This window comes from Cherax quadricarinatus, chromosome 79 (assembly GCF_038502225.1).
Source record: "Cherax quadricarinatus isolate ZL_2023a chromosome 79, ASM3850222v1, whole genome shotgun sequence".
NCBI lineage: Eukaryota > Metazoa > Arthropoda > Malacostraca > Decapoda > Parastacidae > Cherax > Cherax quadricarinatus.
The window spans coordinates 20,790,300-20,856,130 of record NC_091370.1 but is presented as its reverse complement, the minus strand read 5'-3'; the positions used below and the strand labels follow the sequence as shown (position 1 = coordinate 20,856,130).

Genomic DNA, 65,831 nt, shown 5'->3' with positions numbered 1-65,831 from the left:
CCTGTCTATATTGCTTTTCATATTGGTGTTTCTTGTCAATGGATTTCAGAATGGTGCTGGTTAGCCATGGGCAACCAAGCCGTTTGTTTGTGATCTGTTTTGTTTTTATAGGACAATGTTTGTTGTATAGTCTAAGTAATTTGTTAAGAAAAATGTCTGTCCAGTCATCAATACCATTGGCCTTGGAGAATTCTGTAGGCCAATCAACAGTCTCTAGGTCAGCTGTGAACTTCCTTACTGAGGCCTCGTCATGGAGTCTAAATGAGACTTTGTTGTATTCAAGTGGTGGTTTACTAATGTTTGTCAGGAGGAAGGTAGGGTAGTGGTCTGTAGTGCTATCTGTGATTATCCCTGATTTAAGGGGGGCTAGTATATTGGTCCATATGTGGTCTATTATGGTTGCACTTGTCTCAGTGAGCCTGGTTGGTTTAGTTATTGTTGGTATGAGAAGTGTGTTGTTCATATTGTTGATGAAATCAGTTACAGGCTGATCATCTAGTAAGCCAAGGTTGATGTTGAAGTCTCCAGCTAAGAGAAGGTGGTGCTTATTCATTTGTCTGTTTGTTATTAGTGACTTTAATTTCTCACTGAAATTTGGGATGTTTGTGTGGGGTATCCGGTAAATGGCACCGATTGTTATAGGCGTCTTAAGGTTTTTTACAGTAAAATTAGCAAAAATGTATTCCCCATATTCATCACTAAAGCAAGTGGTGCTAAGACAAGATAATTGGTTAGAGTAATAGATTGCAATACCACCCCCAACTTGGTTTGGTCTGCAGTTGTGAATTGCTGTGTATCCTGGTAGAGGGTAGATATCTATTGTGTCCTGCTTAAGCCAGGTCTCAGTAAGAATAATGCAGGAGAAGGGTGTCTTTAGTGATTCAAGGAGTGCTAGGAGGTCATCATAGTGTTTGCTTAAGGACCTGATGTTGTAGTTAAGTACTGATAGACTTTTAGCATTGTTTAGGATAGTGGTGGCTTGTGATGCTGTGTAATAAAGGCAGTTACTTTCCAATAGGTTTTGATTGGGTGTCAGATTATGGAGGTTTAGATCAGGGTCAATGTGATCAATCATCTTCTAGGTTTAAATTATGGTTATTTATATCCTGAGTTGTGTGTTGAGTTCTAGTACTGATATCTGTAGTGGTAGGAAGTTTGGACAAGTATATAGCTAGAGTATTTTGGTCATGTAGGATATAGTCACTACTACACATAATGAAGTTGATGTTGTATATGTGTTGTGCTGGAATGAACTAAAGTACAACTAGGTATAAACTAGTAATATAAAAATACAAATATAAAAATACAAAAATAGAATTTGTCCCAGTTATCAATAAATGGGATTGCAAGTTCCTTGCAGTACCTGTCTAGCCAGCAGTTTATGACAATTGCCCTAGACATCCATTCATTGCTCACTCTCTTTCTAGGCAAGATGCTATATATGATTGGGATCCCTCCCTTAGACCTGATTACTTCTATGGCTGACCTGTACTTATTCAGTAGCTCCTGTTTTCTGCCCTTTCCAATGTCTTTTCTCCCAACACTAAGGCAGATAATGGGTTTGTTCCCATTACCTAACATAATATTATCCAACCTACTATGTCACAATACCAGCTCCTAGGAGGCACACCCTCTGTCTGACCTTCCTATCTCTGTTATAAAAGGCACAGTCCATATTCTTATCTGAGAATCTCCTACAATTAAAATATTCTTACCTTTATTAGCAGGGGAGTCAGTGATACCCTCAGCCTCACTAATCACTGAAGTTCACTTGTCCTTGAGAACAGAGAATAGATTTCCTACATCCACATCTCTATTAACCCTCCTTATCTTCCTTGTTCCTGATCTGTGAACCACTGGCCACTTAAAGTGGCTGCCACTTTCACTGCTGGTGACCATTTCCTCCTTACCAGCTCAATCCATCTCACACTCCCTAACCCATCTAGGCAAAGCTTCAGCCTCCTATTTTCCTCCTGAAGAAGTAGAACCTCCTTCAACACTTTAACCTGAGATTCTAAAACACTACAACAAGTCATGGTGCTCGGTAACACCCCACATTAACTCCCAGAGAGCTTAGGACGGGTATGACCTCACGTGATCACTGACCTTAGCGTATTGACCACACAGTGATTAAGGCAAAGACAGAAGCATGAGAGAGAGCACTGTGCTTCAACCAGCTAGAGGTAAGTTTGGTAAATGCTGACTGCGAGTGAATCACATTACATCAGCATTTGGCAGGCCCATCTATGTTTGGTCAATGAACCAAGGTACTGATTTAAAGATGGGTAGCTTTACCATTAAACCCTTAGCACCTGGTTCACTGGTTGGGAGGAAGCCTATATGGGAGTGTGCATATATTAATGCCACACCCTCTAGTCCTGTACCTCAATATACAAGACACACTTGGAGAGAGCCTTGGGGGTCAGTGTCCCCCATCTCGGTCTGAGACCAGGCTTCATGGTGTGTCAGGGTCTGATTGTCCAGGTTGTTACTGCTGGCTGCATGCAAACTGACGTACGAACCACAGCCTAGCTGGTCAGGTTCCGACTTTAGGTGCTGTCCAGTGATTTCTTGAAGACAACCATGGTTCTATTGGTAATCGCCCTTATGTATGCTGGGAAGTAGTTGAGCAGTCTTGGGCCCCAGACACTTATTGTGTTGTCTCTCAGTGTACTTGTGGCATCCCTGTTTTTCATTGGGGAAATGTTTCATCTCCTGCCGAGCTTTTTGCTTTCATTGGGAGTGATTTTTATGTGCAAGTTTGGTACTAATCCCTCTAGGATTTTCTAAGTGCATATTAACACGTATGTATGTCTCTTGCCTGCATTTCAAGGAATACAAATCAAGGGAATTCAACTGTTCCCAGTAATTTAGGGGCCTTATCTTACCTATGTGCTGTGTGAAAGTTCTCTGTACACTTTCCGGGTCAGCAATTTTCCTGCCTTGAAAGGGGGCAGTTACTGTTCAGCAGAACTGCATCCCAGAGAGAACAAGTGATTTGAAGAGAATCATCATGGGCTTGGCATCCCAAGGTTCTCATTATCCATCTTATCATTTTCCTAGCCAACACGGTAGATACTTTGATGTGATATTTGAAAGCAAGATCCTCTGACATTATCACTCCCTGGTCCTTCACATCACTTTTTCACTCTACTGTATGGTTAGAATTTGCTGTATACCCTGATACAGTTTTAATTTAATAAAGTTTTCCATATCTGAGTAGTTGAAATTTCTCTTCATTGAACTTCATATTGTTTTGAGTGGCCCATTTGATGATTTGGTTGATGTCTGCTTTGATTCTTGCAATGTCTTTGATGGATGACACTGTCATGGCAATTCAGGTGTCGTCCACAAAAGAAGACATCTCTGTCAGATATGAGGATGAGGAATGGGATGGGAGCGAGAACTGTGCCTTGTGTAACGGCTTTTCACCATGGGTGCCTTGGACTTTATTCTGTTTACTCTTTGTGTTGTATTTGTCAGGAAGTTATAGATCCATCTACCAAATTTTCCTCTTATTCTTTTATCACGCATTTTGTGCGCTATTACACCATGTTCACTTTTGTCGAAGGATTTTGCAAACTCTGTGTATACAACATCTGCATTTTGTTTATCTTCTACAGCATCCAGGACCATGTCATAGTGGTCCAGTAGTTGGGAGAGGCAGGAACTACCTGCTCTAAACCCATGTTGCCCTGGGTTGTGTAATTGATGGGTATCTATGCAGCAAGTGATCTTGCTTCTTAGAAACCTTACGAAGACTTTTATGATATAGGATGTTAGTTCTATCGGTCTGTAGTTCTTTGTAATTGCTTTACTGCCACCTTTTTAGAGTGGGGCTATGCTTGTTGTTTTTAGTTAGTGTCGGATGATCCCTGTGTTCATGCTCCCTCTCCATAGAATCCTGAAGGCACATGGCATTGCCTTCTTGCAGTTCTTCATGAGCATAAAGTTCCGGGAATCTGGGCCTTAGGCAGAGTGCATGGACATGTCATTTATTGCCTTTTCAAAGTCTTGTGGTGTTAGGATAATATCAGAGATTTTTAAGATGACCAAATTTTGGGTCTCATTCATAAAGAATTTAATTGGATTGTCGACCCTTAGTCTGGGCAGTGGCTCGCTGAACACCGAGTTGTATTGGAACTTTAGTATCTGACTCATTTCTTCACTGTCATCTGTGAATGTCCCATCTTGCTTAAGTAGGGGCCCAATACTGGATGTTGTTTTCCCTTAGACTTGGCATACAAGAAGTATTTTTTTCATTTTCCTTTATGGGTTTTAGTTCTTCCTGCCATTATTGTCTCCTGTAAGATTCCTTCAGCTTAAGTTTTATATTTGCTATTTCATTAACTAGTGCCTCCCATCATATTTCAGAAATATTTGCCCCACTCCGAAGCTCTGTGATTCTTCACCTTAATCTGTATAGGGAGCATCTCTGTCTTTCAAGTTTACATCTTCTCTTTCTTTTTCTTAATGGAATGTGCCTTGAGCAGATCTTAAGATCCACAGGGTTTATTTTTTCTAGGCAAAGATTCAGATCCATATTGTTACGATATTTTCCCAGCATGTTTCATTTAGGACATGGTTTTGTTCTCTCTGTATGTTTTTGTTACTGAAGTTGAATTTTGTGAAGACGCCCTCATGACTGATCACATTTTGCTGGTCAGTAGTCCTGTGCATACAAGTCTGTACATCTATTATGTTGTGATCTGAGTGTATTGTCTTTGATATGGTTATATTATGTATCAGATCGTCGTTGTTAATGAAGATGAGGTCCAGTGTATTTTCTAGTCTTGTAGGATCTAATATTTGCAGGTTTAAAGGTGAATTTGGTGCAGAGATTTAATAGCTTGTGTGTGTGTGTGTGAATTTTGATCTGAGCTGCCTCCTGAGGTGATCTCTGCTAAAACATTGTTTGCTATAATCCTCCATTGTAGGTGTCTCAAGTTGTAATCTCCTAGTAGAAAGATGTTTGGGTCAGGAGTTGGGAGATTTTCCAGACAGTGGTCAATTTTCAAAAGCTGTTCTTTTAATTGCTGGAAAGTTGCATCTGGAGGCATATATGCAACCACAATGACAAGCTTCTGGTATTCAGTCATTACTGCCAAAATTTCAACTACATCATTTGAAGTGTTTAGTAGTTCCAAGCCAACTCCCCCTCCCCCTTGTTGTCTGTTTAGTCTGTCGCATCTGAATATGTTATAACCTGGGATCCACATTTCATTGTCAAAATGATCTTTTATGAGGGACTCTGTAAAAGCTGCAAACATTGCATTTAACTCTGTGAGCAGTCCCTTGATGTAAGGAATTTTGTTTGTCGATGGCTTTAGACCCTGTATGTTTGCTAAGACAAATGTTGTTATATTATTGGAATTTAGGGGGGTTTTATTTGCTGGCTCTAATATCTTGTTCTGGAGTGGATGCAAATGTCCGTGCCTCTGCTTCAGAAGTGTCTTCAGTTTGTGTAAGATTTCTGTCATTTCTTGCCATTCTTTTTTCCTTCCTGGCACTAAAAATCCTCTTTCTTTGGAGAGGTTATGGCTCCCCTCTTTTGTTTCTCATAGTCTGGCTGGTCTGTATCTTCTTTTCCCTTGTAGATGATGTGCCTGGCAGTATACGCTGTGGCATTTTCTTTCATAGAGTGACCAGCGATACATTTCAGGGTGAAATCGAAACCAATGACTAAGTAAGTTCTATGTCTGGGAATCATATCTAGTCAGAGCAATCATATAGAGTCAAATCGATAACAAAACAGTAAAGAGGAGGTTATGTTATCTGCAAAGAATAACCCAGGAAAGGAGAGTGTAGCAGTAAGAGTAAAAAGAATAACTGTTACCCCTATTAGATGTGAAAGAACAGATCAGACAATGTACTACGACATTGCAGTCTTACTCAGGTCACAATCTTGATGTGAAAGGTTCAGTAGTTTTGAGAGTAAATGTTTTTTTTTTTTTTTTTTTTTTTTTTATCATCACACTGGCCGATTCCCACCAAGGCAGGGTGGCCCGAAAAAGAAAAACTTTCACCATCATTCACTCCATCACTGTCTTGCCAGAAGGGTGCTTTACACTACAGTTTTTAAACTGCAACATTAACACACCTCCTTCAGAGTGCAGGCACTGTACTTCCCATCTCCAGGACTCAAGTCCGGCCTGCCGGTTTCCCTGAATCCCTTCATAAATGTTACTTTGCTCACACTCCAACAGCACGTCAAGTATTAAAAACCATTTGTCTCCATTCACTCCTATCAAACATGCTCACGCATGCCTGCTGGAAGTCCAAGCCCCTCGCACACAAAACCTCCTTTACCCCCTCCCTCCAACCCTTCCTAGGCCGACCCCTACCCCGCCTTCCTTCCACTACAGACTGATACACTCTTGAAGTTATTCTGTTTCGCTCCATTCTCTCTACATGTCCGAACCACCTCAACAACCCTTCCTCAGCCCTCTGGACAACAGTTTTGGTAATCCCGCACCTCCTCCTAACTTCCAAACTACGAATTCTCTGCATTATATTCACACCACACATTGCCCTCAGACATGACATCTCCACTGCCTCCAGCCTTCTCCTCGCTGCAACATTCATCACCCATGCTTCACACCCATATAAGAGCGTTGGTAAAACTATACTCTCATACATTCCCCTCTTTGCCTCCAAGGACAAAGTTCTCTGTCTCCACAGACTCCTAAGTGCACCACTCACTCTTTTTCCCTCATCAATTCTATGATTCACCTCATCTTTCATAGACCCATCCGCTGACACGTCCACTCCCAAATATCTGAATACGTTCACCTCCTCCATACTCTCTCCCTCCAATCTGATATTCAATCTTTCATCACCTAATCTTTTTGTTATCCTCATAACCTTACTCTTTCCTGTATTCACCTTTAATTTTCTTCTTTTGCACACCCTACCAAATTCATCCACCAATCTCTGCAGCCTCTCTTCAGAATCTCCCAAGAGCACAGTGTCATCAGCAAAGAGCAGCTGTGACAACTCCCACCCTGTGTGTGATTCTTTATCTTTTAACTCCACGCCTCTTGCCAAGACCCTCGCATTTACTTCTCTTACAACCCCATCTATAAATATATTAAACAACCACGGTGACATCACACATCCTTGTCTAAGGCCTACTTTTACTGGGAAAAAATTTCCCTCTTTTCTACATACTCTAACTTGAGCCTCACTATCCTCGTAAAAACTCTTCACTGCTTTCAGTAACCTACCTCCTACACCATACACTTGCAACATCTGCCACATTGCCCCCCTATCCACCCTGTCATACGCCTTTTCCAAATCCATAAATGCCACAAAGACCTCTTTAGCCTTATCTAAATACTGTTCACTTATATGTTTCACTGTAAACACCTGGTCCACACACCCCCTGCCTTTCCTAAAGCCTCCTTGTTCATCTGCTATCCTATTCTCCGTCTTACTCTTAATTCTTTCAATTATAACTCTACCAAACACTTTACCAGGTACACTCAACAGACTTATCCCCCTATAATTTTTGCACTCTCTTTTATCCCCTTTGCCTTTATACAAAGGAACTATGCATGCTCTCTGCCAATCCCTAGGTACCTTACCCTCTTCCATACATTTATTAAATAATTGCACCAACCACTCCAAAACTATATCCCCACCTGCTTTTAACATTTCTATCTTTATCCCATCAATCCCGGCTGCCTTACCCCCTTTCATTTTACCTACTGCCTCACGAACTTCCCCCACACTCACAACTGGCTCTTCCTCACTCCTACAAGATGTTATTCCTCCTTGCCCTATACAAGAAATCACAGCTTCCCTATCTTCATCAACATTTAACAATTCCTCAAAATATTCCCTCCATCTTCCCAATACCTCTAACTCTCCATTTAATAACTCTCCTCTCCTATTTTTAACTGACAAATCCATTTGTTCTCTAGGCTTCCTTAACTTGTTAATCTCACTCCAAAACTTTTTCTTATTTTCAACAAAATTTGTTGATAACAGCTCACCCACTCTCTCATTTGCTCTCTTTTTACATTGCTTCACAACTCTCTTAACCTCTCTCTTTTTCTCCATATAAAGTTTCATCATTTGTTTATTGTGGCAGAAAAATATATGGATGAAGATGTTCTGCTATGTGTAGATCTTATAGCCAGAGCACCATTTGTGAGGAATGCCAAGCAAAATATAATTCAGTGGGGAATGCAGGAGTACTGTGGAAACTTATTAGGTCCTAAAGTTCCACAAGGCAAATATGTCATATGAAGGTCCTAATATTTCCTGGACGGACTGTCTGAGTTTTGCGGACCCTCACATCTACCAAAACACATACATACATACACCCGGGATGGTGAAGGTGGTTGGAAGGTACATTTTAATTGATAGATTTACCCTTCAAGGAGGAGTTAGGCAGTTTATACTGTTAGTAAACTAATATTAGGATTATTAAGGAAACTCTAGATAATAATAATTTAGATAATAATAATGTAACAGATAGGAATAGGCTGTTAATAAAGGCAAACACTAGGTTATATTAGCTAGGGAGAACTGGCAGCCCAAGCTTGAACGACGAGGTGTGGGTCTCAAAGATGCCAGAGCTTCCTTCTAAGATCAGACACAATCAGAATATCAAGTGCTGTGAACAGCACGGCGGCGCCCCCATGTGTCTGCTCATATTAAACCTGGGGAAATCTGGTGGAGGCACCTCGAAGTACCGTAGATGCCCTCCTCCATCAGGCCCATACAGTAAGACAAGACCTCTCTTTCTTTCTCAGTATTCTGGCCAGTTTCTGGGGGAAATTGTGAGTTGAACTGTGGGTCTTTGTGCAGTTGGACACCCAAAGACCAGTACGTACCAGCATCCGCTCTTTGTTAAGCTTAGAAGCTAGTGTCACTTCCTGCATAGTTATACTAGGGGATACTCACCCCCTTGGAATCAGGAATTTCTGAGGAGCAGGCAGGTCACTAATACCGAATGAATATTGCAGGAATTAAGTTTCCGGCTGCACGTGGTCTTGAAGAGGAAGTCCAGAGGAGCTAAAGCTTAAGGAGGTTGATGATTGGGATATATCCTCCAACACCAAGTAAGTTAGTTCTTTATTCATGCATGCAGGCGAGATTTCTTGCAACATCAGTCATTTATGGAAATGTGTCATATAAGCCACTTGTGAGGCTGAGGGACCAGCCTCAGAGCTCGGTGTCAACAGAGCTTGCTAGGGTAGACAACTCACACGGAGGCAGTCTAGACAGATTTGCACAGGTGGTCCTTCGTAACTGTGATGTGGAATAGCTAGGTTAAGTTAACATAGCTAGGCCACAGCTAGGAACCAGAGATTAACAAAGTTAGGTTAAGTTAGCAGATCTAGTAATACCACAGGAGATAGCAAGCAAGGGTACTCCATTAGTAATAGTGAGGATATATTACCAGAAAGAACTGGTGAGAGCTCCATTGTTAGTACTAGTGAGGATAGGAATGAGACAGGAAAACATGCACCAACAGAGAATACAGTCACAAAAACCCAAGGCAAACGGAAACCAAGCCTGTGCACATGTTATGCACTTGGTATCAGCAGGCATGGGAAATCTAGAAAAACAGATGGGACGTGCAACTTTGACCACCCTAGAAAATGCTGTGCCCATATGACAACAGGAAAATGCAAACTCCCTTCCTGTAAGACTTTTCACCCTGAAATGTGTCCCTCTTCAGTACAGGAAAGAAAGTGCTATAACTTAAATTGCCAGGCACACCATCTAAAGGGGACAAAAAGATACAAAACATCCAGACCATTGGAAAACCTGGGTAGCCAAAACCACTCGAGAGGGAGAGGTTTTCTAGTGGCAAGAAGGAAAAAAATGGCAGGAAATAGAAATAGTACACCATATCCAGTCATTTCTGGAGTGGAACCACAATCCATGGCCTCCACTCCAAACCAACAGATACAGATAATAGTGGAGTAAAAAAAACTCCCCCCCCCAGTACCACCAATACCACCAATCTGATGACATTCTTCTTTGCAAATATACAGAGTCTAAAGCCAGCAACGAACAACAAAATACCTTTCATCCGTGGACTGCTTGCAGAGGCAGTTTTCACAGAGACCCACATAAAGGATCACTTGGACAACGAAATATGATAACAGGTTACAACCTATACAGATGCGACAAACTGAACAGGCAAAAGGGGTAGGGGTTGGCCTGTATATCGCTGAGTCACTTATTTGCACAGAACTGCTTAATGCTTCAAATGATGTAATGGAAGTTTTAGCAGTAAAGATCGAGAACCAAAACCAAGTCATTGTGGATGTCTACAAGCCTCCACCTCTTCAAGGGGGGCTCCTTGGCGTGGTGAAGAGGCTCTTGGTCTGAGGAATTAGCCCTGTCGGTCTTCTTCCTCAGACCGAACCTAATTACCCCCCATTCTCCCCTCCCCTATCCCATCCTCCCCATCCTCCCCTTTTTCCATTCCTCCTCCTCCTCCTCACCCCTCCCTTTTGCCCTTCCTCTTTTTAGCCTTCGTGATTTCTCCCACAGGCGCGCTAGTTCCTAGGTAGGGGAAAGGACACCGGGCTCCATCCCATTCCGTTGAGGTTTCTTGGCGGTGGCGTAGTTTGCCGTGGAATCTGGATTGCCTAGGGATGTCCCGATCCCTCTCCGGTATCCCGGAGTAGCTTTGGGTGTCTTTTGGGCGACGGGTGTATCTCTGGAAGCCACCTTTCGGATTCCGGGGGTGGTGGCTGAAGGAGGTATGCTTTGTGGCGGATATCCGGCCGCCCTCTCTTTTGTCCACCGAGGTAGCTCGGCAGATGTGAGGTTGCTATCCCAGATTGCTGGTTTACTGGCATGAAGGGTAGGGTATGGCACGGGTTCCATGCTGCATCTGTGCTACTAGCGGTGTCGAGTCCTCTTGGGCGCGGAGGGAGATTTCTGGCCCTTTCATTCCTCCTAGGAACTATCCCTCCCCGGTCCCCCCCTTTTTTTTTCTTTTTTTTATTTTTATTTTCTTTTCTTCTTTCTTTTTTTTCTTAAAAACAAAAAGAAAGAAGTAACCTAACCATGGCAGCCCTAGTCCATGAACCTGGTACCCCCGGGCCCCTTCTTGATACCGCACCCCGTTCTGACCCCGCCTCGTCTTTGGACCACTCTTCAGACATTCCTCATGCCTCTGTACCTATTGCCGGTGCTGTTTCCTCACCCGCTTCAGGTACTGAGGCCTCGACTGACTCCTTCGATTTATCAGACCTTCGCTCTCCTCTGACTATGCTTCCGGCCTCTCCCTCTACGGTGCGGCAATTTTCAAATCGCCGACCCGTTCCACGTCGGACCAACTCTGGTCCCACGCCTAAACGTCAACGACAATTACCTGCTGATGATACTTCTCCACCTTCACCTTCTCGTTCTTCTCAGAAACGATCGACACGTCCTTCACTACCTTTCCACGCTCAGTTTCAGACTGAACAGTGGACTAAATTCTTCACTTTGCGACCAACTTCCTCTACTGCCTATCTTTCTGACCATAGTATTGGCAAGGCACTCCTACGCCATGTTGGTAAAGATATTTCTTTTCATGCTCTTAAGAGCGGTACGCGCATCATTACCGTACAGAATGCTACCCAGGCTCGTGAGCTCTCTCGTCTTTCCCATATAGATACTGTTCCTGTCACCCTTGAAAAACATCATTCCCTCAATTCTTGTAGTGGTACCGTTATTCTGCCCCATACCATAGTTCAACAAAATTTCCAGACATGTGGCACCGACATTCTAGAACAGCTGGAACTCCAAGATCTCCCAATCCTCAAGGTAGACACTTACGTTCTTCCTGCCCGTGGGCGGAGACGATACCCTAGCAATGTGGCTCGTTTAACTTTTGACAGCCGAGAACTCCCATCCTCCGTTTATATAGCAGGACATCGGTTACAAGTTCGAAAGGTGATCCCTACACCACAACAGTGTAGAAATTGGTGGCGATTTGGCCATCCAGCGAAATATTGCAGATCTATCGCCGAATGCCCAATCTGTGGTGCCGATGACCATTCTAATACGTCTTGCAATCGATCTCCATCTTGCCTTAACTGTCATGAGGCTCACCCTTCGTACTCTCGCCGTTGTCAGGTCTATTTAAACGAGCGGGAAATCCGTTACCTCAAAGAGACAGAAGGTCTCCCTTATGCCATGGCAGTTTCTCATCTCCGCCTCCAAGGGAGACTCCCACGTGTTTCTTATTCCCGTGTTTCAAAACGTCCCCCCACTTCTGGTATCCCATCTTCTACACCCACCTCTGTGGTTACCTCTCCCATAGTCAATCCTGTATCTAATCCTTTTGCTGTCCTCGGCTCAGACGTCCCTACTTCAACGCCTCAGTCTAATCTCGCTTCTTCGAGTTCTCTCTTACAAGCCTCAGTATCGACGAGACCTCGTACGACACCTCTTCCCAATCGTCCCTCTACTTCTCAAAAGTCAAAAAAAGGTCCGGTAACACCTCCTACCCATCTTCCACCTCCTCATTTTACCCTCCCTGTCTCTGTCCCTAGTTCTTCCCCTCTCACTGGCTCAGTTACAAGTGCAGAGGTTCACCCTCCTCCTCGTAATGTACCTTCCTCCCCTGTTCCCTCCCAAGTTTCTTCCTCTTCTGCCACCTCCCAGGTTCCTGTCTCTTCTGTCCCCTGCCACGCTTCTCCAGTTCCCTCCACCCTTTCGCCCCCCCCTACCTTGGTACAGTCCAATACAGTTCCAATCTTTACTCATCCTCCCCCTGCCATTCCCAATATTGTCTCCCATACGACATCTCTGAATTCCGAAACACTTGAAGCAATCTCTGAATATATTGCAGAGACCAAACCATCAATGGACACTGATCCACCTTCCGCTCTTTCTCTCTCCTCTGCTCCATCTGCGCAACTCCTTTCTTCACAGCGCACCGTTCCTTCGCTGCTTGAACATTTTCCACTGCCTCCGCATGTGGACTTTTCTAACCCTTCTAGTCCGTAGGAACCCTTACCTGCGGATTTCAAGTATCTTTATCATTGCCAATCATGGCCTTTTTACAGTGGAATATACGCGGCCTCAGGGGTAATCGGGGTGAGCTTCAGATGTTACTCTCCCAGTTTGCCCCTGTTGGTGTTTGCTTACAGGAGCCAAAATTACACTCTGCTGTTATTTCTCACATCTCAGGCTATAATTTATTGTATTCTTCAGATCCTTTTCCTGATGGGACCTTTAATGAAAGTGCCCTTCTTCTCCGCACTGATATTCCGTACCATCAGCTATTTATTCACACTTCGCTGCATTACACAGCAGCCCGTATCCACTTACATAGGTGGTATACACTCTGTTCTTTATATCTCTCTCCTTCTCGGGCATTATCTATTCCGGATTTTGCCTTCCTTGTTTCGTCATTACCGCCACCGATTCTGTTACTTGGTGATTTTAATGCCCACCATTTCCTCTGGGGAGGGTCTCACTGTGATTCCCGTGGAATTCAGTTAGAGGCTTTTCTTGCCACCCACCCCCTCCATGTTTTAAATACAGGTACTCACACCCATTTTGATCCTCGGACTCATACTCTCTCTTGCATCGATCTCTCAGTTTGCTCTTCCTCCGCCGCATTAGACTTTACTTGGTCTGTTCTCCCGGACTTACATGACAGTGATCATTTCCCAATCATTCTTACTTCCCCTTCATATTCGCCACCTCTTCGCACCCCACGCTGGCAATTTAATCGGGCAAATTGGAACCTTTACTCACACCTGACTGTTTTTAAAGAGGTTCCTTCTTCGTCCTCCATCGATGAGCTTTTACACCTCTTCTCGTCCTCCGTTTTCACCGCAGCTTCTCATTCTATACCCCAAACTTCGGGCAGGCATTCTCAGAAATGCGTGCCTTGGTGGTCTCCTGCTTGTGCTCGTGCAGTACGTTTGAAACGCGCTGCATGGGGCAGGTACCGGTACAATAGAACCACAGAGCGACTCCTTGATTTTAAACAGAAGCGTGCGATTGCTCGCCGTGTCATCCGTGACGCTAAACACACTTGCTGGCGAGATTATGTCTCCACCATCACCTCTGCTTCCTCTATGAGTGCAGTCTGGAAAAAAGTACGAAAACTGAGTGGTAAATATTCTCCTGACCCGGCTCCTGTTCTGCGGGTTGCCGGTGTTGATATAGCAAACCCACTAGATGTTGCCAATGAAATTGGCAATCATCTGGTCCGTATTTCTCAGGGACTCCATCTATGCCCCTCATTTCTTTCCTCAAAGTCTGCCAGAGAGTTAGCACCCTTGGACTTTTCTTCTCTCAGAGAAGAACAGTATAATGTGCCTTTTACACTTCAAGAACTGGAGGCAACACTCTCAGCTTGTCGATCATCGGCAGCTGGGCCCGACGACATTCATATTCGTATGCTACAACATTTACATCAGTCAGCCCTTGCAGTCCTATTACGCCTTTACAATCTTATTTGGTCACAAGGAGTTCTTCCACAGCTGTGGAAATCCGCCATTGTTCTCCCTTTCCGCAAACCAGGCACTACGGGACATGAAACCTCCCACTATCGTCCCATTGCTCTTACCAGTGCAGTTTGCAAAGTAATGGAACGTCTAGTAAATAGACGTTTAGTGTGGTATTTAGAGACACACAACAGTCTCTCCACTCGTCAATATGGCTTTCGTAAGGGACGTTCTACCATAGACCCCTTACTGCGCTTGGATACGTATGTTCGTAATGCCTTTGCGAATAACCACTCAGTTATTGCCATATTTTTTGACCTTGAGAAGGCATATGACACAACTTGGAGGTATAATATTTTAGCCCAAGCCCACTCCTTAGGCCTTCGAGGCAATCTACCATCCTTCCTTAAGAACTTTTTAACTGACAGGCATTTCCGTGTTCGGGTTAATAATGTGCTCTCCCCGGACTTTATCCAAGCTGAAGGTGTCCCCCAGGGATGTGTTCTGAGCACAACACTTTTTCTCCTTGCTATTAATGATTTGGCCTCTAGTCTTCCATCAAATATTTGGTCATCACTCTATGTTGATGACTTCGCTATTGCCTGTGCAGGCGCTGACTGTCACCTCCTTACAGTTTCTCTCCAGCATGCAGTCGACCGTGTTTCCAATTGGGCCACCACACATGGGTTTAAATTTTCCTGCACTAAAACCCACCAAATCACTTTCACTAGACGCTCTGTCATCTCTGATCATCCTTTGTACCTCTATGGCTCACGTATCCCTGAACGTGATACAGTCAAGTTTCTGGGCCTCCTCTTTGATCGTAGGTTATCCTGGAAACCTCACATTACCTCTCTGAAGGCAACTTGTCACAGCCGGCTGAACCTTCTTAAAACCCTTGCTCATCTTTCGTGGGGAGCTGATCGTCGAACCCTCCTTCACCTACATTCCACCCTTATTTTATCGAAACTTGATTATGGTGACCAGATCTATTCAGCGGCATCTCCTGCTACTCTCTCTAGCCTTAACCCCATTCATCACCAAGGATTATGTTTATGCCTTGGTGCTTTTCGCTCTTCCCCTGTCGAAAGCCTCTATGCAGAAGCGAACGTTCCATCCTTATCCGATCGCCGTGATGCCCATTGCCTGCGCTACTATGTACGCTCTCATGATCTCCGCAATCCTTCCATTTATAGAATGGTCACTGATATTAGTAGACATTCTTTATTTGTTCGCCGCCCCTGCTTACTCCGTCCCTTCTCTCTTCGCCTTCATTCGCTCTTGTCTTCTCTTCAACTACCACCTTTCTATGTACATGTAGCATCTCACTTTTCCCTACCCCCCTGGGAAGTTCCAGCTGTTCGAGTCTGTTCTTTCTCCCTCCCTTGCTCGAAAGCCCAACTGTCTACGGTCGCTTCCCGCTCTCTTTTTCTTGACCACTTTCACTCTCATTCTCATGCCATTGCTGTGTACACAGATGGCTCTAAGTCTTCTGACGGCGTAGGATTCGCAGCAGTGTTTCCGGACAGCGTCGTACAAGGGCATTTACTATCTTCAGCTAGTATTTTTACTGCTGAATTATATGCCATCCTTACAGCACTTATCCGTATTGCATCTATGCCTGTGTCATCATTTGTGGTTGTCTCAGACTCCCTTAGTGCTTTACAGGCTATACAAAAATTTGATACACCTCACCCCTTAGTCCTCTGTATCCAACTTTGGCTACGCCGCATCTTTACTAAGCATAAAGATATTGTTTTTTGTTGGGTCCCTGGTCATGTTGACGTACAGGGCAATGAACAGGCAGACACTGCTGCGCGGTCAGCAGTACATGACCTACCAGTTTCTTATAGAGGTACTCCATGTACGGACTATTTTGCTGTAATATCTTCCCACCTTCACACCCGTTGGCAACAACGTTGGTCTACTATGCTCGGCAACAAACTTCAGTCTATTAAACCGAGTATAGGTTACTGGCCGTCTTCTTATCACCAGTGTCGAGGTTGGGAGACTACTCTCTCCCGTCTTCGCATTGGCCATACTCGTCTTACTCATGGATATCTCATGGAGAGGCGTCTTGCTCCTCTCTGTGAGAATTGCCAAGCTCCATTATCAGTTAGCCACATTCTGTTGGACTGCCCACTTTATCAACGAGCACGCAGAATTTACCTCTGTCGTCGTCTTCGCCCCGCTGCTCTCTCTTTACCTTCCCTTCTCGCTGATGGACCCACCTTTCATCCGGACTCTCTCATTGACTTTTTGACAACGACTGACTTACTTCACAAATTCTGATACTTTCAGCCCTTTCTACTTGTATCTCTTGCTACCCTCTACCCCCGTACTATCCCCTGCCCCGCTGTTTTCTGTAACCTGCTGATCATCCCCCCTCCCTTCTGCCATCCAATTCCCTTGCTTCCTTCCCTACCCTGCAGCGCTGTATAGCCCTTGTGGCTTAGCGCTTCTTTTTGATTATAATAATAATAATACAAGCCTCCAGATGCAACGTCCCAACAATTCCAGGAACAGCTGTTGAAAATTGACCACTGTCTGGAATATCTTCCAGCTCCTGCCCCGAACATCTTGCTCCTGGGGGATTTCAACTTGAGGCACTTAAAATGGAGGAATATAAAAAATAATGTTGTTGCAGTGATAACATCAGGAGGCAGCTCAGACGAGAACTCACAGACGAGCTTTTAAATCTCTGTACAAAATTCAACTTAAACCAGTGAATAATAGAGCCTACTAGACTGGAGAATAGACTGGACCTCATCTTCACTAACAATAATGATCTGATGCGAAATGTCACCATATCGAAAACAATATACTCCGATGACAACATAATCGAGGTTCAGACATGTATGCGCAGAGCATCAGACCGACAAAATGAGATCAGTCACGAGGGAGCATTCACCAAATTCAACTTCAATAACAAGAACATAAAGTGGGACCAAGTAAACCAAGTCCTAAGCAATATATGCTGGGAAGATAGACCAAGCAACACAGACCCCAACTTATGCGTAGAACAGATTAACTCTGTGGCACTCAATGTATGCTCGAGGCATTTTCCTTTAAGAAAAAGGAGTAGACATAAAATAGAAAGAGACAGGTGCTCCCTTTACAGGCGACGGAAAAGAATAATAGAGCCGCCAAAAGAGGCCAATATATCTGAAATGCGTAGGGAGTCACTGGTCAGAGAAATAGCAAACATCAAACTAAAGCTAAAGGAATCTTATAGGAGTCAGAAATCGCTGGAAGAACTAAAAGCCATAAAAGAAATCGAAAAAAACCCAAAGTATTTCTTCTCCTATGCCAAATCAAAGTCGAAAACAACATCCAGTATTGGGCCGCTACTTGAACAAGATGGGTCCTACACAGATGACAGAAAGGAAATGAGTGAACTACTCAAGTCCCAATATGACTCAGTTTTTAGCAAGCCGCTAACCAGACTGAGAGTCGAAGATTTAAAAGAATTTTTCATGAGTGAGCCACAGATATTAGTAAACACAAGCCTATCTGATGTTATTCTGACACCAAATGACTTCGAACAGGCGATAAATGACATGCCCATGCACTCTGCCACAGGGCCAGACTCATAGAACTCCGTGTTCATCAAGAACTGCAAGAAGCCCTTATCACATGCTTTTACCATCCTACTGAGAGGGAGCATGGACACGGGGATCGTCCCACAGTTACTAAAAACAACAGACATAGCCCCACTCCACAAAGGGGGCAGCAAAGCAATAGCAATGAACTACAGACCAATAGCACTAACATTCCATATCATAAAAATCTTTGAAAGGGTCCTAAGAAGCAAGATCGCCACCCATCAATTACACAACCCAGGGCAACATGGGTTTAGAGCAGGTCGCTCCTGTCTGTCCCAACTACTGGATCACTACGACAAGGTTCTAGATACACTAGAAGACAAAAAGAATGCAGATGTAATATATAAAGACTTTGCAAAAGCTTTCAACAAGTGTGACGATGGCGTAATAGTGCACAAAATGCATGATGAAGGAATAACAGGAAAAGTTCGTAGATGGATCTATAATTTCCTCACAAACAGAACACAAAGAGTAGTAGTCAACAGAGTAAAGTCTGAGGCGGCTACGGCGAAAAGCTCTGTTCCGCAAAGCACAGTACTCGCTCCCATCTTGTTTCTCATCCTCATATCTGACATAAACAAGGATGTCAGCCACAGCACCGTGTCTCCCTTTGCAGATGACATTCGAATCTGCATAACAGTGTCTTCCATTGCAGACACTGCAAGGCTCCAGGCGGACATCAACTAAATCTTTCAGTGGGCTGCAGAAAACAACATGAAGTTCAACAATGAGAAATTTCAGTTACTCCGATATGGTAAACATGAAGAAATTAAAACTTCATCAGAGTACAAAACAAATTCTGGCCACAAAATAGAGCGAAAAACCAACTTTAAAGACCTGGGAGTGATCATGTCGAAGGATCTCACCTTCAAGGACCATAATGTTGCATCAATCACATCTGCTAGAAAAATGACACGATGGATAATGAGAACCTTCAAAACTAGGGATGCCAGGCCCATGATGACACTCTTCAGGTCACTTGTTCTATCTAGGCCGGAATATTGGTGCACACTAACAGCACCTTTCAAGGCAGGTGAAATTGCTGACCTAGAAAATATACAGAGAACCTTCAAGGTGCACATAACAGAGATAAAACACCTCAGTTACTGGAAGCACTTGACGTTCCTGAACCTGCACTCCCTGGAATGCAGGCAGGAGACATACATGATTATATACACTTGGAAAATCTTAGAGGGACTAATACCGAACTTGCACATGAAAATCACTCACTACAAAAGCAAAAGACTCGGCAGACGATGCAACATCCCCCAAATGAAAAATAGGGGTGTCACTAGCACGTTAAGAGACAACACAATAAATGTCAGGGGTCCAAGACTGCTCAACTACCTCCCAGCATACGTAAGGGGAATTACCAATAGACCCCTGGCTGTCTTCAAGCAGGCAATGGACAAGCACCTAAGGTCTGTACCTGACCAGCTGTGGCTCATACGTTGGATTGCGTGCAGCCAGCAGTAACAGCCTGGATGATCAGGCTTTGATCCACCATGAGGCCTGGTGACAGACTGGGCTGTGGGGGCATTGACCCCCGGAACTCTATCCATGTATATTCCAGCTAGGCCCAGAGACTTACACAGAGGTACATAATGCGTCCTGCGTGCCTCGTTGTGCTCCGTGTTTTCTCGTGTTTTCACGGTCGCTCTTACGTGCTAGAACTTTAATTTGTGCCATCAATCCTATGCGATACATCCCTCTAGCGCCTGGAACCAATCTTTGGGCGGAAAACATTATATACTGAGTCAAAAATGGAGAATTAGTGTGCACTACCTAGCAGAGTTTACTGCCAGAGGGGAAACATAGGCCTAGTGTGCTGTGTGCAAAATAATAATAATAGAACTTTTTTTTGTCAGAGGAAAGAAAATCTCCCTGATAACATTGTGTATACATAGTGTATAGTGTATACTACAGTGGCTCCCTAGTATATAGATAAGAAATGCTAAAGTGTCATTTGAAAACAGGTGAATTTGTAAATAAAGTGATAAGCCTATAGAGGCAGGTGCCAGAAGTCGCCAGAAACTTACCACACTGGTCAGCTGTTTTAATAATCTTCCTGGCCTGCTAGTGCACTCGCATATAATCTAGTGATACCAGTGAATAGCAGAATACAGTGTTGTAGTAGCAACTAACCAGTGTTATAATGGTACTTAGTGGAGTGGAGTGACTTTCATTAGTTTCTTTTTTCTTGAAATGCCAGACGTTACTGTGAATTTCATATAACCTTTAGTTACCAGCGGTCGCAATATACACAACGAGAACCAAGTATTACTACAGAAAAAGCGTCTTTCCTCCAAAATTTCCACCAGTCAACTATAGCGATAATATAGCATTTATTGTGGTGGAGACGGAAAAAAACTAGAAAAGCTAGATACAGTGATCGATAAACAAGGGTTGAGGCTCGACCGTTCATCATTGTAGGAGCTGCCAGCAGTCACCGGTTCTTCAACACACAAGTTACTACTTTTGTATCAATCAAATCACATATTACTCGGGTAGATAATTTCCAGTAGATCCTTCATGTGTTAGCCCAAATCACCGACAAGTATGTTTTAAATAAGTGACCCACTGATCAGATCAGACTGGTTCCGAACCCTTGACTGGTCGAACCCTCGACTGGTCCGAACCCTTTGACCGGTTTCAAACAGATTCGTTGGACAATAAAGCAGACTGTAAACAGATGGGGCTGTAGGCGTCCTTATCAAACACAAATAATAAATATAAAACAGGATCCTACACCGGTAAGCTGTCCTTAACCCTTAAACGGTGCAAACGTATATATGTTCACATGTGTAGCGCCCGAAACGTATATATACGTTTTATTTTTCATTCATTAAAAATTAGCACGATAGGCCTGAGTCACCTAGACATGAGAGAATGGGTGTGCGCACTCAGTGTGCGCAGTATACAAAAAATCTGGGACGCCTGGGTACCACATGGTAGGACCAGTTACATTCAGCTCCATCCTGGGTCAACATCATGGCACATCCTCGTGATTCACTCACGCCTCGTTGTATTAACACTCTACTATTCGAGGAAAGTAATAGAGATCATGAGTTTAGTGGATCTGACACCAATGGGGCCAGTAATATTCAAGGAATTAGTGAAAATATCGACGATAACCCAGATGACCCCCAGCCCATCACATCTGGGGTAACGACACCTGTCCTAGGGCCAAGCACCTCTGGGGTAGCCAGTGTGGCCACATCAGACCCTAGGCCAAGCACTTCTGGGGTGGCCAGTGTGGCCACAGAAGACCCTGGGCCAAGCACCTCTGGAGTGGCAAGTGTTACCTATAGGCAACTTCGCAAGAGGAAACTATAATTTTCCCGGCGTTTTAGTAGTGATAGTGATGATGAGATTGATTTTATGCCAATTGAGGATTCGTCTAGTGATAGTAACGTTCATTATTCACCAGTGAAGCGTACTTTTAGGCGTCGTTATCTACGTTCAGGCAGTGTGCCATATGCAATCCCCAAGGGTCGTGGCAGGTCACGATCCAAAACCCCGGCCACTGATAGTGAAAGTGATCAGGAAGGGGAGTATGCGGGGATGGAGGAAGTAGTGGTGGGTGGCATGGTGCCTGGACCACATGGCGCAGTGGGTGGACAGACAAAGGACCGCACGGCACCCTCTCAACCATGTGCTGCCTCCACTCCTCTCCCTCCTCCTCCTGCCCCACCTCGCCCCATGCCACAGGTCCACCCTGCACCATGTGATCGTGAGTGGAACTGGACACAAAGTATATTCGTGCCACAGCCTTGTGATTTTGATACTAGTGGAAGTGGTATCCAGCCAGAATGTCCCATAACGAATGAGTCTACAGAGTTAGACTATTTCCAGTTGTACTTTGACGAGCCTATAATGAACTTGATAGTGAGTCAGACAAACATTTATTACCAATATGTCATGAACAACACAACAGAGGTTGGAGAATCATCACGGCTGCACAGGTGGAAAGACACAACAGTGGCTGAAATGTATTTATTCCTTGCCACTGTCAAGCTTATGCCACATATCTATAAGAACAATATACGTAATTACTGGTCTACAGACCACTTTATCAGTACTCCAGTTTTCCGTGACCTCCTTCCCTGCAACAGATTCACTCTGTTGCTACGAATGTTGCACTTTGCAGACAGAAATACGCCAGATAGAAATGACCTTCTATACAAAATCCGGGAAGTGTTTATGTATTTGAAGCAGAAATTCAGTGTATACTTTTATCCCTTCAAGAACATTGTTTTTGATGAGTCCTTGATTCTGTTCAAGGGACGTCTCTCATTCAAGCAATATATACCGAGCAAACGTAATCGCTTTGGTATAAAACTTTTTGTTATATGTGACTGTGAGAGTGGTCTTGTGTTGGATGTAATTGTATACACAGGGAAAAACACACTCGATGATGACAGAAGGATGTTGGGCATTTCTGGTGATGTTGTTCGCAGGATGATGGAATCATACCTTGGCAAGGGCTATACATTGTACACAGACAACTGGTATACAAGCCCTATGCTTGCTGATTTCCTACGTGTGAACAATACTGATATATGTGGAACAGTTAGAAGGAATAGGAAACAAATGCCAAGGTTCACTGGAGGCAGTGTTGAAGGTGAAGTGCAAGTGTTTCATGCTAATGACATCACGGCACTGACGTGGCATTACAAATGAGACGTGACATTGCTATCAACCATCCACAGAAACGAGATGGTACAAACAGACAGACTGAGCAAGTTCAACAACGAACCTATTGTGAAGCCACTTGCTGTCGTGGACTATACGAACAACATGCGACTAGTTGACAAGTGTGACATGATGATAGGGTTTGTTGACTGTGTGCGTAGGAGTCGCAAGTGGTACATAAAACTGTTTTTTCACCTTGTAGACATTGCAGTGCTCAATGCATTCAATATGTAGGAAGTAAAGACTGGAAAACGACAACGTTTTGCAGATTTCTCTCTGAATCTCGTCAAACAGATTGCAAGAAAGTGTGGTACCACACCTGTACCTTCCCCTCAACAGCGACCTGTCACACCACAACCTGTCCCCCAACCACAGCCAGTGGGGGAAGTGCCAGACCGAATCACTCCTAACTGTCACTATCTGATACCAATACCACCTACCCAAAAGAAGAATGCCCAGAAAAAATGCATTGTGTGTGCTACCACCAGAAAACGACCACAACAGCGGAAGGACACACGATTCATGTGTCACCAGTGTGGGGTGGCACTCTGTATGTATCCATGCTTCATGGAGTATCATACAATTGTGGAGTTCTAGAAACATAAGTGGGACATGTAAATACTTGTATATAGTTTTAGATAATAATGTGTGATTCAGCCAGGTGTGCAAAATCACCTGTCAGTGTGTACATGTGTGTTTATTACCTGGAGTTTACCTGGAGAGAGTTCCGGGGGTCAACGCCCCCGCGGCCCGGTCTGTGACCAGGCCTCCTGGTGGATCAGAGCCTGATCAACCAGGCTGTTGCTGCTGGCTGCACACAAACCAACGTACGAGCCACAGCCCAGCTGATCAGAAACTGACTTTAGGTGCTTGTCCAGTGCCAGCTTGAAGACTGCCAGGGGTCTGTTGGTAATCCCCCTTATGTGTGCTGGGAGGCAGTTGAACAGTCTCGGGTCCCTGACACTTATTGTATGGTCTCTTAACGTGCTAGTGACACCCCTGCTTTTCATTGGGGGGATGGTGCATCGTCTGCCAAGTCTTTTGCTTTCGTAGTGAATGATTTTCGTGTGCAAGTTCGGTACTAGTCCCTCTAGGATTTTCCAGGTGTATATAATCATGTATCTCTCCCTCCTGCGTTCCAGGGAATACAGGTTTAGGAACCTCAAGCGCTCCCAATAATTGAGGTGTTTTATCTCCGTTATGCGCGCTGTGAAAGTTCTCTGTACATTTTCTAGGTCGGCAATTTCACCTGCCTTGAAAGGTGCTGTTAGTGTGCAGCAATATTCCAGCCTAGATAGAACAAGTGACCTGAAGAGTGTCATCATGGGCTTGGCCTCCCTAGTTTTGAAGGTTCTCATTATCCATCCTGTCATTTCTCTAGCAGATGCGATTGATACAATGTTATGGTCCTTGAAGGTGAGATCCTCCGACATGATCACTCCCAGGTCTTTGACGTTGGTGTTTCGCTCTATTTTGTGGCCAGAATTTGTTTTGTACTCTGATGAAGATTTAATTTCCTCATGTTTACCATATCTGAGTAATTGAAATTTCTCATCGTTGAACTTCATATTGTTTTCTGCAGCCCACTGAAAGATTTGGTTGATGTCCGCCTGGAGCTTTGTAGTGTCTGCAATGGAAGACACTGTCATGCAGATTCGGGTGTCATCTGCAAAGGAAGACACGGTGCTGAGGCTGACATCCTTGTCTATGTCGGATATGAGGATGAGGAACAAGATGGGAGCGAGTACTGTGCCTTGTGGAACAGAGCTTTTCACCGTAGCTGCCTCGGACTTTACACTGTTGACGACTACTCTCTGTGTTCTGTTAGTGAGGAAATTATAGATCCATCGACCGACTTTTCCTGTTATTCCTTTAGCACGCATTTTGTGCGCTATTACGCCATGGTCACACTTGTCGAAGGCTTTTGCAAAGACTGTATATATTACATCTGCATTCTTTTTGTCTTCTAGTGCATTTAGGACCTTGTCGTAGTAATCCAATAGTTGAGACAGACAGGAGCGACCTGTTCTAAACCCATGTTGCCCTGGGTTGTGTAACTGATGGGTTTCTAGATGGGTGGTGATCTTGCTTCTTAGGACCCTTTCAAAGATTTTTATGATATGGGATGTTAGTGCTATTGGTCTGTAGTTCTTTGCTGTTGCTTTACTGCCCCCTTTGTGGAGTGGGGCTATGTCTGTTGTTTTTAGTAACTGTGGGACGACCCCCGTGTCCATGCTCCCTCTCCATAGGATGGAAAAGGCTCGTGATAGGGGCTTCTTGCAGTTCTTGATGAACACAGAGCTCCATGAGTCTGGCCCTAAGGCAGAGTGCATGGGCATGTCATTTATCGCCTGTTCGAAGTCATTTGGCGTCAGGATAACATCGGATAGGCTTGTGTTAATCAAATTTTGTGGCTCATAAAAAAAATCATTTTGATCTTCGACTCTCAGTCTGGTTAGCGGCTTGCTAAAAACTGAGTCATATTGGGACTTGAGTAGCTCACTCATTTCCTTGCTGTCATCTGTGTAGGACCCATCTTGTTTAAGTAGGGGCCCAATACTGGGCGTTTACCTGGAGTTTACCTGGAGAGAGTTCCGGGGGTCAACGCCCCCGCGGCCCGGTCTGAGACCAGGCCTCCTGGTGGATCAGAGCCTGATCAACCAGGCTGTTGCTGCTGGCTGCACGCAAACCAACATACGAGCCATAGCCCGGCTGATCCGGAACTGACTTTAGGTGCTTGTCCAGTGCCAGCTTGAAGACTGCCAGGGGTCTGTTGGTAATCCCCCTTATGTGTGCTGGGAGGCAGTTGAACAGTCTCGGGCCCCTGACACTTATTGTATGGTCTCTTAACGTGCTAGTGACACCCCTGCTTTTCATTGGGGGGATGGTGCATCGTCTGCCAAGTCTTTTGCTTTCGTAGTGGGTGATTTTCGTGTGCAAGTTCGGTACTAGTCCCTCTAGGATTTTCCAGGTGTATATAATCATGTATCTCTCCCTCCTGCGTTCCAGGGAATACAGGTTTAGGAACCTCAAGCGCTCCCAATAATTGAGGTGTTTTATCTCCGTTATGCGTGCCGTGAAAGTTCTCTGTACATTTTCTAGGTCGGCAATTTCACCTGCCTTGAAAGGTGCTGTTAGTGTGCAGCAATATTCCAGCCTAGATAGAACAAGTGACCTGAAGAGTGTCATCATGGGCTTGGCCTCCCTAGTTTTGAAGGTTCTCATTATCCATCCTGTCATTTTTCTAGCAGATGCGATTGATACAATGTTATGGTCCTTGAAGGTGAGATCCTCCGACATGATCACTCCCAGGTCTTTGACGTTGGTGTTTCGCTCTATTTTGTGGCCAGAATTTGTTTTGTACTCTGATGAAGATTTAATTTCCTCATGTTTACCATATCTGAGTAATTGAAATTTCTCATCGTTGAACTTCATATTGTTTTCTGCAGCCCACTGAAAGATTTGGTTGATGTCTGCCTGGAGCTTTGCAGTGTCTGCAATGGAAGACACTGTCATGCAGATTCGGGTGTCATCTGCAAAGGAAGACACGGTGCTGTGGCTGACATCCTTGTCTATGTCGGATATAAGGATGAGGAACAAGATGGGAGCGAGTACTGTGCCTTGTGGAACAGAGCTTTTCACCGTAGCTGCCTCGGACTTTACTCTGTTGACGACTACTCTCTGTGTTCTGTTAGTGAGGAAATTATAGATCCATCGACCGACTTTTCCTGTTATTCCTTTAGCACGCATTTTGTGCACTATTACGCCATGGTCACACTTGTCGAAGGCTTTTGCAAAGTCTGTATATATTACATCTGCATTCTTTTTGTCTTCAAGTGCATTTAGGACCTTGTCGTAGTGGTCCAATAGTTGAGATAGACAGGAGCGACCTGTTCTAAACCCATGTTGCCCTGGGTTGTGTAACTGATGGGTTTCTAGATGCGTGGTGATCTTGCTTCTTAGGACCCTTTCAAAGATTTTTATGATATGGGATGTTAGTGCTATTGGTCTGTAGTTCTTTGCTGTTGCTTTACTGCCCCCTTTGTGGAGTGGGGCTATGTCTGTTGTTTTTAGTAAATGTGGGACGACCCCCGTGTCCATGCTCCCTCTCCATAGGATGGAAAAGGCTCGTGATAGGGGCTTCTTGCAGTTCTTGATGAACACAGAGTTCCATGAGTCTGGCCCTGGGGCAGAGTGCATGGGCATGTCATTTATCGCCTGTTCGAAGTCATTTGGCGTCAGGATAACATCGGATAGGCTTGTGTTAATCAAATTTTGTGGCTCTCTCATAAAAAATTCATTTTGATCTTCGACTCTCAGTCTGGTTAGCGGCTTGCTAAAAACTGAGTCATATTGGGACTTGAGTAGCTCACTCATTTCCTTGTTGTCATCTGTGTAGGACCCATCTTGTTTAAGTAGGGGCCCAATACTGGACGTTGTTCTCGATTTTGATTTGGCATAGGAGAAGAAATACTTTGGGTTTCTTTCGATTTCATTTATGGCTTTTAGTTCTTCCCGCGATTCCTGACTCCTAAAGGATTCTTTTAGCTTAAGTTCGATGCTTGCTATTTCTCTGACCAGTGTCTCCCTACGCATTTCAGATATATTGACCTCTTTTAGCCGCTCTGTTATTCTTTTCCGTCGCCTGTAAAGGGAGCGCCTGTCTCTTTCTGTTTTACATCTACTCCTCCTTTTTCTTAGAGGAATAAGCCTTGTGCATACATCGAGTGCTACCGAGTTAATCTGTTCTAGGCATAAGTTGGGGTCTGTGTTGCTTAGTATATCTTCCCAGCTTATATCGGTTAGGACTTGGTTTACTTGGTCCCACTTTATGTTTTTGTTATTGAAGTTGAGTTTGGTGAATGCTCCCTCGTGACTAATCTCATTATGTCGGTCTGGGGCTCCGCGCATACATGTCTGAACCTCAATTATGTTGTGATCTGAGTATATTGTTTTTGATATGGTGACATTTCTTATCAGATCATCATTGTTAGTGAAGATGAGGTCTAGTGTATTCTCCAGTCTAGTAGGCTCTATTATTTGCTGGTTTAAATTGAATTTTGTGCAGAGATTTAAAAGCTCGCGTGAGTGTGAGTTTTCATCAGAGCTGCCTCCTGGTGTTATTACTGCAACAATATTATTTGCTATATTCCTCCATTTTAGGTGCCTTAAGTTGAAATCCCCCAGGAGCAAGATGTTGGGTGCAGGAGCTGGAAGGTTTTCCAGACAGTGGTCAATTTTTAACAGCTGTTCCTGGAATTGCTGGGATGTTGCATCCGGAGGCTTGTAGACTATCACAATGACTAGGTTTTGGTTCTCGACCTTTACTGCTAAAACTTCCACTACATCATTTGAGGCATTTAGCAGTTCTGTGCAAACAAGTGACTCTGCAATGTACAGGCCAACCCCCCCCTTTTGCCTGTTCACTCTGTCACATCTGTATAGGTTGTAACCTGGGATCCATATTTCGTTGTCTAAGTGATCCTTTATGTGGGTCTCAGTGAAAGCCGCGAACATTGCCTTTGCCTCTGCAAGCAGTCCACGGATGAAAGGTATTTTGTTGTTTGTTGCTGGCTTTAGACCCTGTATATTTGCAAAGAAGAATGTTATCGGACTGGTGGTATTGTTGGTACTGGGGGGGGATTTTTTTTCCGGCATTAGTATCTGTATCTGTTGGTTTGGAGTGGAGGCCATCGACTGTGGTTCCACTCCAGGAATGACTGGATTTGGTGTACGATTTCTGCCATTTCCTGCCAGTTTTTTTTCCTTCCTGGCACTAAAAAACCTCTCCCTCTTGAGTGGCTGTGGCTACCCAGGTTTTCCCATGGCCTGGATGTTTTGTATCTTTTTGTCCCCTTTAGATGGTATGCCTGGCAATTTAAGTTATAGCACAGTCTTTCCTGTACTGAAGAGGTACACAGTTCAGGGTGAAAAAGCTTACAGGAAGGGAGTTTGCATTTTCCTGTTGTCATATGGGCATGGCATTTCCTAGGGTGGTCATAGTTGCACGTCCCATCTGTTTTTCCAGATTTCCCATGCCAGCAGATACCGAGTGCATAGTATGTGCACAGGCTTGGTTTCCGTTTGCCTTGGGTTTCTGTGACTGTATTCCCTGTTGGTGCATGTTTCCCTGTCTTACTTCTATCCTTTCTAGCACCAACAATGGAGCTCCCACCATTTGTTTTTGGTAATATATCCTCACTATTGCTAGTGGAGTCCTCTTGTTTGCTATTTCCTGTGGTATTTCTAGTTTGCAATATTGGTTTTATCTTATCTTTGACTACACTTGTTTCCCTACTATGGCTCCTGTCCCCTATGCGGTCATTCATATGTATTCCTTCCTGCGTATAATTCCCGACTACCTGGACAAAATCTCCAGCTTCACCATTACTGTCTCCCAGGACAGCATCTCCAGCTTCCCCATTACTGTCTCCCAGGACAGCATCTCCAGCTTCACCATTACTGTCTCCCAGGACAGCACCTCCAGCTTCACCATTACTGTCTCCCAGGACAGCACCTCCAGCTTCCCCATTACTGTCTCCCAGGACAGCACTATCAGCCCCCCATTTACTGACTACCAGGACATCATCTCCAGCCTTACAGTTTCTGACTACATGGCCAGTATCAAGGGCAGTACCATTCAGCCCGGACTTTTTATGTTCCCATCTGTTATAGAAAGCTTCCAGGTTTTCTATGAAAGCAGCTTTGATGTTGACCTCTTTTAATACCCTTGTGATTTTAGTCCACAGATTTATCTCATTTGGGCATACCCAAAAACACTTCCCTGTTTTAATACTGCTTGTAGCTAGTTCTTGGATATCTGCACAAGGGGCGTGACACCAATTTCCACAGAAATGACAATTTATGCATGTGCAAGCCCGTTTGTTTGACTGACCACAGACTACACACAGCTTCATAATGATTTGAATGGTTTATTTACTGCAATTCTACTAGCAACCTCTTGAATATTCTATTAATAACCTGCTAGGTGGTGCACAACGAAACCGTTTGAAACCAGTCCAGGGTTCGGACCAGTCAAGGGTTCGGACCAGTCAAGGGTTCGGACCAGTCTATCTGATCTGATCAGTGGGTCACTTATTTAAACCATACTGGTCGGTGATTTGAGCTAACACATGAAGGATCTACTGGAAATTATCTACCCGAGTAATATGTGATTTGATTGATACAAAAGTATAACTTGCGTGTTGAAGAGCCGGTGACTGCTGGCACTCCTACAATGACGAACGGTCGAGCCTCCACCTTTGTTTATCAATCGCTGTATCTAGCTTCTCTATTTTTTTTTTCCGTCTCCTCCACAATAAATGCTTTGGCATAGGAGAAGAAATACTTTGGGTTTCTTTGAATTTCATTTATGGCTTTTAGTTCTTCCCGCGATTCCTGACTCCTAAAGGATTCTTTTAGCTTAAGTTCGATGCTTGCTATTTCTCTGACCAGTGTCTCCCTACGCATTTCAGATATATTGACCTCTTTTAGCCGCTCTGTTATTCATTTTCGTCGCCTGTAAAGGGAGCGCCTGTCTCTTTCTGTTTTATATCTACTCCTCCTTTTTCTTAGAGGAATAAGCCTTGTGCATACATCGAGTGCCACCGAGTTAATCTGTTCTAGGCATAAGTTGGGGTCTGTGTTGCTTAGTATATCTTCCCAGCTGGTGTTATTACTGCAACAATAATATTTGCTATATTCCTCCATTTTAGGTGCCTTAAGTTGAAATCCCCCAGGAGCAAGATGTTGGGTGCAGGAGCTGGAAGATTTTCCAGACAGTGGTCAATTTTTAACAGCTGTTCCTGGAATTGCTGGGATGTTGCATCCGGAGGCTTGTAGACTACCACAATGACTAGGTTTTGGTTCTCGACCTTTACTGCTAAAACTTCCACTACATCATTTGAGGCATTTAGCAGTTCTGTGCAAACAAGTGACTGCAATGTACAGGCCAACCCCCCCCCCTTTTGCCTGTTCACTCTGTCACATCTGTATAGGTTGTAACCTGGGATCCATATTTCGTTGTCCAAGTGATCCTTTATGTGGGTCTCAGTGAAAGCCGCGAACATTGCTTTTGCCTCTGCAAGCAGTCCACGGATGAAAGGTATTTTGTTGTTTGTTGCTGGCTTTGGACCCTGTATATTTGCAAAGAAGAATGTTATCGGACTGGTGGTATTGTTGGTACTGGGGGGGGGGGATTTTTTTTTCCGGCATTAGTATCTGTATCTGTTGGTTTGGAGTGGAGGCCATCGACTGTGGTTCCACTCCAGGAATGACTGGATTTGGTGTACGATTTCTGCCATTTCCTGCCAGTTTTTTTTCCTTCTTGGCACTAAAAAACCTCTCCCTCTTGAGTGGCTGTGGCTACCCAGGTTTTCCCATGGCCTGGATGTTTTGTATCTTTTTGTCCCCTTTAGATGGTATGCCTGGCAATTTAAGTTATAGCACAGTCTTTCCTGTACTGAAGAGGTACACAGTTCAGGGTGAAAAAGCTTACAGGAAGGGAGTTTGCATTTTCCTGTTGTCATATGGGCATGGCATTTTCTAGGGTGGTCATAGTTGCACGTCCCATCTGTTTTTCCAGATTTCCCATGCCAGCAGATACCGAGTGCATAGTATGTGCACAGGCTTGGTTTCCGTTTGCCTTGGGTTTCTGTGACTCTATTCCCTGTTCGTGCATGTTTCCCTGTCTTACTTCTGTCCTCCCTAGCACCAACAATGGAGCTCCCACCAGTTGTTTTTGGTAATATATCCTCACTATTGCTAGTGGAGTCCTCTTGTTTGCTATTTCCTGCGGTATTTCTAGTTTGCAATATTGGTTTTATCTTATCTTTGACTACACTTGTTTCCCTACTATGTCTCCTGTCCCCTATGAGGTCATTTATATGTATTCCTTCCTGCGTATAATTCCCGACTACCTGGACAAAATCTGCAGCTTCACCATTACTGTCTCCCAGGACAGCATCTCCAGCTTCACCATTACTGTCTCCCAGGACAGCATCTCCAGCTTCACCATTACTGTCTCCCAGGACAGCACCTCCAGCTTCACCATTACTGTCTCCCAGGACAGCACCTCCAGCTTCACCATTACTGTCTCTCAGGACAGCACTATCAGCCCCACATTTACTGACTACCAGGACATCATCTCCAGCCTTACAGTTTCTGACTACATGGCCAGTATCAAGGGCAGTACCATTCAGCCCAGACTTTTTATGTTCCCATCTGTTATAGAAAGCTTCCAGGTTTTCTATGAAAGCAGCTTTGATGTTGACCTCTTTTAATACCCTTGTGATTTTAGTCCACAGATTTATCTCATTAGGGCATACCCAAAAACACTTCCCTGTTTTAATACTGCTTGTAGCTAGTTCTTGGATATATACAGAAGGGGCGTGACACCAATTTCCACAAAAATGACAATTTATGCATGTGGAAGCCCGTTTGTTTGACTGACCACAGACTACACACAGCTTCATAGTGATTTGAATGGTTGATTTACTGCAATTCTACTAGAGGGAGAGGTTTTTTAGTGCCAGGAAGGAAAAAAACTGGCAGGAAATGGCAGAAATCGTACACCAAATCCAGTCATTCCTGGAGGCTAACCACAGTCGATGGCCTCCACTCCAAACCAACAGATACAGATACTAATGCCGGAAAAAAAAATCCCCCCCCAGTACCAACAACACCACCAGTCCGATAACATTCTTCTTGGCAAATATACAGGGTCTAAAGCCAGGAACAAACAACAAAATACCTTTCATCCGTGGACTGCTTGCAGAGGCAAAGGCAATGTTCGCGGCTTTCACTGAGACCCACATAAAGGATCACTTGGACAACGAAATATGGATCCCAGGTTACAACCTATACAGATGTGACAGAGTGAACAGTCAAAAGGGGGGGGGTTGGCCTGTACATTGCAGAGTCACTTGTTTGCACAGAACTGCTAAATGCCTCAAATGATGTAGTGGAAGTTTTAGCAGTAAAGGTCGAGAACCAAAACCTAGTCATTGTGGTAGTCTACAAGCCTCTGGATGCAACATCCCAGCAATTCCAGGAACAGCTGTTAAAAATTGACCACTGTCTGGAAAATCTTCCAGCTCCTGGGAGTGATTATGTCGGAGGATCTCACCTTCAAGGACCATAACATTGTATCAATCGCATCTGCTAGAAAAATGACAGGATGGATAATGAGAACCTTCAAAACTAGGGAGGCCAAGCCCATGATGACACTCTTCAGGTCACTTGTTCTATCTAGGCTGGAATATTGCTGCACTCTAACAGCACCTTTCAAGGCAGGTGAAATTGCCGACCTAGAAAATGTACAGAGAACTTTCACGGTGCGCATAACGGAGATAAAACACCTCAATTACTGGGAGCGCTTGAGGTTTCTAAACCTGTATTCCCTGGAACGCAGGCAGGAGAGATACATGATTATATACACCTGGAAAATCCTAGAGGGACTAGTACCGAACTTGCACACGAAAATCACTCACTACGAAAGCAAAAGACTTGGCAGACGATGCACCATCCCCCCAATGAAAAGCAGGGGTGTCACTAGCACGTTAAGAGACCATACAATAAGTGTCAGGGGCCCGAGACTTTTCAACTGATTCCCAGCACACATAAGGGGGATTACCAACAGACCCCTGGCAGTCTTCAAGCTGGCACTGGACAAGCACCTAAAGTCAGTTCCTGATCAGCCAGGCTGTGGCTCGTACGTTGGTTTGCGTGCAGCCAGCAGCAACAGCCTGGTTGATCAGGGGCTGATCCACCAGGAGGCCTGGTCACAGACCGGGCCGCGGGGGCGTTGACCCCCGAAACTCTCTCCAGGTAACTCCAGGTAAACTCCTGCACCCAACATCTTGCTCCTGGGGGATTTCAACTTAAGGCACCTAAAATGGAGGAATATAGCAAATAATATTGTTGCAGTAATAACACCAGGAGGCAGCTCTGATGAAAACTCACACTCACGCAAGCTTTTAAATCTCTGCACAAAATTCAATTTAAACCAGCAAATAAAAGAGCCTACTAGACTGGAGAATACACTTGACCTCATCTTCACTAACAATGATGATCTGATAAGAAATGTCACCATATCAAAAACAATATACTCAGATCACAACATAATTGAGGTTCAGTCATCTATGCGCGGAGCCCCAGACCGACATAATGAGATTAGTCACGAGGGAGCATTCACCGAATTCAACTTCACTAACAAAAACATAAAGTGGGACCAAGTAAACCAAGTCCTAACTGATATAAGCTGGGAAGATATACTAAGCAACACAGACCCCAACTTATGCCTAGAACAGATTAACTCGGTGGCACTCGATGTATGCACAAGGCTTATTCCTCTAAGAAAAAGGAGGAGTAGATGTAAAATAGAAAGAGACAGGCGCTCCCTTTACAGGCGACGGAAAAGAATAACAGAGCGGCTAAAAGAGGTCAATATATCTGAAATGCGTAGGGAGACACTGGTCAGAGAAATAGCAAGCATCGAACTTAAGCTAAAAGAATCCTTTAGGAGTCAGGAATCGCGGGAAGAACTAAAAGCCATAAATGAAATCGAAAGAAACCCAAAGTATTTTTTCTCCTATGCCAAATCAAAATCGAGAACAACATCCAGTATTGGGCCCCTACTTAAACAAGATGGGTCCTACACAGATGACAGCAAGGAAATGAGTGAGCTACTCAAGTCCAAATATGAGTCAGTTTGTAGCAAGCCACTAACCAGTCTGAGAGTCGAAGATCAAAATGAATTTTTTATGAGAGAGCCAGAGAATTTGTTTAACACAAGCCTATCTGATGTTATCCTGACGCCAAATGACTTCGAACAGGCGATAAATGACATTGTGAAGGCTTACTCAGCTCTGTAACAACTTCAGACAGTATTACCAAAGCTGGCTCCTCCTCAGGAAAATTAATGAAGAGAAAAAGAACAAAAACTGACAAACAAACAATTTATTATTTAGAAAATATAGAATATAAAACACTTAAATATGAAATATTAATCCTTCTTTAAAGAAAATGAAAAATGAAAAAAATATAAATGATATCCGAATTCAATGCTAAAAACTTGGGTATCTGGTGTTGGTGACACTGCGTGTTGTTGCAATCGTAGCCATTGCTGATGATGTGGGGGGGGGTCGCAAGTGTTGGTGACAACCCACTGGCTCGTTCTAGTGGCGGTAAATAATCTTTCCCGATGACAGGAGATCAGGTTCTTGACCGCTGTAATGATGAGGGGTTACGTCCTGATCCTTCATACATGTGCACAGGCAAGTAACTACAACCTGGGACGTCTCCAGGATGTTAGTCTGTCTCCTTCAATTTTACTCGTTGATTGACAGGTGACCCTCTCTGTCATCCAAGCTGAAAAGAGACAGGTTACCCACTGCTTAAGAAATCACTCTCCATGGTAAGTACAATACCTAAAAGTCGTGGTGATTATTACAACAGTCAACTTAGAGCAAGGCTGACAAGACTAAGTTTATTATTGGTCAAAAGTGAAGCTTTCAACCAATAAATCCACTAGAATACAAGGCAGGCATGTACTTACAGTAGTGCTGGGAGCTGTGAGTCTAGCGATTACTGTTTGGACCGGAGCCCCACACGTCACCTTTCTGGGGGGGGGGGAAGAAGGAGGGGAAGGGATAGCGGGAGCTAGACTGACCCTACCTTAACAAGCAACCGGCAATCAAACTATTACTTTTGGGGTGGGGGGGAAAAAAAAGGCGGGAACAGCGGGAGCTAGACTTACCTTACCTTAACAAGTAGCCGGCAAGCAAACTATCACTTTCGGGGAGGGGGAAAAGGGGGGGGGATAGCGGGAGCTGGACTTACCCTACCTTAACTAGTAGCCGGCAATGAAACTATTGTTACTATATCGCTACTCCTATCTATTGAACTTTTCCCTCACTCTCCCCCATACCAAGACTTATAGTCAAGGAGTATAAGACGAATAGGCGAGGAAAAAGTTCTAACATGTGGAAGTCGCGTAAGGCAACAAATCTTCTACTGACTGTCACGACTTAACCAGTCAGAGAAATAATTGGATGAACCATTGATATACACAATATGGAACTTAAAAGCCTGGAGTGCCAATGTCCACCTCAAGAGGCGACTGTTGGTTCCCTTAAAAGTTTCTAGGTATATCAAAGGTTTGTGGTCAGTTTCTAAAATGAATTCTTTTCCCAGCAAATAAAATTTAAGTTTGGAGATACCGCACACAAGGGCTAAACATTACTTTTCTATTGTGGAGCATCTCGTTTCTGCGGGAAGGAGTTTCTGGCTTAGGAAGTATACAGGGAAGTGAGTACCATCATGGTATTGTAGTAACACCGCTCCTAAGCCAGTATTGGAGGCATCAGTTCTTAAACAAAATGTTTTATTAATATCTGGAATCTTAAGTATAGGGTTTTTCGAAAAGATACTTTTAATCTCATTAAACTTTTCCCGAGCTACGTTCGAAAGTTCAAGAGGTTCCTTCACAGACTTTTTAAGGAACTCGGATAAGATGCCTGTAAGATCAGTAAGGTTTGGGATAAACCGCGCATAAAAATTTACAGAACCAAGAAAGCTACGCATGAGCTTCTTGGGGAATTTGAATTCTAATAAAGCTTTGATAGTACTGGGGAGAGGCTGCAGAGTGTTATTAGAAAGTATCAGTCCAAGATATCTAATCTTGTTATACCCAAGGAAGCATTTTTTCGGCTTGGCAGTGAGGCCATGTGAGTGTAACCTACGCAAAACTGATGTTAATGTTTGGATATGTTCGCCCCGTGTGGATGTCATTACGTAAATGTTATCAAAATAAACTGAAACATTTGGCATATTACCCAAGACCTTTCTCATCAGTCTCACGTAGGTAGCACAGGCAGTTACCAAACCGAAGGGCATAGTTCTATATTGCATCAGTCCTTGGTGTGTAGGAAAAGCGGTGTACTGCTTAGAAGAAGGATCTAACATTACTTGATGATATGCCTGCGCAATATCAATCTCTGAAAAGAAGGAAGAGTCATAAAATTTGTGTAGATCGCTATCTATCAAGGGCATAGGTTCAGCATCCCACCGAGTTATAGCATTAAGGCCTCTGAAGTCAATAGCAAGTCTATATGAATTATCCTCCTTCTTAACCATGACTACTGGTGAGCAATATGCAGATACTGAAGGTTCAATGATCTTTAGTTTTAATAATCTGTCTACCTCTCGTTTAAATGCATCCCTAAGGTGAATTGGAACTGGGTATAATTTCCGTTTGATAGGATTGTCCGTCACTAAGTCTTATGGACTACCGTGGAGGTAACACCTGGAATATCAGTAAATATGTCTGAAAAGTTACTCACACATTGAAGTAGTTCATGTCTCTTATGGTCATCCAAAGATTCATTAATATTAATGTTGGTTGCGCCTGAGTGGTCAAGAGTCACCAAGTCGTGTAGTTCTTCATCATAGTCTAAGTTAGAGGTGTCAATTACACACAATTTACATTCTTCGGTTGTCTTATCAAGTTCGTGTGGAAAAACTAAGTCAAAGTTGTAAAGGCAGTTAACCGAATTTCTTCGGTAATATTTCTTAAGGATGTTGATATGATAAAGCTTAGGTTTCCCCTTGACTTCTATGAGGTAGTCAACTTTCCCACAAATTTTTAATACTTTATATGGACCTTTCCATGCTACTAATAATTTATTTGACTTGATAGGCAAAAGTACCAGAACTTCATCTCCTACTTTAAAACTTCTCCTCTGACTTTTGGAATCAAAATAGGTTTTGTACTGGTCCATTGACAAGCTTAAGTTTTTCGAAACTATGTCAGAGGTCTCCTCAAGTTTGGAACTAAGGTCAAGGAGAAACTGGTAAGAAGACTGAACCTCAGCATTTACCTTCTCATTAGTCCGTAAGTCATGAAAGATGGACAGTGGACTTCTGGCCTGTCTACCAAAAGGTGAAAACCCCAGAGTCACTGGGAACTTCCCTCATGGCAAACAAAGCACAGGGTAGGTAACGATGCCACTCCTTAGGTTTAAGGGAGCAAAGTTTCCTTAAAATGGACTTTAGAATCGAATGCTGGCGCTCAATCCTCCAATTACAGCTGGGATGATAGGGTGTGGTGAAGAGAGGCTTCACTCCCAGAAGTTGGTATAGATGTTGCATTAAGTCAGATGTGAATTGTGTCCCACGGTCAGGCAAAATTTCTCTAGGGATGCCCACTCTGGAGAAGATGGACAAAAGGGCTTCAGCCACCTCTGTAGTAGTTATGGTCTTTAAGGGAACGGCTTCAGGGAAACTCGAAACATAATCAACTAATGTTAATATATATCTATGTCCCCCAGATGAAAGTGGTGATAAAGGACCAACGATATCAATAGCTACTCTTTCAAAAGGTACCATAAAGACTGGCATTTTGACCATAGGTACTCGCCTGGTACCTCGGGAGGATGACAGTTGGCAAACTTTACACGATCTACAATAGGTAGTGACATCTGAGGACATTTTTGGCCAAAAATAGGTTTCCCTAATTTTATTTAAGGTTTTACGATGCGAGAAATGTCCGGCCACTGGCAGGTCATGAGCCATTTTAAGAACAGTCTCTCTGCATTGACTTGGAACAACTAAGATGGAATAGTCTATCTCATCTGAATTTAATTTGAATACTGACTTGTACAAGATACCTTTTATATATTCAAATTTATATGAAAAGTTTTTCCTTTGAATAACTTGATTTTGTTTAGCGGCATTATGGCAATTCTGAAGAGATTAGAGATTAGATTTTGCCACCGAAGTGGCTAGTTTATTGTGCACCCCATATCCATCCTGTGGACGGTAGCGCGAGAGCATATGGATACACAAAAGGCCTAGGAACTAGGCCCCAAAGGGTTAACAGGAATAATTCTGAAGGGAGGGGCAATTACGTTGTAAATTGACAAAGGAGTCCTTCGATATATCTAAAGGCTTAAAGTCAGGGAAAAATCAAAGGATGGACAGTAGGAGAAGCCTGGGCTTTGGTCTGAGCCCTAGTCAAGACATTTATGGTATCGGAGGTGATATCTTCACTTTCATCTAACAAGTGAACCGGTGATCCTACTACCTCGCTTTCGAGAGTAGCATCACTGGTTTTTAATCCCACATGAATCTCACGAGACATTATCTCATCTGAACTTTCGAGGGGCTTCTCTGACTCTACAGGAAGAGTATCTGAAAAGCTTGTGTCCGCCTTTGATGATGAAAGGTCAACCTCAGAAGGAAGAATGGCACCTTTTACATTACCTATTAGTACGGAGCAAGAAGTGATGGGAGCTAGTACGGCTTCAGACCAACCTGTGAACCATTTAGACCTAATGTAACAACGGATGGTAGGAAAAATGTCCGAACGGCCCAAGTAGTCTGAAAGTATAGCAGAGGAATGAGTTTCTTCAAGGTTAGGGAACAGCTTATCAGAAATGACTATACATGTGCCTCCAGTGTCTCGTAAAATGGTAGATACATTAAGTCCATTAACTGTTCCTGAGCAGAAGGGTGCTTGGTCATTACAGTCTTTAAACATCTTCCAACTTTTTGGACCTTCTTAGAAGGACAATCTGGACGTTTATGTCCCTTAACACCACACAAATGACAAACAGGAATAAAAGAAGTCATTTTACTTTCCACTAGAGGCTTTGATTTCTTAAGGTCTGATGAACCCTTGCCCTTAGGGTTCGATCCCTTTAGGTTTTTATAGGAATTGTGAGCCTCAGCATACAGGTCAGCAGCCTCAGCAACTTCCTCAGCTTTAATCAGGTTACGTTCTCTGATGAATGTTCGTATCTGATGGGGAAGAGCTGTCAGGAACTGGTCAGCAACCATGAAGTCTGTAAGAGATTCATAACTGTGATCAATTCCTGAACTCTCTATCCAAAAGTCGAACAAACGAAAGAGTGTTACCTGTAACTGCTGAAAGTTCTGGCTAGGCTGTAAGGTGGTATACCTGAAATCTTTCCTGTAAGAATTAGTGGTTTTTTGATATGCTTTAAGGATTGCCTTCTTCAGTAGGTTATAATTACATATGATATCCTGTGACAAAGTTGCATAGATATTCAAAGCGGTACCAGAAAATAACATTCCTAACCTGGTAACCCAGGTGTCAGCAGGCCATTCACAGAGGGTAGCGGTATTTTCAAACCTGATAATGCATAAAGTTATGTCTTCCCCCTCTGTGAAGGGAGGTAAATTAGGTGTTGGAATATGTGCACTAGCTGCACGTTGTTCCATTACTCCATCTAATTGCTGTTGTGAGAAAGTTAACTTTTTATTCTTTAATTCAAGGCGAGCTTGTTCAAGCTCGCGATCCTTTTCTCTCTCCCTTAACTCATATTCTCTATCCTTTGCTCTTTCCTCAAGTTCCCTTAATTTAACTTGTTCTTCACATACTTAAGCTCTCTCCTCACGATCAACTTTATCACGCTCCTTTTTGTCTTCTCTCTCTCTCTTTCTAACTGTCTATCTTGGTTTTCTCTTTCTTGTGAGTTCATTACCTTGTACCTAGTTCAGCCATCAAAACTTTGGAGCCCGGTCCCTGGACCCATTGTGTACCTCTGTAATCTGTAAATACCTTTGTAACTTGTCATGATTGTGACTAGACCTACCTGGAGTTCATTACCTTTGTAAATTGTGAGTTCATTACCTTTGTAAATTGTGAATTCATTACCTCTGTAACTTGCTCAGCTATCAAAACTTTGAGGCCCAGTCCCTGGACCCATTATGTACCTCTGTAATCTTTTGACTACCGCCCACAGGATGGGTATGGGGTGCATAATAAACATATTAAACTAACTAACTAACTCTTTCAATTCGATCTCTTTCCCTTTTATCCTCTCTTTCTCTTTCTATTCTCTCTCTTTCAAGTCTTTCCTGGATTTTAGCACTAATGAAAGATTTAAAATTTTTCCCTGTTATTCCTAACTTACTTCCAGCGTTCATCCAAAACTGGTATTCCTCCATATTTGCAAGAATAACTTAAACTACCAGGGGAAAATGAAACGGGTATTAAAGAAAATGGAGGGTTCAATTCCTGCTCCGCTCAAACTGTAAATAAATCAGAGGACTCGATTCCTACTTCAATTAAACAATGTATTAATGAAAACGAAGGGTTCTATGCCGGCTCTGAGCAAACAGTAAGTAGAATGGGGTCCCTTGACCATCCAATCTTCTCACCAACAAATCAAGAGTGTCCTATGACAGTTCCCTTGATATAATGAGGAGCTCAATGAAACAAATTGTCACTGGAAAATCTCGGGTCCCTAGAGTCTAATCCTCCAAAGTGTTTCAAGCTCACACAAAATTAGGTGGCAGAATTAAATATTATATCCTGCCTGGCTTGACTTACAATAAATTGAGACTATAACAATCACCAAATCTTTTAAATACCTGTACTGTAGTCCTACCATAGAGAATGATTACTCATGGCTGGTGGTAACCGTCTGTGGTATGCGGCATTGAAGTTCCAATGGTAGATTCGAGATGGAGTTGAATCTTGATTCTGTAGAGTTGATCCTGGCAAGGTCGCCACTTGTGAAGGCTTACTCAGCTCTGTAACAACTTCAGTCAGTATTACCAAAGCTGGCTCCTCCTTAGGAAAATTAATGAATAGAAAAAGAACAAAAACTGACAAATATAAACAATTTATTATTTAGAAAATATAAAATATAAAACACTTAAATATGAAATATTAATCCTACATTAAAGAAAATGAAAAATGAAAAAAATATAAATGATATCTGAATTCAACGCTAAAAACTTGTGTGTCTGGTGTTGGTGACACTGCATGTTGTTGCAATCGTAGCCATTGCTGATGATGTGGGGGGGGGGTCGCAGGTGTTGGTGACAACCCACTGGCTCGTTCTAGTGGCCGTAAATAATCTTTCCCGATGACAGGAGATCAGGTTCTTGACCGCTGTAATTATGAGGGGTTACATCCTGATTCTTCATACATGTGCACAGGCAAGTAACTACAACCTGGGACGTCTCCAGGACGTTAGTCCGTCTCCTTCAATTTTACTCGTTGATTGACAGGTGACCCTCTCTGTCATCCAAGCTGAAAAGATAGACAGGTTACCCACTGTTTAAGAAATCACTCTCCATGATAAGTACAATACCTAAAAGACGTGGTGATTATTGCAACAGTCAACTTAGAGCAAGGCTGAAAAGACTAAGTTTATTATTGGTCAAAAGTGAAGCTTTCAACCAATAAATCCACTAGAATACAAGGCAGGCATGTACTTACAGTAGTGCTGGGAGCTGTGAGTCTAGTGATTACTGTTTGGACCGGAGCCCCACACGTCACCTTTCGGGGTGGGGGAAGAAGGAGGGGAATGGATAGCGGGAGCTAGACTGACCTTACCTTAACAAGCAGCTGGCAATCAAACTATCACTTTCGGGGTGGGGAGGGAAAAAGGCGGGAACAGCAGGAGCTAGACTTACCTTACCTTAACAAGTAGCTGGCAAGCAAACTATCACTTTTGGGGAGGGGGAAAAAGGGGAGGGGGGATAGCGGGAGCTGGACTTACCCTACCTTAACTAGTAGCCGGCAATGAAACTATTGTTACTATATCGCTACTCCTATCTATTGAACTTTTCCCTCACAGACATGCCCATTCACTCTGCCCCCGTATCACTAGCTTTTACCACCTATGTAGAGGGAGCATGGACACGGGGGTCATCCCACAGTTACTAAAAACAACAGACAGAGCCCCACCTCACAAAGAGGGCAGTAAAGCAATAGCAAAGAGCTACAGACCGATAGCACTAACATCCCATATCATAAAAATCTTTGAAAGGGTCCTAAGAAGCAAGATCATTGTTCGCATTGCTATTGGGAAATGCGGACCTGCTGCGCAGACACTCCTGTCTAGACTGGCTTTCTGCGCAGTTTTCTCTGTTTTGAATATTCAAAATGGCAGATAGACATGGTCGCCATGTAAATATGGTGTGCGTCGAATTAGTTCGTGGTATGCTTACAAGTTCAGCGATGCAGGTGCTCCTGCCTACGATCATCGGCGAGGTATATGGTATACCGAATGAAGAATTGTATGGAGTAGCCATAAATGGAATTACAAGGATCTTCATCAAGTTTAAGGAGGAGGGCTTCTACTCCAGCATCGTTAACAAATATCAAGAGAGAAGACTGGCCGTGAACACTGTAGTGGAGGTATGCCTACATGATGTGTCGAGTTACGTGACGTGGGTAAAAGTAAGGAATGTACCATTTGAGGCAACAGAGCATGATGTGGCAGCAGTTTTCCGTAACTATGGAAAAATCCACTCAGCTGCATTGGGAGTGTGGAAAAATGGACCTTATGAGGAGTTGCCTGAGGGAACATTTACACTGAAAATGACCTTACGGCAGCCAATTCCATCGTATGTGCTACTGGACGTCTTCAGGACTCAGGTCTACATGTATTACTCAGGACAGAGGAAGACATGCAGATTGTGTGGGTCTTATGACCATATGGCAGCCCAATGCCATAAGAAAGCAGGAAGGAGGGAGCAGATACCATTGTCTATAAGTCGACAGCAAGGTACAGAGGCGTCGGAAACTGGGGCACTCCCCAAAACGACACCTTGTCGTTGGAGTAAGGAAGTTGATAAGGCAGAGGAGGCAATGAACAAATGCATAACGTTACCGGTTGAAACAGAGACTGCAGCAGCGATGACGGGAATGAGTGATGAGTGTGAAGGACCACAGGATGGATTGCTGGAGGAGGTTATAAGCTCCTTTCTAAGTGAAGTTGAGGGTGGTCTGGAGGTAGCAAGGAGTACACACATGTCGGTGACATCACATAATGATTTGGTGGTTGGGGAAAATTTGCGCACTAATGGCACTGTGCACACAGTTGTGGCAGAAGTACATAGGGAGGGAACGAGAGATGAAGAAGCATGTGGTGATGGAAGTTCACATAAGCGATCGGCTGGAACGTTGGAGATGGACGACGTTCTCACTCCAGGACAGAGATCAGGGGTAAAGTCTTGGAAAAAGGAAGTGAGCCAAACGGGGGGAGAGGGGAAGGGTAAGGAAGGGATGAATAGTTCTCAAGACAAGGGGGGGGTAGAGGGGTTGAACAGGCAGGCTGCCAAACGAGAACCTCTTCACCAGGAAAGTATAGTGGGACATCTACCAAGGCGGAAGGGAAAGCCGCCGCTATTAAAGTAATTCAAGGTAGTAACAATTAATGTAAATGGGTTGAGAAATGAAGTGAAACGAGTCTGGATGGAATGGTTCCTCAGGAGGTATAATGTAGATGTATGTTTTATACTAGAACATAATTATAAGCTTGGCTGTACATTATTACTGAAAGGTTATAAGTTATATGTGAGTGGGTCTATGAGGTTAAAAGAAGGAGTGGCTGTGGCTGTGAAGGAAAACAGTCCCTTACGTATAATAAAGTGGGAGGAGGGGGGGGAGGGCGGTGAGGGTGGATGGTGAGTGGGGTGAAACGAGAGTATGTTTTATAGGGGTTTACATGCCAGCGGAGAGCACAGTCAGAATAAAAGAGGAATTTGTAAGAGACATTTTGTTGTATCATTTATGGGGTTTACCTTTAGTCACTATAATTGGAGGAGATTGGAACTGTCATAAGGGGAGGGGACGTGGAGCCGAGGGGGGCGGGGTGTGTGTTAGGGGCGTTACGCAGCGTTTTGCAGGATGTGGGGGGGAGGGGGGCTTGGAGAATAGAGTTTACCTTTGTCAAAAGAGGTTATTCAGCGCGTTTAGATAGAATCTATACATCGGAATCAGTTAGTGTGAGGGAAGTAAGAACAGTGGACGTGGGGTTTTCTGACCATAGGGCAGTTTTGGCTGAGCTGGATTGGGGGGATGTGGTTAAGATACAATCAGGGTTTTGGAAGTTAAATGCGAGACTAGTGAGGAGTGAGGTGGTGAGTGTGGAGTTTGGTGAATGGTGGCCAAATTTGTGGGGAGCCAGGGAGGAGGAGACGAGTATCCTGGAGTGGTGGGAAAATAAAGCTAAACCAGGTATAGCGGGTTTTCATAAACGAAAGGGACGGGAGGAGGCGAGGTGGAGGTATGGATTACAAAATTATTTGGAGCAACAGCTCAATGAGTGTTATGAGGAAGGGGAGGGAAGGCAGTACGAAAAGATATTGCTACTCAGAGATAGATTGAAGGAAATACATAATGAAAGATTTGATGAGATAAGGGTAAGGGCCGGGATGGAAGCAGTACTGTGGGGAGATAAGCCTTCGGGAAGTGTTTTGAGAAGTTTTAAAATCAGGCAAAAGGAGTCAACTAGTTTAAACATAGAGGTTAGTGAAGATTTGGGAGGATATTATAAAGGGCAAATGCTAGCGACAACTGAAGGAATGAGTAATTATGCTGACTATTGGTTTCAAAAGAAGTGGGCAAGGGGAAAAGTTGGGATAGTTTTTGAGGAAGGGGAAGGGGTGCAAGGGGAAAAGTTGGGATAGTTTTTGAGGAAGGGGAAGGGGTGCAAGCCTTGGGGACGTGTGGGGAGGAGATAGTTGGAATGGATGGTGTAATTAGTATGGATGAAGTAAAAGAGGCAGTGCTCAATTTAAGTATGAGAAAAGCTCCAGGAATAGATGGGATTGTGAATGATTTTTATAGAGTTCAATGGGACCATATAAAGTATTGTCTGGTACAGGTAATGAATTGTATGCTGAGGGAAGGTAAGTTAGGAATGACACAGCAGACGGGTGTGGTCGTGTTAGTAAGGAAAAAACAGGAGGGAAGAACACTGAACACGTACAGGGCCATATCTTTAATGTGTACAGACTATAAGATTTTTGCGAAGATACTAGGGAATAGGATGAAGAGGGGTGATAGGAGGTATACTACATAAGGAACAGTTGGGGATTCCGGGACGTAGCATGAGAGATGGGCACAGCCGGATTAGGGAATTTTTGAAGGGTTGCAATGGGGGTGGAATTTTAGGTATTGATTGGGAGAATGCATATGACGGTGTGAATAGGGAGTTTCTGGGGGCCAGTTTGAGACGTCTGTATTTTGGTGAGGGAGTTGTAAAGTGGGTTGAGATACTGTATTCTGGGGCGGTGATACAGGTGCAAATTAATGGTAGGTTGGGCAGGATTTTGGAAATGGAGATGGGTCTGAGACAGGGGTGTCCTATGTCTCAAATTTTGTTCGCATGCATACAGCACCTGTTTTATGAAATGGTTGAGGGAAAGGGGATTTCACATGGGGAGGGGGTGGGGTTTAATATGGTGGTAGGATATGTGGACGATACAACTGTACTGATCACTGGTGTAGAAGGATTGAGAATGTTAGGGAGGGTCTTGAAGGTTTTTGGGAGGGCGTCAAGAATGAGCGTCAACAGAGCTAAATCAAAATTATTAGAGATAGGTGCTTGGGTGGGGGGTGGAATGGGACTGGAGTTTGGATGGGAAGTAGCGGAACGGTTGAAAATTTGTGGAGTTCTATATATGGCTGATGAGCAGGAGGCTCGTCGAGTGAACTCGGAGTTGGTAGGAGAGAAGGTAGTGAAAAGGATACAGAGCCTAAGAGCAGGGGATGTTACTTTATTGCAAAGGGCGATTATAATAAATTCATTGGTGTATAGTAAAGTGTGGAATGTTGCTGTGGTGTATCCTTTATGGGTGCAGGAGATATGTGAGATACAGAGGAGGGCGCTCCATTATGTGTGGGGTTTTGGGAGGGCATGGCTCAGTAAAGAGGTGGTCATGTCAAATGTAAGAAGAGGAGGAGTAGGATTTTTGGCACTGGGGCCGAGAGTAAAGGCATTGTATGTAAAACAGAGGTTTGTGCGGGAAGGAGGGGTGAGAGGGGTAAGAGTTGGAAAAGTAATGGATGATGTGCGATGGTGGTGGGGAGGAAAGGAATTAACTGAATGTGAGACTATGCTTAGGGTATTGTTAGTCGTCAGAGAGGCAGCAAAACTTAAGGTTGGAAGGTTGGTGGAGATGAGTAGGAAACCAGAAACCATGCAAGGGGTATCAGTATACCCCTTGTATGACTGGGGTAAGATTTGGTATGATTTCCGGAAGCTTAGATTAATGCCGAGGGTGAGGGAGTTAGTTTATAGATTTGTAATGGGAATTTTAGCTTCAAAGTCTGCCTTGTGTGTAATGGGCTTGGTGAGGGAAGCGACATGCGAAAAGTGTGAGGAGCCGGAAACAGCTTTTCATGCAGTTTATTTCTGTAAAGAGTTGGGGGAGGTACGGTTGTGATAAGATAAGATAAGATAAGATTTCGTTCGGATTTTTAACCCCGGAGGGTTAGCCACCCAGGATAACCCAAGAAAGTCAGTGCGTTATCGAGGACTGTCTAACTTATTTCCATTGGGGTCCTTAATCTTGTCCCCCAGGATGCGACCCACACCAGTCGACTAACACCCAGGTACCTATTTGCTGCTAGGTGAACAGGACAACAGGTGTAAGGAAACGTGTCGAAATGTTTCCACCCGCCAGGAATCGAACCCGGGCCCTCCGTGTGTGAAGCGGGAGCTTTAGCCACCAGGCCAACGGGCCACCCTTGTGGCTGGCAAGAGTTTTCAGGTTAATGGGCGGGGGTAATGTAGAGATTCTGAGAGCCCTAACATTCGAAGTAAGAGGGGTCTCTGAAGACGTGAGAAGAGCTATTATGTACATAGTGGCAGATTTCTTGTATTTTTCTTGGGGATTGAGGGACAAGGGTGGGGGGATTAGAATTAGGGCGATTGTGGCAGGAATATATCGTACGGTATGTAGGAATAAACTAATTTATGGGGAACAGTGGAGAACGCGTTTTCCGGACTCATACAGAAATATTACAGTAAAGGGACTCATTAATGTGCCACACTAAGTATAGATTAAGGGACCGTTTTCCTTTTTAGCGGGGATATATAAGTATTGGAGGGTGAGTGCATGAGGTAAGGTTATCTGGAGAGTTTGTATGGTTTGGAAGGGAATGTCAAACGTGGTGTTGTTTGTGAGAGGTATGTTGCAACTGTAGTGCAACACTACAGTGTTGCAAATGTAGTGCAAAACTACAGTGTTGTGCTTAACAAAGAATTATTAAGGTAAAGTGTCCTGTGCAGTAGCACGACTAAAGAGAGGATAATGAACGTATTATGAGCGTTTGGCTACACCAACTACTTTGAGCTCATGTCGGTTTTACATACTGTTCATTTTTTGTGTATTTTACAATACATGCAAAGACAAAAAACATGGTTCCAAAAAACTTTTCAATTGTGTTAAGCATTATAAAAGGGTGTGTGTGTGTGTGCATGTATATGTGTATGTATGTATATGTTTGTATGTATGTATGTGTGTATATGTATATATATATGTATATGTATATATATATATATATATATATATATATATATATATATATATATATATATATATATATATATATATATATATATATATATATATATATTATTACATAATATGGTACAGAAGATTTAAGAGATACATTGTTGATATAAAGGTGGCATATACGGTACATGTTGTTACGTGTGTATCACCGATTATAAGGCGAAAATCTCATCCAGCTCCTCAGAGCTGGGGCGTGTGCCCAAAATGCAGCATGCATTACCCCTTTGAACAGCCGCGCTGAGCCGCTGGAACAGAAAACTAGCTGCCCTGGGATCCCTAGTTACCCTGATGAGTCTTTTTCCCAGCTCCTTAAGGAAATTAGATGCACTCTTTCCCCATGAACCAAGGGTCTCTGAGCCTATGGGAACAAACATATAATGATGGGCAAGTTCTCCATATTTTCTAGACTTTTGGGACTCCCTAAAGCTGGCAGCTGCCCCTCCTTCCTCCCTGGTGTATTGGAGATAGGTATCAGCCAAGGTAGATGCACATGTATAGTCCCACACCACCTGCTTCCCATCTGTCCAGGCTTGAAGGGTGATACCATCTGGATGCTTCTGGCTGCCATCAGATCTGCATAGTTGGGGTGGCTCCCTTACTGCTGGGCATCCAGTTGTTGTGAGGCTCCTCCTGATAATGTTATTAACCTCCTCATGTCTTGCAATCTTTCCCTCGGATTTACGGCACACAAGACCATGGTACCCGAATCGGTCTGCTGCTTCACTGCCACAAATACACCTGTGTTAGGCGAGAATAGGGGCGGCAAGTCGAAGGGCAACACCGATGCGGATGGTCTGTGGGTCGAGGCGTGTGCCAAGGCTGGAGTTGGGAACAGCCAACAGAAAGTCCCCAGCATGAGGGGCTCTCACTGCCAGCAGGCGGGCTCTATCCTTCCCTGACACACTCTGAAGCATCGTTGAGGCTATATTTTCCACTATTGGACCATCCCAGTGCGATTGTTTGTAGTTGTTGGGGGGAGCAGGTCTGGTTTCTGAGCCCGTTAGATTATCCCAGATCATTGCTCCGTCAATGAATTTTTGGTCCTGGGCTCCAATCTTGTCCCTAAGATGTTCCGGGAGAATCGCTGCTACAAGCTCTCTGGATGCAATACACGAGGACAGAAAAGCAGGTAACGCAATCTGTGATGACTTGCGGACACCAATGCCTCCTAGTCTGACTGGAAGTGTAGCTTGGTTCCACTGCCCGTCTTCTAGAGTAAGGTTAAGTACTTTCGTAAAAATCTGCCTCAGAATACTGTCATATTCGTGCAGTATAGGGTTATCATATGAAGGTGCACATCTTAGGAAATATGTCAACCTGGGCAGACTCAAGCACTTTGTGAGAAGGTACAAGGCATCGTGGGTGTCCAGATTGCCTATTCGTTGTTCCATTCTCCTTAACTCTTCCAATTTCTTCCTGAGAATTGTGTCAATGGCATTGCTTCCCAGAGGTGCTCCTAGCAAGACACTATTTGTGGGGGCAATGACTGCTGCTCCTGGTAGTTTTGATCTCACTGCATTTATCACTTGTTGACTGACTGAGATGATTTCACATTTGGATGGATTCAGGATGAGACCCATTTCCTGTCCCCGTGTCATTACCTGTGTAAGGTCATGTAGGAGGGACTCCTTTGTACCTGCTAGTGTGCCATCATCTAGGAACCAGATGTTTAGCTCGCTGGTCAGTCTGACTGTGATTTCCCTAACTGCAATACAGAAGAGAAATGGTGCAAGAGGATCTCCTTGTTGGACACCCTCCGATGATGTGATTTCATGCTCTCCAAAGAGAAGCATTGATTCCTTGCTATACCCAGCTGAAACAAAAGGGAAGAGACCAGGGAAATGTTCTTGTACTGCTGCTAATACCACGTCTCTTTTCAGGAGATTGAACGCATTCTTGAAATCTAATTTTACCACTGCATTGTCCTCAGGCAGGTTGTTGATATATGCCCTTGTTGCATGAACCGCTGCTTCACTTCCTTGAGAGACCCCAAAGCCAAGCTGGTTTGGTTGAAGCATCATGGCTGCCTGTGCACGAATACTTCGGACAGCAGCTTTGGATACGAGGCGGCGTAATGTGTTGCCTACTGCAATTGGCCGAATTCCTCCATCCTTCTTTTTAAGTGCACAAAGTGTTGCACCAAAAAAGAAAGGTCTAATTTCATCAGGAATCAGACCAGCCAAGGAATTGTTGACGAACCTTGTGATCTCTGAAAGCAGTGTCTCTGCAATTTCCCCAATAACTGGATTAACCATTTCCTTTAAATGCTGTGGCCTTATTCCAGTGTAACCCCCAGCAGAGCCAGATGGGAACGACATTATTGCTTTGTAAATGTCTGAGTCTTCCACAATCAATGGTTCCATAGTGGGGACAGAGGTGTTGGAACTGTTGGTGCCACTGGTTTCCCTGGCAGGGTGCTTTCCTCTAAGTGCTTCAGCCGTGTCAGCATCCCTGGGAGCAACTGTATCTTCACTGGTAATAATTCTGATTGCCCCCACTGTGTTGCCCTCTTCAATTTTCTTGCTCACCTGGACTCTGACTTTTTCACTGTCAGTAGAGTGAGTGGGGGTTCTGCCTCTCCCTTTTTTGTGTTGATGGGGAAGGTGAATGAGGTTATCAACTCTAGGAAAATCTCTTAAGGATTTAATTATCATTGAGGCTAGCCTCTTTTCCCTTCTTTCCGGCACAGCTAAGCAGACATTGCCAAAAAGTAGCAAGTTGTGCCATGCCTTGATGGTTGGTGGAGCATTTAAGATAGTGGAACCATCGTTTACTTTTTTCAGGAGGTCTGTAAGTTTCCCAGCTGCATGTGGACGGGCTGCTTTGGGAATATGTGTGAGTGTCCTCGTACCTGTTGCTTTGATTGCTTCCAAGAGATTGTCTGATGAGATAAAATCTGTTGGAGTGGGTTCAGGTGCCCGAGGTGGCTCTGGATCATCACTTTCCACAGGAGGACATCCTGAACCAGGGCAACTACCGTGTTTGCGGAGGAAACCATTAGAGTTGAGACAACGAAGCTGTAAGCATGACCGACACTTGCCTCTCCTAGTATTGCCAGCCGTGCCATTTCCCTGGCTGCTTGCTTCCTCCTGGTTGGCATCCATCTGCTAGACTAGACAATAGGAGTGGAATATGACATGCTGGGTGGGTATGGTGCGTGGAAGGTAGTGAACTTGACCGTGGTGGCCTGGTGGAGTTTGAGGGGCCGGGAGGGGAAGGGGAAAACTTCCCTTGGGAATTAGGTGGGGGAGGCGCAGGATGAGTGGGGTTATCCCGGGGAGTACAATACACATGGACTTGCACACTATATATTGTTCACACTGTCTTACAATACACATAACTTTATTTGTTTCCCATGTACACTATGAACAATGTGGGTATGGGCACTATATATATGTTTATCTATGCATGTATATGTTTGAGTATGTATGTATATTAGCAACTTATTAAGGCAGCCACAGTGTCATGTGACACAATTATTATATATCTATGTTGGTTTTTGTTAGATCCTGTGACCTTACTGACATTATTTAGTAATGTGTAACATAAGCCGTAAGTGGTATTATTTCAAGTAAGGCAATTTGGTGTGATAGCGAGTTTGGGAATGGTCAACGTGGGTTTTCAAAGGGAAAACTTGTTTTTGATAATAAAGGTGAAGTACGGGAGTTGGGTTGAATGGTCTTTTATAGGAACATGTGTAGTATAAGTCTGTAAGGTTTTTTACATATTAACGCAGATGTGGGTAGCCATGTAGGATGATAATTTTACTCTGAGTTTTATTTTACGGTATGTAATCTTGTCATTTTTATATATTGTAAAATATGCATTTAAACATATATGATCTAAGGAAGGAAACCAGATTCGATGGTATTTATCATGGTATTGTAAGGTAATTATACTCTCATGAGTATTATTCTCGGGAATGTTATTTTTTATTTGTTTTTATGTACAGTAAACTATGTACTTACACATATATGATATGGGGCAGGTCATCAGATTATATAGCAATTGTCTTGAAGAGAAAAAGGGGTTATAAGATTTATAAAATCAGGTCGGTAGACTTTCTTTTAGTGGTAGGAGAATTTTTTAGGACGCGAAGAGATTATCGAATTTCTTTATTTCAGTATGTTGTAATCAGGCATGGATCGCTTCGGGGTAATTTGCAACAGTTGGAATGTAAACTTTTCCACAGGATGACCTGTGTGTTATGTTTTATAGTAAGGAGACTCTTTTGTTCACACCTGATGTGTCTGTATTTAATTTTTATGTTGTAATAGTTCTGATGTCATTATATATGTAATTCTTCAGTATTTGTGTAGTCACAGTTGATTATTGTTCACTGCCTGTATTTTGTTACATATTGATTATGTACCCATATATTTTGTACCTGAGTTTTAAATAAAATATAAAAAAAAAAAAATACACAACCCAGGGCAACATGGGTTTAGAACAGGTCGCTCCTGTCTGTCTCAACTATTGGATCACTACGACAAGGTCCTAAATGCACTAGAAGACAAAAAGAATGCAGATGTAATATATACAGACTTTGCAAAAGCCTTCGACAAGTGTGACCATGGCGTAATAGTGCACAAAATGTGTGCTAAAGGAATAACAGGAAAAGTCGGTCGATGGATCTATAATTTCCTCACTAACAGAACACAGAGAGTAGTAGTCAACAGAGTAAAGTCCGAGGCAGCTACTGTGAAAAGCTCTGTTCCACAAGGCACAGTACTCGCTCCCATCTTGTTCCTCATCCTCATATCTGACATAGACAAGGATGTCAGCCACAGCACCGTGTCTTCCTTTGCAGATGACACCCGAATCTGCATGACAGTGTCTTCCATTGCAGACACTGCAAGGCTCCAGGCGGACATCAACCAAATCTCTCAGTGGGCTGCAGAAAACAATATGAAGTTCAACGATGAGAAATTTCAATTACTCAGATATGGTAAACACGAGGAAATTAAATCTTCATCAGAGTACAAAACAAATTCTGGCCACAAAATAGAGCGAAACACCAACGTCAAAGACTTGGGAGTGATCATGTCGGAGGATCTCACCTTCAAGACCATAACATTGTATCAATCGCATCTGCTAGAAAAATGACAGGATGGATAATGAGAACCTTCAAAACTAGGGATGCCAAGCCCATGATGACACTCTTCAGGTCACTTGTTCTGTCTAGGCTGGAATATTGCTGCACACTAACAGCACCTTTCAAGGCAGGTGAAATTGCTGACCTAGAAAATGTACAGAGAACCTTCACGGGGCGCATAACGGAGATAAAACACCTCAATTACTGGGAGCACTTGAGGTTCCTGAACCTGTATTCCCTGGAACGCAGGAGGGAGAGATACATGATTATATACACCTGGAAAATCCTAGAGGGACTAGTAACGAGCTTGCACACGAAAATCACTCACTACGATAGCAAAAGACTTGGCAGACGATGCAACATCCCCCAATGAAAAGCAGTGGTGTCACTAGCACGTTAAGAGACCATACAATAAGTGTCAGTAGCCCGAGACTGTTCAACTGCCTCCCAGCATACATTAGGGGGATTACCAACAGACCCCTGGCAGTCTTCAAGCTGGCACTGGACAAGCACCTAAAGTCGGTTCCTGACCAGCCGGGCTGTGGCTCGTACGTTGGTTTGCGTGCAGCCAGCAGTAACAGCCTGGATGATCAGGCTCTGATCCACCAGGAGGCCTGGTCACAGACCGGGCCGCGGGGGCGTTGACCCCCGGAACTCTCTCCAGGTAAACTCCAGGAGGCTAGGCCAAGCTGACTATTCACAGAAGTTATTATTTACAATAATTTACAGGCAAGGCAGGTAGGCTAGTTAAGCTTGTGAATTTAATTATTTCTAGTGATTACAAGTAAACCAGGGTAGGAGACTTGTATGTTAATTACTTACAGTTGATCTGAAAGGCAGCCACAGTTAAGCTAGGCATATGCAGTATTTACAGCAGTTATAGTAGCTAGGTCAGATTTAACCTAGTTATCATTTACAGTGAATTCTAAAGCCAGATTTAGGCTATAGCTGCACACTAATTTCAACAGTTATAGAATTAGGTTATAATTTACCTTATCCAACCAAGCACGCTAGACTAAGTAAGCTGGGGACAGTTAGGCCAAGCTGTTCACACATTATTTATTTACTATCTCGTAAGTTGAATTGTTGAATTGTTTGTGATAACCAAGTGATTTTTAATTTGTAAAGATTTCACTTTTACTGTGTGAATTTCATTGTCTTTGGCTCATTTTATTGTGGGATTTGTGAATTACATCAGATACTAGCTTAAGTCCTGTAATTATTTGCTGACGATGTACAGGAAATTGCTAGGTTAAGCTTTCACATCGATATACCTTTCAGTTGGGTTTGAGAGCTAACAGTGTATATTTTAATTCAGAGTAGAGGCAGTTTAATAAAGAGAGTCGTTGAGTTTGTCGAGGAGCCTTAAGACTCATTTATTCTTGCCTGATACCGTATCGTGCTGTGGGGTGGACTGATTAAAGTACAAATTAGTGCCGTGCTCTTAACTAAACCTCGACTATGGCGGGTGAAGATCAAGTACCAGCTGTCTCATTTGTAAGTCATCTAAAGCGGTCTATGGGAGCCTATAAGGGACGCCTAAACAAAGCATGTGAGGAGTGCCGTATTGCCAGGCAAGATCAGGATGTAGACTGTGAAGAACTAGAGATCTGACTGAAACCTTTGGAGGAAAGGCTGGAGGCCTTTGAGAAATCATTTATCTTTTATGAGACAGATGCCTATGCTGAAGGTGAGTCTAATGATACTGTCGAGGTAGCTGGGAAGGAATATGATGAACGAAGGGCAGAGTGTAAAGCAGAGATGAAACTCTGCAAGCAGTTAATGAAGACTTTTAAGGTCGGTATTGCAGGGGCAGCACATATTTCAGGGAGCACGAACAGCCGCACGCCTGTTAATGTGTTGCCCAGATTGCCCCCAATTGAATTTACCAACGTTCGACGGAACCTTAACAGAGTACATTGCTTTCTGGGATCAGTTTAAAGCCCAGATAGATGACAGAGACGATTTGTTAGATGCCGTCAAATTACAGTATTTACGTTCACAACTCAAGGGTAAAGCCTTGGACTTGGTCCGACATTACCAAACTAATTAACAACATGCCAAAGACCAATTAAGGACATGTTCGGCAACACTCAGGAGATAAAGGTAGTTATACTTTATCGGTTGATGGACCTAGAGGCTTGTCACCACGACCGTCAGATCCTAGAGAAGTTCTGAATTGAAGTTATGAGTTTGACAAATAGTCTTAAAGATTTACATGATTGGGGTAAGTCAGAATTGTTCATCAGTCAGGTGATTCAGAGGAAACTGGCTGGCACTACAGTGCATGAGTTACACTTAAATATCGGACAAACCGGTTCACAATACAACAAAATGTTGAGGCGTTGGGAGATCTCGTTTCTCATTTGAGTATAGGAGTGAGAGAAGAGTCACCACCATCACCACATAAAAACACAGATAGTTACTCAAAGATCTCGGGAGATCAATCTAAAGCTCATACGACTAACATTGGAGAGTACTATGGTAAAGAAGTGTCTAAGACAAGAACCTCTAAGCAGAACCTCAGAGGCACTTGTGCCAGAATATGCGTGTTCTGCGAAGGCGAACACACTAGCACCAGTTACTCTGAGTATACAACACTGAGCAGTAGGCAATGGAGACTAAAGGAGTTGAGACTCTCCTTCAAGTGTTGTGGGGAACACTTTGCCAGAGACTCTGACGCCCAGCTCAGTGAGTGTTTAGGCTGTGGGAGAGGTAAGCATCCTACTGCACTGTGTCTCAATAATTTAAGGAAACTCCAGGCTAGTAGGTATATCTCTCAGGTAGAGATATCAAGTGAGTTCGAGCCTGAAGTAGTAGCCAAAGTGATTAGTGGGAGTGAAGTCTCTAATCCGAGTGAGAATTACAGAGGTGCTGGCCTACCTACAGTCATTGCAAAGGTTGTGAATGGGCACAGGTCCGAAACAACCTAATTATTCTTTGACTCGGGAGCACAAGTATCCTTGATAACAAAAGAAGTTGGGGGCTAAATTAAAGTTGAAGACCATCAGAAAGGTTAGTATGACGTTAGGAGGAGCTATAAGTCAGGTCACACCCAAATGTTACAATGTTGTGGATGTCACAGCTAATTTAGGTGGACATCGCAGAGACATTTACAGCCTTGTTGGTAGAGACATTACCCACGGCAATTACAGCGAGAGGTTTTGCTGCAGCAGCCAAGTGATTGAAAGACCTTGGCATGAAGCTGGCAGACCAGGGAATTACCACTGACAGTCAGGAATGTAGATATCCTGGTAGGAGCCAACCAGATAGATGACTTCCTGTCGATACAGTGGACTTTTAGGAAGGAATTGGTTTATACAGATCCCCAGTAGGATGCATCATAGGTGGCAGGATTCCACCTGAATTCCCTGCCATGCCAGAGAGGGATGAAACTATCCCCATGATAGCTGGGGAGTAGTGTTAATGAGTATCAGTATACACGATGAACCACCAAGTAAGCTGAACCAGGTAGGGAGCGACACTCAGCCACCTTAGGAAAAAAACTTTTATGGTGTACGTAAAGAGGGAGATAGAGTGTCATTAAATCCAGAGAACTTCGTATTAGTAGGAAGAAAGACTACCAGGGCCACTGGGTGGGAAAGTACGGAGCCACTCAGTCAAAGCTAGACATACAAAAGATGTTAAAGTTAAAGAAAAGGGTGTTAAAACCACCAGAACCAACAAGTTTACACCCCTAGAGGTCCACGTAGTGGAAACTGGATGGCTGAAGTTAGACCAGAATCAGCTCGATGAGAGTGGCCAGACGGCACCCGAGTCCAGGGTCCTCTGTGGGGGCTTGCAGAAGGTGAACTTGATGTAGACTTATCACATACCTTCGCCGGCGGGAGGATGTGGAAACTTATTCAGTCCTAAAGTTCCACAAGGCAAATATGTCATATGAAGGCCCTAATATTTCCCGGATGGACCATCTGAGTTTTGTGGACCCTCACATCTACCCAAACACATACATGCATACACCCGGGTTGGCGAAGGTGGTTGGAAGGTACATTTTAATTGATAGATTTGCCCTTCAAGGAAGAGGTAGGTAGTTTATACTCTTAGTAAACTAATATTAGGATTATTGAGGCAACTGTAGATAACAATGTAGATAATAATAATGTAACGTAGATAGGAATAGGCTGTTAATATAGGCAAACACTAGGTTATATTAGCTAGGGAGAACTGGCCGCCCAAGATTGAACGACGAGGCATGGGTCTCAAAGATGCCAGAGCTTTCTTATAAGATCAGACACCATCGGAATAACAAGTGCCGTAAACAGCAGGGTGGCACCTTCACATGTCTACTTATACTAGACCTGGGAAAATATGGTGGAGGCACCTCAAAGTACTGTAGATGCCCTCCTCCATCAGGCCCATACAGTAAGACAAGACCTCCCTTTCTTTCTCAGTATTCTGGCCAGTTTCTGGAGGAAATTGCGAGTGAGTTGAACTCTGGGTCTTTGTGCAGTCAGACGCCCGAAGACCAATACATACCAGCATTCCCTCTTTGTTAATCTTAGAAGCTATTGTCACTCCCTGCATAGTTGTACTAGGGGATACTCACCCCCTTGGAATCAGGAATTTCTGAGGAGCAGGCAGGTCACTAATACTGAATGAATATTGCAGGAATTAAGTTCCCGGCTGCACGTGGTCTTGAAGGGGAAGTCCAGAGGGGCTAAAGCTTAGGAAGGTTGAAGACAGGGATATATTCTCTAACACCAAGTAAGTTAGTCCTTTATTCGTGCATTCAGGCGAGATTTCTTGCAACATCAGTCATTTAAGGAAATGTGTCATATAAGCCACTTGTGAGGCTGAGTTACCAGCCTCAGAGCTCGGTGTCAACAGAGCTTGCTAGGGTAGACAACTCACACAGAGGCAGTGTAGACAAATTTCCACAAGTATCCTTTAGAAAATTATTCTCTTCCCAAAAAAACTGACCAGGGTACAAGTGATTAAGAGTAGGAAGGATGAACAAGATTAGAAAAATTATAAAAATTGAACCGTACAATTGTGCTGACTTGCCAGTAGGTAATTTGAAACCATAAACTCTATATTAATTGAAAAGCCTTGAACGTTAAAAGGAGAAAAAAGTTTTATGTTCACCCTTTATGGTATGTATGTCTGATGATGAAGGTTGAGTGTCCTTACCTCTTAGGAATATGAGCAATAGAAGATTAAAAATTAAACCTGGAACTAATGATGCTCACTATATGCCACTGGATGATAGTAAAGTAGAATATAAATCAATGTCTGATGACGAAGGGTATGGTATGAGGTAAAATACTTTATGCTAGCTTGTATGGAATTATGCTAATGTTAAGCAATGCTCTACTCATTATGATTTTTTTAAGACTGCAATTGAGGAACAGGATCATACTTGTCAAAAGGGTGATATTGTAGACTGCATGATATGTAATCCTTGTGTACAGGTTGCCAGTATATCTCCCCCTGTTATTGAAAATGCTATGTTATGTCACAGTGTCCAGACGCTTGTTACTCAAACACGTAGAGAAAGAGAGATTGACATTATTGTTGCAAAAGAGTCAAAGTTAGATCCACTTAATGCTAAGGAACAGAAGAAATTGAAGGATTTATTGCTTTCTTTTGACAAACTGTTCATTATTGATGATTCCAAGATGGGAAAACATATGTTCCTGATGCTCATATCCCCCTGACTAATAATGACCCTGTCAGAATGCCATTGAGCAAGCTGGAGAGATAATTAGAAAAATGATAAAACAGATGCTGAACAAAAGTGTATTGACGATTCAACTGTAACATACCGAACCCCCATAGTTCAAGCAAGCAAACTTGATGCTAAGAAACGATTATGTATTGACTATCGATCTGTGAACAACCATATTAAGTAAGACATTCAACCTCTGCCTAGACTGGATGAGATGATGGAAAACGTATCAGGGAAAAAAGTTTTTCACCTTAGACATGAAAGATGCATATTATCAAGTTCAGCTAGAAGAAAGTTCAAGGGTTATTATTACCTTTTCTGATGGAAATAACCTATATAGGTTTAGACTACTACCATTTGGATTATCAGTAGTACCTGCAATTTTTACAAGGATAATGCAGAAAGTCCTGAGAACTTTAAGCAAACAGGGATGAATCAAAAACTATTTAGACGATGTTGAGAAATGGCATTACCAGCTAAGCTTAATTTTAAATTTAAATATAGGGAACACTTAGCTGATAAAAGACAGCAAATCGTCTACACAGCCGCCCCTGCAGACGAGGTCTTGAAAAGCTGTCGAAGGCATCTCTCAATGGGCTGTCAAGAATTATAATTTGTAAGATTATAAATTACCCCTAGGGGGTGTAATGTCAGCATATTTCATTCACTGATGGCTGACCAACTTACTTGTTTGGACTCAAAAGTCCACACCTTACTGCCGACTATAGGTTGATTACAAACTCCTTGCGACTCAAGAACTGCGCAGTCCCCCGTACTACAAGAAATTCGTAACCTACCTTGCTCTTGTAGCGTGAGCTATGGTGTTCTTCACACCTTCGACAGGTATCGGTGACTTGATAGAAGCAGAAGTGTCCTTGGATGTCCACGTCTTCCATTGTCTAGGAAACGCACACTGGTACACTATGTTCCACAAGATTTGTCTTTATTGTTCACAATCTTATCACAAGAGAAGCTGATCACACTTCTCTTAAGTGTTTATTGTGTTTTGTGAGACACTTTGTTCACACTAATGCACAGATCAGTGTTCTTTGTTGGTTATCCTGGTGTCAGTGTCACTCTCAGTAGAGTCAAAAGTAATCTGAAGATGCCACAGCACCCCATGCCATCACTGCCCCCGGCACAAAAAAAAAGCTGACCTAATACTTTTTGCTTCCTTGCCACTTCCTTGATGAAGCAAAGCAGAATGTTTGATTCTTGCTGTCTTAAGCATAGACAACAATGTCCACTATCTTTACCATGGTAATAAAGTGGGAGCAGGATTTTCCTTAATTGTCCTGCTAAAGTAAGAGATGTACTGTCTCTTATTAAAATACACTCTGCAACATTGCAAGGAGCGTCGGTCACTTGACCACGTTGCATACTCGTATGGCATCTGTGATCAATTACTCACTGTAGCAGTAAACAAGACGCTTGCCCCTTCTGAGAGGGCTGGGCCCCTCAGGGCTGGAAGGGGCTGAAGGGGGCTGATACCCCCCTCCTGGAGAAAATTTCTCCACACTGGGGGGCGGCGGAGGTTTGCTGCATGTGAACTATTCATCACTTAACATTAATTTAATTTTCTCACTCACCACCACTGCTGCTTGTCTTTTCTGAACAGCTTTAGTCTGTGTGGTTTCTGGAGTGGAGAAATTTTCTCCAGGAGGGGGGTATCAGCCCCTTCAGCCCCTTCAATCCCTTTCAGCCCTGAGGGGCCCAGCCCTCTCAGAATGGGCAAGTGTCTTGTTTACTGCTACAGTAATTGATCACAGATGCCGTACGAGTATGTGACATGGTCGCTTCGACCGATGCTCCTTGCAGAGTGTTGCAGAGTGTATTTTAATAAGAGACAGTATATCTCTTACTTTAGCAGGACAATTAAGGAAAATCCTGCTCCCACTTTATTACCATGGTAAAGATAGTGGACATTGCTGTCTATGCTTAAGACAGCAAGAATCAAACATTCTGCTTTGCTTCATCGAGGAAGTGGCAAGAAAGCAAAAAGTACTAGGTCAGCTTTTTTTTGTGCTGGGGGCAGTGACGGCATGGGGCGCTGTGGCATCTTCAGATTACTTTTGACTCTACTGAGAGTGACACTGACGCCAGGATAACCAACAAAGAACACTGATCTGTGCATTAGTGTGAACAAAGTGTCTCACAAAACACAATAAACACTTAAGAGAAGTGTGATCAGCTTCTCTTGTGATAAGATTGTGAACAATAAAGACAAATCTTGTGGAACATAGTGTATCAGTGTGCGTTTCCTAGACAATGGAAGACGTGGACATCCAAGGACACTTCTGCTTCTATCAAGTCACCGATATCTGTCGAAGGTGTGAAGAACACCATAGCTCACGCTACAAGAGCAAGGTAGGTTACGAATTTCTTGTAGTACGGGGGACTGCGCAGTTCTTGAGTCACAAGGAGTTTGTAATCAACCTATAGTCAGCAGTAAGGTGCAGACTTTTGAGTCCAAACAAGTAAGTTGGTCAGCCATCAGTGAATGAAATATGCTGACATAACACCCCCTAGGGGTAATTTATAATCTTACAAATTATAATTCTTGACAGCCCATTGAGAGATGCCTTCGACAGCTTTCAAGACCTCGTCTGCAGGGGTGGCTGTGTAGATGATTTGCTGTCCTTTATCAGCTAAGTGTTCCCTATATTTAAATTTAAAATTAAGCTTAGTTGGTAATGCCATTTCTCAACATATTGGTCGTGCTCGAACCGGATAAAGGCCACACTGTGGTCCAAATATGTTGTACTACAGTGTACAAATAGCCTATGAGCCAAGGTCCTTCCAAAAGTTAAGTTTAAGTTTAATATGTTTATTATGCACCCCATACCCATCCTGTGGGCGGTAGTCAAAAGATTACAGAGGTACATAATTGGTCCAGGGACTGGACTCCAAAGTTTTGATAGCTGAGCAAGTTACAAAGGTAATGAACTAGATCTGGTCATAATCATGACCAAGTTACAAAGGTAATGAGCTCCAGGTAGAGCTGGTCACACTCATGAATAATTGCAAAGGTAATGAATCATAAACACATTAATCATGAGAATTTACAAAGGTAATGAGCTCCAGGTAGAGCTGGTCAAAATCATGACAGGTTTCAAAGGTAATGAATGATAAACACGTTATCACATGATTACAATCATAGACAAATTACAGAATAATGAGCAGTTAACATAGGGAATTCATCCAATGCCCCAACAACAGATGTTGCTAGGTGCCTGTCTCTCCTCGGCAGACAGCCATTGCAAACAGCAGCAAGTTGCCCTGGGATCTGCTGCTTGCACGAGCACCATCGACCCACCCCAAGAGGTCCAAGAAGCCAGTGACTCCGTTAGCAGCCCGATGCAGAGCTCCCCTAGGGACATGTCAGTGTCCTGGTGGATGCCAAGTTGATTGAAGATCCCAGGCCCTCGTGTGCATGGATGTTGAAGCTTGAGGAACTGAGTACACACTGCCTGTGGCACACCTGACAGCTGCCTCGCAGTCGAACTCCACGATGCTGTCCCTGTAGTGGAAGTTCCTGTGAGCCCGGCACTCCCTGCAGTGCCATCGCTGACATCGTGGGTTAGGGGAGAAGTACCCTCTACAGATGGGGTGGCGCTGGGAGTTGGGTGGGTGAGGCGGGGGAGACTGTAAAACTAGTGTTTTACAAAATAAATCAGTATAAATGAGTCCCTCCAGACTCAATCACAGAGAATGGGCAGCCAAAAGAAAACGGGTGCTCACCCAGCATTCTCCCAAAGAAAACAGGAGCTGGGTGACTCACCCAACAAGAAAACAGGGGATGGCACCCTCCAACCACTGCTCCAATCTCGAGAAGTGCTGACTAAGACAACAGCAACCCAACAGATGTTCAGTTTGTCTGAGTGTATATGCACATAGTGTTTATAATGTTTATAGATAGAAATTAAGAGACAAGATTGTGTTAAAGTTTGTTTCTTATAGATCTACCTGTTATATTAAAGGAACTATATATGTAAAGTGTAAGCTTTCAAATATATATTAACAGTGACATTATATATGTGTAAGTAATGTTCACGTGTGATTTACAGTTATACAGTGACATTTATAGTGTATAGTGAATGAAGTGTATAACATCGTTATTTACGATTAATCATTGTGGTCAGGCTGACACAGCAAACTCAAGCCATAAACACCAGCCACATGTACTGTGTACCCTTCATGGTCATTGACCCTGAGGTTAAGCTTAGTAGGTCAGTAGTGTCTGACTCGATTGTTGCTGACTTAAGCATAACAAAAACTCAGCTGTTTATAGCAGTACAGTGTTTTTTAAACACTCTAAGTGTGGTGCTAGAATTTTCAATATACCATTAAAATGGCTTGTTTGAAAACTCAGTTTTAGTCTTTACAGACTAAGATTACACAATTAGAAAATCTAATTTCAGTCTGTATAGGATTAACTCAAGATACAAACATAGATTTTGATGATCTCGAGGTCAAATTTGGATTACTTACACGACGTCTGGAAATAATTAATTCAGACTATACACATTATGAAAAGAATTTTCTTGAATCAGATCCATCTGAGGATGAAATTAAAAATGTTTTGGATACTTTTAGTAATCAACAATTAAGGTGGACAGGAGTACAGGCTATCTGCCGCAAAACTCTGTCACAGAGACCTACTGTAACTAGTGGTCAAACACCTGTTACACCTGTAACAACAACAAGTGTCCCATTACCAAGCTTACCTACATTGTCATTACCTATTTTCCAAGGTCATAATTATGAAGAATTCATTAGTGGTTTTCATTCCATAGTAAATTCACGAACTGACATAGATGAGATTGCCAAGTTCAATTATCTTAAATGTCTTGTGAAGGGAGAACCCTATGAACTGATTAAGTCATTTCCGGTGGTTAAAGGCAATTATCAAATAGCCTTACGTGTCTTAGCAGACAATTACTTCGATGCTGACAAGGGTAGAGTTAGACATGCAGTCTTAATATCAAGCTTGAAGCCACCCAAACATTGTTTTTCAGACTTACAGGCATTTAGAATTACATTAGACAATAATCTCAGATCTCTAGATGCTAAATATGACCTAAGGCAATGTGATTGGTTTATCAGTGGTATTGTACAAGATAAGTTGTCACCACAAACTATTGAACGATTAAACATTATGTTCAATAAACGCTATTTCACTTGTGAGGAAATTAGCAATGGTTTACAAACAATAGTTTCATGCATGCAAGCAGCGAGACAAGATGAAAAATCCACAAATCCCGTGGATAACAAACCTTCAACTCAGTATAAAAAGAGTATACCTACTCCCACTAAACTACATAATGGAAATCCCATATAGGCATTTATCAAGTTGTGAATACAACAGACAGTAAACAGACTGTCATACATAAACCTACTCCAAAATGTGTACTTTGTGATGGAACACATTGGGCACAGTATTGTATTCAATACACATCAATGGAGGCACGTAAACAACGTGTTCATCAGCTGAAAAGGTGCATCAAGTGTTTAGGTGAACATAATAGAGGAAAATGCTCACTGAAGAAGTGTTTTAAATGCAAGCATATGCATCATACAGCATTATGCAAAAATATTTTTGCTGAACAGCAGAAGACTTCCACAGAATCAGGAAGTCAACAAGCAACAGCATTAAATGTGAGAGATAAGTTTAAAGCAACTACTCTCCCGATAGCTCGAGTTGAGTTATCTAATAAATTACACAAAACCAATGTGCTAACACTATTTGATCAAGGCTCACAAAGGTCCTTCATAAGAAGAACAGTGTTGCAGAAACTGAATAAACATCCCTATGCCAAAATACAGTTAGATATAGCTGGTTTTTTCCACAATTCTGGTAAACAGACATATGACCTAGCCAGGATCACTGTTGGTCTAGGAAACAGGAAAAAGACAGTAGAAGTTGTGGTAGTAGATGATTTGCATAAGTCTGTGCAGATCCAGGGATTAAAAGAAACAGTTGAAGCACTGAAAGCAGCTAAGGTCAAGTTATCCTGTCCTGACATACAGACGGACACAATTAGTCCAATTGATTTAATCATTGGAAGTGATTATTATCACTGTTTTGTGCAAAATATACCTCATCAAGGGGGGCTCCTTGGCGTGGTGAAGAGGCTCTTGGTCTGAGGAATTAGACCTATCGGTCTTCTTCCTCAGACCGAACCTAATTACCCCCCAATCTCCCCTCCCCTATCCCATCCTCCCCATCCTCCCCTTTTTCCTTTCCTCCTCCTCCTCCCCACTCCTCCCTTTTGCCCTTCCTCTTTTTGTCCTTTGGGATTTCTCCCACAGGCGTGCTAGTTCCTAGGTAGGAGAAAGGATACCGGGGTCCATCCCATTCCGTTGAGGTTCTTAGCGGTGGCGTAGTTTTCCGTGGAATCTGGATCGCCTGGGGATGTCCCGATCCCTCTCCGGTATCCCGGAGTAGCTTTGGGTGTCTTTTGGGCGACGAGTGTATCTCTGGAAGCCACCTTTCGGATTCCGGGGGTGGTGGCCGAAGGAGGTATGCTTTGTGGCGGATATCCGGCCGCCCTCTCTTTTGTCCACCGAGGTAGCTCGGCAGATGTGAGGTTGCTATCCCGGATTGTTAGTTTACTAGCATGATGGGTAGGGTATGGCACGGGTTCCATGCTGCATCTGCGCTACTTGCGGTGCTGAGGTCCTCTTGGGCGCGGAGGGAGATTTCTGGCCCTTTCATTCCTCCTAGGACCTATCCCTCCCCGGTCCCCCCTTTTTTTTCTTTTTTTTATTTTTATTTTCTTTTCTTCTTTCTTTTTTTTTCTTAAAAACAAAAAGAAAGAAGTAACCTAACCATGGCAGCCCTAGTCCATGAACCTGGTACCCCCGGGCCCCTTCTTGATACCGCACCCCGTTCTGACCCCGCCTTGTCTTTGGACCACTCTTTAGACATTCCTCATGCCTCTGTACCTATTACTGGTGCTGTTTCCTCA

At 43.5% G+C, this 65,831-nt stretch overlaps 1 pseudogene; it reads left to right on the top strand.

Annotated features, from left to right (window-relative positions):
- The first annotated feature begins 20,940 nt into the window (after window positions 1–20,940).
- LOC138855045 (piggyBac transposable element-derived protein 4-like) lies at window positions 20,941–23,233 on the top strand (annotated as a pseudogene).
- The last annotated feature ends 42,598 nt before the right edge of the window (window positions 23,234–65,831 follow it).